At 47.1% G+C, this 69,026-nt stretch overlaps 2 protein-coding genes across 6 annotated transcripts; both read left to right on the top strand.

Annotated features, from left to right (window-relative positions):
• Positions 1-608: 608 nt before the first annotated feature.
• Positions 609-27,150, top strand: CRACR2B (calcium release activated channel regulator 2B). Of its 3 annotated transcripts, XM_030485371.1 has the most exons (18): positions 609-647; positions 1,800-2,055; positions 3,523-3,634; positions 5,786-5,957; positions 8,107-8,253; positions 8,559-8,649; positions 8,780-8,872; positions 12,081-12,268; positions 12,935-13,006; positions 13,430-13,484; positions 17,583-17,662; positions 19,556-19,850; positions 20,030-20,171; positions 20,400-20,481; positions 23,043-23,157; positions 24,830-24,937; positions 25,677-25,753; positions 26,760-27,150. In XM_030485371.1, the coding sequence occupies exons 2-18, from the start codon at positions 1,843-1,845 to the stop codon at positions 26,842-26,844; spliced, it is 2,127 nt and encodes a 708-aa protein (XP_030341231.1). In that variant the 5' UTR covers positions 609-647; positions 1,800-1,842; the 3' UTR covers positions 26,845-27,150. The 3 variants fall into 3 exon arrangements, with proteins under 3 accessions (XP_030341231.1, XP_030341232.1, XP_030341233.1); XM_030485372.1 differs by lacking the exon at positions 609-647 and having other exon boundaries at positions 2,015-2,099; XM_030485373.1 differs by lacking the exons at positions 609-647; positions 1,800-2,055; positions 3,523-3,634 and adding an exon at positions 5,400-5,461.
• Positions 27,151-32,541: 5,391 nt separating this feature from the next.
• Positions 32,542-67,841, top strand: CD151 (CD151 molecule (Raph blood group)). Of its 3 annotated transcripts, XM_030485376.2 has the most exons (10): positions 32,542-32,642; positions 47,232-47,351; positions 52,772-52,875; positions 53,996-54,187; positions 58,877-58,951; positions 60,157-60,177; positions 61,386-61,490; positions 62,358-62,513; positions 64,819-64,905; positions 65,705-67,456. In XM_030485376.2, exons 3-10 carry the CDS (start codon positions 52,792-52,794, stop codon positions 65,762-65,764), a joined length of 780 nt encoding a protein of 259 aa, XP_030341236.1. In that variant the 5' UTR covers positions 32,542-32,642; positions 47,232-47,351; positions 52,772-52,791; the 3' UTR covers positions 65,765-67,456. The 3 variants fall into 3 exon arrangements, with proteins under 3 accessions (XP_030341236.1, XP_030341238.1, XP_030341237.1); XM_030485378.1 differs by lacking the exon at positions 60,157-60,177 and having other exon boundaries at positions 32,552-32,642; positions 65,705-67,841; XM_030485377.1 differs by lacking the exon at positions 47,232-47,351 and having other exon boundaries at positions 32,575-32,642.
• The last annotated feature ends 1,185 nt before the right edge of the window (positions 67,842-69,026 follow it).

Consider the following 69,026-nt stretch of genomic DNA (forward strand, 5'->3'; position numbering starts at 1 on the left):
CAGTATTCCCCAAAGCTTGCGCCGAGCTCTATGTCCATCGCTTGCCAGGGATGTCTACTTCACTAGAAACATATAATAGTACCCATTTATTGGTAGTCTTCTGCAGAGTTTCAAATCAATATCTTCTCAAGTGACAGTAAACGGAGGTGCCCTGAAAAAACACTGATTTGAAAGGAGGAGCAGAGTGTTCTGCTTGTTCTCTGAAGCAGAACCACCCTCTGGCTCACAGACCAGCAGTAATAAACGGAGTCAAATAGCATAGCACATAATTGCCTTCACCTTTTGTGTCAGCTTCGTATAGTTCTTGCATGTGACATTCTCCCTGGCCATCATGCTCTTTATCCTTCTGTTGTACTAAGAGTGCAAACAGAATTACCTTGTTTGTTATCACAGCATCTGTACGCGGCTTTTAATTTCTTAGAGATTAAAAAACCCCCAAGCCCACAACCCTCAAGCCCTCTTTGTCTGGCACTGTTTAAATCTGCTCTCAGCTTGCTTGCACAGCTCACTCCTGCCCTGCAGTGCAGAACACGGAGCTGCAGAAGGAGAAGTCTAATGTGGTCAGTGCAGCGAGGTTTAAGGAATGTGGTGGTGCTGCTGAAGAAAAGCTGTCTGGAGGGTGTTACGTGGCCTCAGTAAGTTGGAAGGTGGGTTGGGGCAGGGAAGTGCTGTATGCATCTTCTCAATGACAGTGCTGTGCTTAAAGGGGTGTTCTCGTTCCTAGGCTTTATGGTTTAGGTACTTGTAAGAATGGGGATTATTTTATTTGGCCTCTAAAATATCTCTCTCCATAGTTGTGTGGTTTCCTTCCTATAAAGGTGAACATTTCAGATTAAAATTCTATTTGGCAGCTTACAAGCACTCAAAACAGAGGCTGGAAGGCAAGGCGGGCAGCAGTGCCCAGCTTATTAAATTTTTCCCAGTGTAGGCATTGCCTGACCTTTCTTTGTGCTGTAATAACATGAAAGGATATGAAGTTTCTATCTGGGGAGTGTTAACAAGAAAATGTCAGAGGGAGAAGGCAAGCCAGGGGATCTGGGTGGGAGAGGGCTGGGAGAGACATTCCTTCTCTTTCCTCCATCACTTCCACAGATCTTTCTCCTATCTGCCTTTGTCCTGCTCTGGGTTCTTGCAGTTATTATGAAGATTTGGTGTTCAAAGGTGGTGCAGAAAAGCAACAGGAGGAGGAAAAGCACACATTATTGCCAGAGGAACCAAGACCAGAGAGAACCATCCTGGTCAGGGCATTGAGGGAGCTGTGCAATAGCTGGGAGCAGGCCCTGCTCATGGAGTTCTAGGCCCCTGTCTCAGCCAGTGTGGGGCTATTACCTTCTCACACGCAGATTTACCTGCAGGCTTTAATATTCCCCTCCCATCCTCTTGCATCAGCTGAAACCTTCCTTTGGCACCTGGCTTTTGCCAGCAGAGAACTCGGACTGCCCTGTAGGTTTGAGCCAGAGGAGGAAAGATGGCGAAAGAGCATCCTTGCTCCACGCATGGTCTGGAGGTCATCAGTATGGAGGGTAACGGCTGTGTGGTAGGCTTGGTTACATCCATGTTGTGTACAGTGTGTACCTAAGTGTGGTATGTACTCCTGACACAAGCTCCACACACCCCCAGTAACGCATCATAGAATCAAAGAATAGTTTGGTTTGGAAGGGACCTTTAAAGGTCATCTAGTCCAGATACACATGCTGAATATTGTTCTTTCAAACTAACAAAGCATGTAACCAGATGATGAATGGGGTGGAAGGGGAGGGTCATGTTTGACTGGGGTTTCTCTGTTTCCTGCCCTGCAGCTCTTCCATTTGCCCTTGCCTTGGGGAAGAAGACTTTGAGAAGATGGAGAACCAGAGTGGAGCACTTTTGGAATACATCCGCTGGGAAGGAGAAGAGGAAGCAGATGAGGAGGATGGGGTGGCTCCTGGTGCTTCTCCTTCCAGGCAGATGAGCAAACTGGAAGATGTGCAGGTGGAGATGCTCGAGAAGGCAAGGGAGCTCTTCCAGCTGTGTGACAAGGATGAGAAGGGTTTTATCACCAAGGTGGACATGCAGGTGAGGGAAAAAATCCTTCCCCTGTCCTGGGAGGAGCTGTAAAGGTAAGGGTGGCAGAAGAGGGGAGAATGTTGCATATCTTTACTTCTGACAAGCGTGGATGTGCAGGTGGGCTGTGTCTCATTCAGATTTCTGGGAGCAAAACTCTGCCACAGCCACCTGCTGGGAACAAAAAATCCCAGGAGGGCCTTGGACCTCCAGGGAATTCCTGGGACAAGTGGGACTGCAATTCCAAATTTTTAAGGAATGCATAAAATTAAAAAAATTGCAGCAGTTCCTATGAACATTAAGCAAGCAGTGGATGGGAGATCTGGGGAGGGGAAATCTTTGGTTTAATTTGAAAATCCAAAACAACCACCCCCCCAGGATTCCCCACAATCAACAAGGGAAAAAAACCCCACCAACCTCTTAACAGAAAAGCCGTATAACTTTTTTGTCTCCATCATAGCTAAAGCCTGAGCTCAAAAACTTCCTTTAGGCCTGAACTGTAACTTTGGCCTAGAATAATGTTTTGCTGGTTCCTGTTAAAAACAGTATTTGTTAACAGAATGTCTATAGTTCTTTCTTAGTTTTGTTTTAATGGTATATCAGGAAGGTTACATGTGGATTGTTTTTCTCCTGTCCCATCTCTCCCTCCATCTATAATAAATACTTGGCAGGCCCATGCTGCTTTAATTACTGACTCACTTTGGTTTGGGTTGTGTGATACCTAATTTTGTATGGTTACATTAATAAATATTTATTAATCTTTTCCCTAAAGCTGCATATTCAACAGACAGTAAGGAGGTTTTAGCCTACCCATCTTGTTATTTGGAAGGTTTTTTAGGTGCCCCTTCACATTAGGTGCTCTGCACATGTATTATGAAGGGAAATCTCTCTCTGCTCCTTGCCTATGTTGTGGAAATAATGATATTGTCCCAACAGACAGCAGATGACAAAAGAAAGCTAATTCTCTGTTACGGACTGAACATTTGATTATGATCTACAAGATTTCCTGCAAGAGCTGGGGACTGAATCCAGATACCCACAAGTCTGTCTTCCCTCTCTGGCCAAAGAGATGGAGCTGGTACCTGAGGTGCCCAAAGAGAGCTCTCTTGGTAGCAGCAGTGGTCACAGGAGGCTGGCAAGGCCCCGTGGGCAGCCGCCTTTGGGCAGGGGTGGAGGGAGGCAGGCAGTGAGCTACAGGCAGTGGCTCTGAATTGCGAGAGGAAAAGGGTTGAGCTCCCTCCAAAGAAAATAACCCAAAGTTCCCTCTCTGCAGTCCTGCTTGAATCACCAGTGATGGAAAGTGCCGCCGTATCAGTGGGTATTTGCGTCATCACTCGGTTGTACTGGCAGACTATCGCATCCTGCTCAGGATGCAGTGCTGAAAGGGCACATCACTGTGGGCCAGAGCTGAGGATGGCAGGGACAGGAGCTACTCACAGGGAAGACTTGAGTCTTTTGTTCATTCTTTTGTCTTTGCAGCGGCTCCAGAGTGAACTCCCCCTAACCCTTGAGCAACTGGAGACTGTTTTTGACAGCTTGGAACAGAACAATAAGGGATACCTGACACCCGTGGAGTTCAGCTTGGGACTAGGTAAGGACTGCACAGAGGCAGAGGAAGGAAAATGTCCACCTGTGACATGATGTTTTATGTTCTGCTGAAACTATACCAGCTATGCAGGGCAATGCCCCATGCTTATGCGAATAGTGTTGGAGATGATGTGTGTGCAATACTGTTATCCCCCTTCCTGAGGCTTTGTGTTGCCTTCTTCCACAACTGTTACCTGCCCACCTGGTAGAGCCAGCTTCTGAACATCTCCTGCTGGAGATGGTACATACTTCAGCCTGTATCTGGATCCACAGTTGTGCATCTGGATAAGGACCTTTGCTGGATGAGGGGACAGAAGTATGCCTCTTGGTAACTGTCTCCAGTTGGCAGCAGTGCTGTTCAAGGATATCAGTAGGAGTCCTATTAGTAGGCCATCTGTGTTCCCAGATCTCATCGTCTGACACATTTATCCCAGCCATAGCCATAGATGGACATCACCTGCCTCAACACCATTGCTGGTAGAGATAGGCAAGACTTCTCTTTGTGTCAGCCCCCATTTGTCAGGTACCACCTGTGTTAGCAGCCTGGCTCCATGAGACTTGCTTCAGTCTAGGTAAAACACTTGATTTTTGCATTCATTTGTGGTAATTTTTCTGTGTCTGGCTTCGTTGAAATCCTTTTCAGACTTTGCCCCTAAATCAAGAGTTTGGCTTATGTATTGCTGTCTTCCTTCTGGAGTGTCTGGGGGCAGAAATCAAGGGAAGCTGCAATCAAGTCTGTTTCTTGAGAGGGCTTCTTGCATGGACTCTGAGAGGTTACAGGGTGCATCTGCACTTCTGACAAAAGAGCATACATTTAAATTGTTCAATTTAAAGCAATCTGAAATCCTTCTAGGATGTCAAAATAATCTTCAGGCCATTCTCTCCCTCCATTTTCCCAACTGTAAAAGATAACGAGACATAATGACTCTTTCTTTAAAGCAGACACCCAAAGTGCCTAATCTAGCCTATCTATCTCCTTCATTAACTGCCTGAGCCTCAGGACTACCCTGAGCTGAGTAGGGCCCCGTATCTCCATAAAGCAATTTTCTTTTCAGCACATTTTAAGAGTGGGAGAGAAGCAGCTAAATTCTGGACATATGGAGCTAAGAACCATAGAACCATAGAATGATTTGGGTTGGAAGGGACCTTAAAGATCATCTAGTTCCAACCCCCTGCCATGGGCAGGGATGAGAGTGCAAGATCACCCTTAGTAAACTATATATATAAGTTACACTTTGAGGTACACAAATAGTGGATATTTTTCCCCTTAGAGCAGCTTCATGTTCTCATCTGTGCTCTGAACGTCCTTGGCTCCTGGCCTTGTACTTGGGATGTCATTTCTGCCTTTTGAACCAAGCAGATATGTTTTGGAAAGGAAGAGTAGCTGCTGATGGAGGTCTGACCTCTGTATACAGGAAGGGGGCCTCCATTTTGAGTAGGATTGCTTGATTTGTTTCCTTGAGAAGAATTTGTTCCCAACACCAGTATTTGTCATGTGCCTTGCATAGCATGAAGTTCTCATGGCACTAGTGTCTCAGCATGAAACAGGATCCAGATAGCTGGAAGCCATCCATACGTGGGATGGGGCAGGAGGGAGTGCTCAGAGAGGAAGTTCATTTTGTCCAGACACTATACACAATCCTAGCAAGAGGTGGTCCTTGTCCTGTAGCACTTGAAACAGAGCAGATGTAGCACATGAGAAGGGAGGGGTAATGATCTCCTCACTTTTTTAAGCTAGGGAATTGAGGCATGGTGTTATTCAGTGCTGGGCTTGCAGTCCCAGAAGAAGCTTGTGGGACCATTAACAACTGAACCCTCAGTGCTGCTCCATGTGAGTAAAGTGACCTAATGCTGCAAGCTTTGCATGCTGAGAATCCAAGGGTGGTAGATCATCTTCACACAGATGTGAGCAGAGCCCTAACAGCCTGTTGTTGGGCTTGGAGCCAGTTTCAGTCCTAGCAGTGCAGACTGGACACTGACATCACTCAGGATGTCAGAACAGAGGCTTTATACTGACCAGGAGCTGTATTCTACACCAGCAGCGTGCAGGCAGCTTCTCATGGAGCTCTGTCGGGCTGCCATTTAAATAGCAGCTTATTTAATGACATCCAATTTGACTTTCTTTATTCTCCTTCTTCCTTCCTTCTTCCATTAGGAAAGCTAATAGGGATCGAATTGTGTCAAGGGGCTGGGAGAATGGATCGCTCCAGACATGAGGAGACCTTTGAGTCAGGCTGGTCAGATGACTTGGACCCTGCAGATGATGATGAAGAGAAACGATTCTGTTCCATGATGGAGCAGCTCGGAGCAGTCCAAATGTTTGAAGAGTAAGTAGAGGAGTCACATGGCATTACTTCTAACATGTTTTGATCTTGCAATACTAAAACTTCAAAATACCAGCAAAGACCAAAGAGGTGAACTGAGCTGATTGCTCTCTGAAGCGCTGCTTGGGATTTCTGCTGTGTTGGGTTTTCATATGCTTGGTAACAAACGCAGTGAAGTCGGGGTTTTCTCATCAGTTACCAATTACTTCTAGTGCAGTGCTTTTTGCAGAGTTTCCCAAACTAGAGTTCATACCACAGCTGTAAAATGTAACAATGGCATGGAAGCCCATCTGCACACAGCAAATGAAAAGTGTGTGAGGGTTAGACAAGGTAAGGAGGATGAGCATGCTGTCTGTTCCAAAATGGTGTGTGACTGTTCACATATGTTCAGAGAATCTTAGTTCTAAGAGTCTCTGTGAAGGATCTGTGCTCAAGGTGCTGCTTGTAACTGGGTTGATCTTGAAGAGCGTGGAAGGCTAAATTGGGCAATGGATGCTCACCTGAGCCTTGAAACTTGATATTAATGCTCTTGCATGTGGCCCCAGTAAAGTCTTCTGGCCCCAGTGTCATCCAGCCTTTTTTTAGGGCTTTCCCAAGTGAAGTACACCTGGTTCTTACTGATGCATGTCTGCTGGGGCTGGGGTGCCCAACTGCATCTGTGGCAGCCCTTTGTTTCAGACACTGTGGTCTGACAGTGTTGTCAGTTTGCAGGGAGCAGCCCAGGTAGGGCAGGAGGTAGACAGGACTGGAGACGAAGCTGAGAGTGGAGGAGTTTGCTGCTCTCAGAGCTGCAGCTGTCACAAAGCAGATTTTATTTTTTGTCTCGTTTGCAGTGTGATGCAAAGCATCTGCAGGTTTCTGTTAATGCTGAACAACTTCTGTCCTGAAAACTTCTGTAAAGCTGCTATGCCTCAAATAATGAGATGACACTGTGACAGGCCATGTTACTGTTCTGGAGAAACAGTCTCTGCTGTTTATAACTCTGCTTTGTGAAGCATCAAGTCTTAGAGTGGAATTATCCGGTGTTTTATCTGGACCACTTACTTGCAATTTTATGCAATGAGTTCAGTAGCTACTTCATGTCATGCCTTTATGCCAAGCCAGCTGTTGTAAAGAAGTAATATAAAACAGAAGCTAATTGGGGCCAGAGCAGGAATCTGAACCATCTTCACTGGTTTTGCTAGAAATAAATGGTTTTGTTTATTAACAGGACTCAAAATGTTCTTTTATCTAAAACATGAAGCTTTTATGAAGTGCTAGTAACTGTTTCAATTTGGAACAGAAAAAGGAGGCTATTGTGCAATGGTGGCAGGGAGCATCAACAGCTTTTTGGTTGGGATTTTTGTTTGCTTTTTCTCAGAGAATACTAAGGGAGACACCTAGACAAAGAAAAATATCCATAGGTATAATTATTCTGTGTATTTCAAGAAATATTTCAGTTCCTCCAAAGTACTTAATGGATTTAATAAATAAATAAATAAATAAGCTCTTCCCTAAAAAGAAGCATGAAGTGATGTTTGCAGGCTTATAAGACTCTTTAGGAAAGAGTAAGTTTGTAAGTGCTGTGTTCAAGTTGTGATGAATTAATTGCCAAAATAGCGTTGTTATTTCAGGTTCAGAAAAGAAGACTTTGGGTTTCCAGAGCTTTCTCCATCATTACCCTGATGAGACACCTAGGAAAATTTGCTTCTTTTTTTTTGTGTCTCAGTTTCCATACCTGTGAAATTAATAAATACAGTCCTGAGAAAAACACCTATGTGATATGTGCTAAAATCCCTGAGCTATAACAGTTTGCTGCTTGACCATAGCTCACAGCAAATTTGCTGAATGTTCTTCTCCAAGTCTTGGTTTAGACACCAAATGTGTTATTGCTGAATACTTAGAAAAATAATAATTCCATGTTTGCTTCCTAGATTTCTTTCTTCCTAGTCTTCTTTCAGATGACTTTCTTTATTTTAACCTTAAAGTAGATCTCAGTTCACATGCATGCTCCATCACTGTCCAACTTCCCTCTTTGCTATGATGATGTAATGGAGATTGCCACAGAAGAAGAGTAGTTTGTCTGTCCTGAGTGCATGTTGGAGTTGGAATAACAGTCCATAAGATAACACAAACTCATTTGCTTTCCTTCTCTCCCACATGCTTGCTCCAGCCCACGAGAGATTCGGGAGCTCTGGGCTCGGCTAAGAAAAGAGCGTCCGGAGCTCTTATCCAATTTCGAAGAGTTTCTGTTGCGTGTTTCTTCGTACATAAGGGAGGTGAATCATGAGAAGGAGTCTATGGAACAGGCATTGAAGCGGTAAGGAGAACATCATGACCGTTTGCTGTCAGGAACCAGCTGATGCTTGGATGCTGCGTCAAATGCAAGTTGAGGCTGGGTTTAAGGAGACAGAGATTTTTCTTGCTGTAATAAAATTACTCTTTACCTTGATCTGATCCCCACAGGTTTGTTTTGCATCAGTGCCCACCCATAACATTTGGTCTGGTTGAAATCCTACTCAATGCTACACAGCTGTTAGTGGGAATCTGTTTCCACCCTCCTCTCCCGTTTCCTTTCTGTATCTTTTTCTCTCTCCTGACCTGTGTGCACTGTACCTTTTGTAGGAAGGAGACAGACCATGACCGAGAAGTCAGGTGCCTTTATGAAGAAATGGAGCAACAGATCAAAGCAGAAAGGGAGAGGCTGATCTGCCAGGTACCTCATCTCTCTTGGCTGAAGTCAAACTTTCTCTGTTCTGAAGCAGAGGTGGTGGCTTATCTGGCCAAGGAACAGCTCTTACGGTGCTGGTTGTTGTATGCACAGCTGTGTATCTTTATCTCTGCAGGAAGCACTGAGACATGACAGGAGTAACCTGCTCCAGAAGGAGCTGCGCAGCAAAGAGCAGGAGCTGGAGAAAATCCTCTACCGCCAGAAGAAGGTAACAAGACCCAAATCCTTTCTAAAGAAGCACATCCCCTTCTACTATCTTCCTGCTAAGGCCTTTCCTGACTGAGAATGGTTTTCATCTGCTGAGGGTTTGTGCTAGCTAATCTGCTGCTGGCTAGTCGAGTTCTCTCTGTCTCTGAAGAAGGAGTTGAAGTGGTTTGTCAAGTGATTGGTTTGTCCTCTACTGTAATGTCTTACTGTGAATGTTTTGATCATGCATTTTCTGAACTGCTCTGTTTCCTCTTGGCACAATCCTCCCACCAGTTGTACAATAACCATTTGGCAAGGAAGACAGGGTTAAAAATTTGGAAGTTATGAGTTTGGAGCCTTTTGTGGTGTGTAAGAAAGTTGTGTATGGACATACAAGAGCCAAATTTCTCTAGTTTGTGTCTTCTGGCTGCTCCAGAATAACCCAGAGTGAACAGTTCTGTGGTGCTTAGAGCTGTATATACCATATGTTTGCATTCCAGCACCTAATGACATACTGATTAGTCAGTCAGAAAAGATCAAAGCAGAAACTTCCCTTTGTCCATCCCTGGCATGGATACTTGTATGGAATGGTCCATTCTGGAGGTCTTTTTCCTTTTTGTCTGAAGAACTGAGACATGAACCCCACAAAAACAAGTCATGGGAGGTACTTGTAAGATGCTGGTGACTGGAGGTATCCAAGTTGGATACCTAGCTGTGATGTGAATGAAACAGCACTTATCTGAAATCATCAACTCACTGTGCAGCAGCTGAAAAAACCAGCAAAACTGAGGTGCCATGAGGAAGGATAGTGAGAAGAAGACAGAGGCCAGAATTTTCCTGCTGCCTACACCCTTGATGTGCCTCAATTGGTATGTGCAGTTCTAGTTTCCTCTAGCTCCATTGTGTCCTTCTTGAGCATGAAGGTACAGAGCACTAATATGAATAAGGAAATAGGCATCTGCATTAGGAAGATAAAGTAGGAAAGCTTAGACTTGATTTTGAAGAGGAGACTGGGGGAAGATATGAGTGAAACTATGGACTTGGGAAGGTGGTGGATAAGGTCCACGTTGAACTGTTATTCCCTAAATCCTGCAGTAGGGGAGGTTAGGGACACTCAGTGAGACCAATATGAATTTGATTTGGAAGAACATACTTCTTTACACAGAGATTAGTGCTGGATTTTTTTTCCACAGGAGGCAGGCAGTGTCAGCATTTAAAAAAGATTGGGCCAAAAAAAAATGGAGAACAGGCTCATAAGTATTCATTAAAAGAAGGAATAGTCATGGATGTGGCCTCTAACATCCCCAGTCCAGGGACCATAGATGCTGGCAGTGTATCAGGAGGAATGGGTCTTAGGCATGCTCTTCCTAGGAAGCACCTCTTCTTGCTATGGGCCAAGGCAGAGTACATGGACACTTCGTCTTACTCTAATGGTCATTTCTGATTCTCTTTAACTGAGACTTGTACTAAGCTATGTGGATAATCAGGTCCCTCTTGTGGCATAAGACCAGTACTGTGATCGTGCTACTCCACAGCATCGCTTCCAAGTACAGACAACTTAAACAGGAGGCTTGTGTGTAATAGAGATTTCTTGGGGAGGAGCAGGTTGTGCTTTGCTTAAAACCTGTCCCCTGGCTTATTGAAAGATCCAGAGGCTTTGGGCAGGGGTGGCTGTTTCTTAGTCTCAACTTCAGTGCCCATCATATGTGGTCATGCTCAAATTTTCCCTGATGTCCAAAGGACTGGAAGTCTTCAGGCAAAGACGGGTGCAACTTATGCTTGTAGCCTCAGCAGGGAAGGATGTGGGGCTTGTGTTTCAAGGAACCTAGGAAAGGTCAGCTCTGTCCACTCCCGCTCACTACTGCTGTATCTGTGTGCTGGCAGAGAGCAGGGTAGCAAGAAAAGAGCACTTTATTTTGTGCTACAGTGTGCTGCTTTACTCTCCCTTTGAGAGGGGGAGAAGGCACACTGAGAGAAAAGGCAAGCTGGAGGTATAAATGTGGAGGCTGACTCTGCCACCTACTACACTGAGCAGAACTGGTGCCTGGTGCTTCTCTCTGTTCACAAGCATGGACTGTATAATTTTATTTTGGGTCTGTACATTCTTGGATGGGTACCACCATTTCTGTGTAGAGCCAACTTCAGCAGATGGCCCTGGTTAGCTGGTATGGCTGAATTGCCAATATGATCCTTCTTGTGATGCCCCATTTGTCATATGAGATGGGTGGGTTTGACTGCTGCATGGCTTTATCTCTTTCCCAGACTATGCCAGTCATTTGTGAGGAATCACATCACTGGTTGAGTACATAACAACAGGCTTTGAACTTCCCAAATCAGGCTTGTTAGTTGTGCTGGCGTCTTGTGCTGCCTAGATTGTAGCTTCGTCCCGGTGGCATTTAAGCCATATCTCTAGCCCAAGGTCCTGTCTCCAGCAGTGGAAAAGGACACCCAATCACTTTGTAGGTAGTTAAGGTCTGGCGGCCGGAAGATATCGCGATGTATGGAAAGAGAGAGCCCCTCCCCGGATACTTTTACAAGCCCCATAGCATGGAGAGGGGAATTGTGGGGCAAGGCTCGGCAATACCATAAAAGGTAAAAATTGTTAACCTGCCTTCTGATTGGGTCAGCATAGGTACTTCCGTGTGGCCGAAAGGCATATAATGCCTGCTGTTGTTTAATAAAACGCTATTTGGTCATCCTCCATATTGGTGTCTGTGATCTCTAGCCCTAAGCCAGGGGTTGGCTTAGTTCTGCAAGTCTTGGCTGAAGCAATGCAGCAACACGCTTGACTTTCCAGGTGTAGCATGAGCTATGCCTAACACCTCGATGTATCCCCCTTTCAGCTGCGATGGCTCAGGAAGGCCCCAAACTAGAGATGCGTTTCAGCAGCTGTGCTTAATAAGTCCTGACGGATACACCCCTTCTTCCACCCCAAATTTCCCTGTTTTCCTCTGACCCTTATTTGCACTCTGATTTCTACAATGCCTGACAGCAGAAGCTCCTCATGCTGCCCGAAGCACTTCCTCTGCTATGCCTAATAATTGCATTGCTTGCTCCCCAGGGCTGGCATGATGAGAAATAATTGCTTCCAATTCAGCTTCTCGATGCCACTGGTGGTCCTGTAGACCTAAATTGTGTTTACCTCCCTTGTGCCTCGTTGCTTACATTCTGGTTTTTAGGCGTGATGGTAGCACAAAACCCTGTGTTTAACAGCCCTCCTCCCATTGCAGCTGGAACATCAGCTGCAGTCGCTGAACTCGGAGCAGCTGGAGACCCGTGTGCAGAATGAAAGGCTCCGGCACCTGAATGAAAATCTGCTGGAAGAGCTGGAGAAAAGCAAATGGGAGCTGGAGGCAGTGAAGGGGCAATTACAGAAGCTCCAGAAAGAGGCTCAACTTGAGCAAGAGCGGAAGGACAGGTGAGAATGGGCAGGGAAGGGGATGTCAGGACAGGAACTCAGGCAAAGAAGGAAGGGTGGGCAAGTAGTTAAAGAATAAGGATCTCTAATTAGAAGCCTTGGCCTCATCAGAGGATTGCCTGTTTCTTCTTGAGGAAAAGTAGTAACATCCCAGTGGTCTTATGGGCCTCAAGAGGGAGTGATAGTGCTACCTCCCGCCTGCCTATAGTGGGAGATGAAAATGTTTATTGCTATTTGGCTAGTAAAGCAGTGTAAAAAATACAGATGATCATCAGCCTAAAGGAGGCTTCTCCTCCGTGTATTTTCTAGTTCATTATTGCCTCCATAAAGTTCCTACAGATACTCCTCTCATCACTCGTGTTCCTGTTTCTGGGCTTAATCTAATAATGTGTAGCTAAAACATTGGGATGTTTCAGATCCAGATGGTAGTAAGCATCCTTCCCATCTCCAGCAGCTGAGGAAACTGGAGTGTGAAAGGAGGAGAGTGGGAAAGCTGGCATACAACCCAGCCATCCCAGCTTCCACAGCAGTGCTGCTTCCTCTGAATCCTCCTAGCATAGGGCAGGCCATTATCTTCAAGAATACCAGAAGTGTCCCTGAGAAAGAGATCTTTGTATTTCCTCTCCTGTTTTCTTACTTCCCCTTTTATAATCCTGTTTGTCCCAGGGATGTGTTTAGAGTCTCCAAGAACATGCAGAAAGAGAAACAAAGCCTCCTCCGGCAGCTGGAGCTCCTCAGGTAAGAACGGGGCTGGGGGAAAATGCTGAGCCCTTGTGCATGTAAGGGACTGAAGTTTCAGCATTGTGATTGTTTCTCCCACAGAAAGCTATGGGAGTGTATTCAAGCAGTGCTCAGACGCTGCTTGTTTTTCTAGGTCCAGACAGAGTTGCGCAATCTGGCCAGCTCTAGCATAATACAGGCTGTGCTATTTCACCAAGTAATCCCTCCACTGGAGAAATTTAGTCTTTCCTGATGGCTAAGGGACCATGTGGAGCCCATTACCTGAGCTAAGATGCATGGAAAACCCAGTATGTCAGGCAGTAAATAACATCTGTATTTGTTTCCCAAGCTTCCTTTCTGTTCTTGCTCTCAAATGTTGGTCTTTACTCCACTGCTGATGAGTGCTTCATTGTATCTCTCCTGTGTCTTCCTTTGGAGCAGAGAGATGAACAAGAAACTTCGAGATGAGCGAGATGCTTTTGAAGCCAAGAAGCTGGTTAGTCTAAGAAAGAAAACCCTAATTCCCAACCACCCTCCTTTCATCTGCTGCTGTTGCTTTCGCCACTCGGGGGCCTGTCACTTCCACGGGGGACAATGATCTGAGCTCAGGAGGCCTGGTGTGGTGCTTAATACAGACTTCATAGCACGTCTCTGCTGGTGCTGGGGACAAACTCTGCAGGTTGCTCTTGCAAACCGCCCGGGTTTAACCCAAGGTGTATTAGCTCGTGACTGTCACACAGCCCCGTGCAGGGCTGCAGTGGGTGCTGCCTGCCGCACACGTGGGGTCTGTGTATTGTAACAGCACTGGGCGTATGCAAGGAGGGGAGTGAAGCTGGATGCATCCCTGGACCTGGGTGGTGAAGAAGATGATGGATTCCCAGATGTGCTGCCAGCTGACTGGGGTAGAGGAGCACAGGGAGGTTTTAGAGTTTCTGTGACTCCTTGAGTTTGTAGCAGATGTTTGCAGATGTTCCTCTGGGGCAGCTCCCCATTCCTATGAACTCTGCTGGGGTGGAGGTGCAGCAGTAAGCCTTGTGTCAGAGGGCTAGGAGAAAGCAGGGGGCCTCTGACATCTGGAACAGTCAACTCCATCTCTGGTTTTTCCCAGTCTTCAAGATAAGTATGAATGTGTCATCTATCTTTAATTCTTATTATTTTTTTTAATGAAAAAGTCTCCATGTTCCCAAATGTCACTGGCAAGGCTGCTCTGTGCTCTTTTTGGACCCATCCCTGCCACCATGTGTCTTTTCCTGCTCTGCCACCATGCCCCACTTGAAGATCTGGAAGTGGCTGTCTTGCAGTGAGGACAGGCAGTGGTAGGCTGTGAGAGACTTTCTGGCTGGTGTGTAGAGGAATGTGGAAGGAAACACAGGGATTGTGCCCAGATAGGGGACAAGATATCCTGCTGGGGGAGATGCTGGAGTTTTTCTCTAAGTGGAGCAGCAGCTATATAAAATAATCTCAGTAACTGTTTTGGATGGAGGTGAGGGGTGTGTGTGTATGTGCCTTTGCGTGTGTGTTTCTGAAATCTGAAAGATAGAGTTTTCTTTTTTTTTTTTCCTTAATTTTTAAAGCTGCTAAATACATGTATGTACACCAGAGCTTCCTGCTCCCTCTTGGGGAAGTAATAAACTCAGTCACTGTGTAGCAGAATCCAGTGCAAGCAGGCAAAGAAAATAGTTTGTTCTATTTCCATGCATAGTGCTTCATCAGCTTCTGGGTTCCTGTGGGTAGGGCGGGTGGCCCATGGAGACCACAGCTGAGGTATGTACCTCTGTGTATGCAAAGCTTGTCTGCTTCTCCTCTATTCTCCTCTCTTTTTCATCTGCTGGGACCTGCTTAGGGCTGCTCTGAAACATGACAGTCGCAAGTAGACCTAAGAGAAAGCCTAGCAGAGAGAGTCTGGGTACAGAGGAACTGCTTTCTCCCTATGCTGACAGTAGGGATGGGCAGCAGGGTAAACTCCTCCTACCACCACTGCTCATCTGGCAAGGCTGTGTCATGCTGAGCAGATGAAGCCTGTACTAGAGTAAGGTTTCTTCTTTATCAGCCAGGACATCTTGTTGGCCACTCTCGTTTCAGTCTGCAAGAAAGCAGGACTCCAAGGGATTACAGAGATGCTGCTATCGTCATACACCTGCAGAAGATCTGCTGTCCAGGCTGTCCCACTGCAAGGGGGCAAGAAAATAGCAGTAGTTTCCTGCAGCAGCAAAAAGGAGAGTCCAGCTTTCTGATGGAGATCTCTAGTGTGTGGCACACTCCGCCAGAGCCTATCAATGTTTTTACTAGCTAAAAGGAAACCCAAGGCCTTAATTCCCTCTGTTAGTGCTGGGAGGAGTTGTGTTATTTCTGTGAAATGAAGGTGTGATGAACAGTGGTTCTTTTATAGGAAAGATTTTGAAGTGGTTGTATGTCTGAGTTGGGCTATATGAGGCTGACAGTAACCCAGCCACTGCTCCTCTGCACTTCTCAGTGCCCAGCTTAATACCTTGCTCTTCATAAGAGTTTCTGATCTTGCCAGGGTAGGCAGACCGTGGGCCCACAGCATCATGGGGCACTGTTTTGCCCTGGTGGCTAGGTCACAGATAGCAATGTGTGGCTATTTAGCCCTTTGTACAACCACTGTGGGGTTCAGTTTCACACCTGTGACCCATCTGGCTATGGAGTTATGCTTGCATGCTTTATGTGACAGAACAAATTTCATGTCTACTTGTCATGAAGAGTGTTTTGGGACTTTGACTACATTGGACACATATTTGTATTTCACTGATAAACCAGAATTTTTCCCATACAAAATGCTTGTACACGTGCTGTCGTTGTGGAATCCTTGCCATCGTGTGTTGTACAGCTGTGATGTTGTGTCTGTCCCCTTATCATCCTGGCAAAAGGCCAAGTGTTATGCAAACCTGGCAGGCCAATAAAGCATGGCAGAACCTATAGCAAAACATGCCCCGTTGTTTCTCCTTTCTTACCCAGGTATGTACTGCGCAGGCTGCTTCCTCTCCAGGTAGGGTCATGCCACAGCAGATTGCCTGGGATCCCCTTTGCTCCATAGATGTCTTGAAGGTTGTGACTTAGCTCCAGTGGGCTGTAACACAAGTTCCTTGTTTCTGTGTGTCTAGAGAATGCCCTTGAGTGAACATGTTCAAACTCCTTCAGGGGTTCCTCCTCCGTCCACACTGGTTGGCTGAACCATAGGCTGATACTAGTGTTGACCAAAGGGTCGCTCTGCATTTGGAAGTCATTTTACCTTGGAAGATACATGCTCCACATTTGTAAGACTCTCCATGCTGGATTGTTCGTGTAGCTGGAACTTCTCCTGAACATCGGTTTTATATGTAAAAAACATTTGGGCTTTTTTCCCCTCAAAGTTCCCAGTTGGGTGAGGCCCTCTGTGGAGTCCAGAATGTCTCCTTTTGTTGGACTGCATTGTGGTAAAGGTGTTCTGAGAGTTTTGGCCAGCAAAGCAGCTCCTTAATCTTTTGCCTTTTAAAATAAGCCAGGGGTGAGTGAAGAAATAATCTTCGTAGTCCTCCCCTGGGCTGTGGGCAGCACAAAGTCCTGCCTGTCCAGAGCTGCCTGCAGGTTTTTGATCAGTTCAAAACTGCTACCAGAGGCAGATCGGGCAGGCTGCAAACTCTTCTTTCACCATCTTTACCCCCAGAAATAACTTGTGAGGACACGTCAGAAATCTCCAGACTTACAGAGCGAGTACCTCTCCCTTTCCCCCAGTGCTGAGGTGATGGGCACATTGCCACGCTGTCTCTCACTTTGTGTTCAATGTGTGTAGCCAGAGCAGTTACCCAGTCCGTTTGGGGCTGAGCAGGAGGTTAGGCTTTAGCACGGCCTTTGGAGGAGCTGGCAGGTCAATTCTCTGACACAGGCCTTCTGTGTGATCTCAGGCAAATTGCTCACCTTTGACTCTGCTGGGGATGACAAATCTGCTGTGTGGGGGGAAGACGGTTGCAAGAGGAGTTGTCTTGCTTTCTCTTTCTGTGGGGAGCTGGTAAACACTGGCTGTAGGAAGTGTGTAGTCTGAGGTAAGTATCAAGAAAGCATGGAGAGGAACGTTAGTGTAAGGCAGAGCACGTGCATTGCCCTTTGCAGAGTGGTCTTCCCTTCCTCTGGTGCATTTGCAGCTCTGGGTGAGTAGTGATGGAGAAGGGGTACTAGTACCTTCTGAGGAAGGGGCAATTGGTGGGTCCCACAAAACATCAGCATAATAGAAAGGCAGGAGGGGAAAGAAAGATTCAGCTGAGAGACCAAGTGGAGAACAAGCCACAGAAACAAAAGCTCTGGCTGGCTAGAAGAGGAGTTTGGTTTGGGGCACCACCATTTTTGATGGATTTTGTTTGCCAAGGGGAAAGCAGCAACAGTAATGCCTTCTTGCACGAGTTAAATGTGCTGAACTGAGAAAGGCAAGCCCTGTGCTCACCTCTGTTCAAGCCTGCTGGCAGGGCACTACCGCTGCATGGTGTGGCACTCCAGCTCTGCCTCCCTGAAGTGGTCTGCAGAGGTGGCAAGTGGTTAACTGGGGTTATCAGGTTCCTGGGTCCTAATCGCATTCTTCATCCCTTCTCTTTTCACCTTCCAGGCACCTCAGAGCAAAAAGCCCCTGTTGAAGAAAGGGTCAGTGCTAGGCAGTTACCTGCTGGACGACAAGCCGGTCAAACGGTTAGATGGGCGTTTGTGTTGTGTTCGTGGTGTCAGTCTGTGCCTGCTGGAGTACCCTGTCAGCCAAGCTGTGTCCTTTGTCAAGTTCTCCCACCTTAGTGCTGGCTGGTTGTGGGAGCATGGTGGGGGTGCAGCTCAACTGTGGCTGTAGCTCCCTCTTGGCCTCAGGTGGTGTTGGCTCAGCATGAAGCTGAGGATGCTGTTAGCTAATTTCTACAAGGGGTGGGAGGGTGGCCCCCTCTTGTTTGCTTCTACATGCAGCAATGGGGGAGCAAACCTAAGTGCCATCAGAAGCTATGGGAGTGTTCATGGGATGGGAGTCACGAAGGCTGCCTCTCACTGAATCAGGCAGCTCTGTTAAAACGACTGGATCACCTCCCAGGTATGCCAATTCCTCCCCAGGCAGAAATCCTGTCCACTGGAACCTTATGCCGTTGCCCATATCCCTGGGGCATGGGAGAGGGCAGGAATTGCACAAGGCTTGTGTTCTCTCTGGCAGCTGAAAGCCCTGAGGAGAGGGCCCAGCTCCAGGTGGGTTCATCCTGCCCATCTCCCTCCACACCTGTGCAGATGCTCACCTGGCACACCAGGTCTCTGCAGAAGGTTCCACTGCTTCCCAGTTTCTCCTGGTGCAAAACCAGAGACATAGGTCTAGGCTGAGTTTCTTCGAGCTTTGACTCACCCTTAATACTTGCAAATCTGGTAGTGGCATTTAAGAATTAAGTTTCAGGCTCCTTGGCTCATGGATTGATGGAAAACCAGGCAAACTGTGGAGCAGGGCTGATTCTTGAGTCCAGCTGGGAAGCTGGATAGCTCTGAGGCAGAGCTCTTTCATGGCTGTGTGACTGGCAGATATGCTATCCATGGGATCAGACAATCAAGCGCTCCCATCCTTTTCCCCAGCTATTTCTTGCAAAAATGCTGCTAGCTGCTGCTGGCATAAACCCACCAGAATGACTTAACAGGTAGAGAAGTCTGACAGTGATGGTGATGTGAGAAGGGGAGAAGCATTTGTTAGTCCTGTCTCTATCCAAGTGCTGTGTCACACCACATTGCTTCAGAAACATGAGTAAAATCCATTAGATCCGGAGTCACTGTTCAGAAGTTTTGTGTTTGTCACTTTTCTCCCTCCCTGAAGAAGAGGCTTTTGAGTCCCAGCCCCTCATTGTTGTGACTCCTTCCAGCCCTGGGAGATGGGGCTGTTCCCCAGATCCTGAGCCTGGGAGAATGTGTGACCCTGGTGTGAGCATGTTCACTGCAATTTACATGCCTGTGGCAGGCTTCTGGGCCTGAACTCAGCAGGACTCTGCCGCAGCCGTGTTTGGGAGCGCAGGGCCGGTTTCCTGGCGCACGGCTGTGTGCCTGCAGCAGAGGGCACTACCATGCGTGCACACTGCATGCGGCCTCCCAGCGGTGGCCAGCCAGCCCCTGCCCTTCTGCCTGCAGGCAAAGCCCTTTTCATTAACCTCAAAACCTCTGTTAGTTCTTTTTGTGTTGTATTGGATACAAAAAAATAGAAGAGGTCTTGTTGCTTCTTTAAAAAAGAAGAAAATGTTTTTCCTTTTGCCACCTTTGTGTGCTTTGCCTTGTTTTTTCAGTACTGGGAAAAGTGGGAAGCAAAGGAGGCTTGGAAAATCCAGGACAGAATTTTTATTAAAATTGATAAAATATACGAGTACAGCACAGCTCAGGTGAGCTGTCTCTCTTTCCCTAGGGGTGCTGTTGATGCCTTAGTCACAGGGAGTATGGGGAGTATACGTATGAAGTAGAGTTCCTGCAGCTGCTGCATATGCACTAATTGGATTGCATTGGTTGTTTTGGGAATTTGCAACCTCCTCCTCTTCCCCCTCACCCCCTCCCACCCTATTGTGGTGCCTGCGGGCGTTAATACAGACAACTGGCCTCTGAGGACCTTCCTTTCACCTTCCTGGTGGATGTGGCAGTGGAAGAACCCAACAGAAAGAACTGTAAATACTTCCCAGGCAACAGGACGTGGCTGAACACAGGAGAAGGAGGCAGCACAAACTCTGGAGAGAAGAGGAGAGACAAGGAGAGATGGTCATTGGCAGCAGATGTTGAGTGGTTGAAGATGACTTTGAAGGGTGATGCCGACTGCAGAAAAAATGCAGATGGATTAGATGATGCTCCCTTGCCTCCTAGAGAACAGCCTGTGGGCACCGAAACCAGGGTGAGTCTAATTACTTGGGTGGTTCCTCGGACACCTACTACCAGGGACTTTGAGGGTTTCTGATTCTCTCCCCATCTAAATCCAGCTCCATAGGTTTCTAGTGCAGCGGTCCAGTGCCTAAATCAAAGCACAGTCTGCAGCCGGGCTTTTCAAAACTGCATCCCTTTCTTCCATTGTAGCTCCAGGCATGGGAGCCAGCCAGCTGTTCCCCAGACCGCATCTTTAAAGTGGTGTTTGTAGGGAATTCCGGTGTTGGGAAGAGTTCCTTCATCCACCGTTTCTGCTATGACAGGTTCTTGGCTGAGCTCAATGCAACCATTGGTAAGTAACAGTGTTCCTGACTCATCTGGCTAAGAAGGGTGGGAAGGTCAGCCTGGACACATGTTTTTTGCCTGTACTTTAGCCCACCTAAAGGTAAAGGTGATCCCTTTCCCAATTTCAAATAAATCTTGCAATTTCCCTGAACTAAATAGCATTGGGCTTGGACATTGCAATGGTAAGCTGCTCTCTCCCCATTCTATCTTGTGATCATTGCTATATCCCTGACAGGTATCGATTACCAGGTGAAGAGCCTGGTGGTGGGTAATACCCAGGTTGCCTTACAGCTGTGGGATACAGCTGGACAAGAAAGGTAAGCAATTTCTGTGAGGCTGCCCTGCTGCCAGGCTCGGTGTAGGAAACAGGAGGAAAGAGTGCATGCACTTTTTCTGTCTCTGGGAAAATTGTTAGCTTGAGAAAGACCAGAGAGGTTGCAGCAGATCTTCCAGTGCTGAACCTGCAGCAAAGGCCTATTTCAGAGATTTCTGGAAGTTGTAGCTTTTAGGGCCTGGGGAGATTGCTCTGAGGGCTGATGGAAAAGTAGTTTTCCATGTGTCTGACTTGCATGCTTGTGGCTTCAGGCAGTCTATTGTAAATCACTGTATGGTGTGGGGTTCAAAGCCCCTCTAGCCCTCAAAGCTCTTCTGCATCAGCCTGCTTCTGGGAAAAGCTGTGGGAAAGGGCTGCAGATTAGGATAGAAAAGAAGGCTCTGGATAGACATCCTATTCTCAGATTCAGTTGTGCTCCTGCTGCCCCAGCTGCTCACCACCACTTGCTATTCAGAGGGTGGAAAGAAGCATGTGAACCTTTCCAGATCTGATTCAGACAAAGCCAGCTTGACCTGTGGGGAAGGTGATTTGAACTACCCTGCTCTACTCTGTCAGTGAGGTTATTGGCACCTTCAACTGTCCCTTCTGCTGAAAGACTGGTGGAAGATTGTTCCTCCTTGGTGGAGAGACAGCATGGCTTTTTGTGACAGCGAGTACAGGTTCCCCATTTGAAGGCCTCTAGTTTCAAAAGCATGGGCCATCACTGGATGTTACCAGCACTGTTGGTGAGGATCAGAGTAGTAAAGAACAAAGTAGTAAAGGACACACTTGACCCTCATCTGCTACCAGAGATGAAGCTCACCACTATCCTCATGTAAATTAGATTTTATTTAGGCTGAAGATGAAAAGCTATTTCAAGGGGCCCATTAACCTCAAGAGCCTGTCAAAAATAAGTACTGGGTATTTTGGGCTAAATTTGTTATGTGGGCAGGCCTTCAGGAGCTGAAGTCATGGGAATATTATGACCTTAAACTGTGCCAACAGAGTAATGATGCTGTCTAGCTCAGCCAGCTAGACCATGCAGACCTGGTAGGAATGTACCAAGTAGGAGTATCTGTTGAAAAGCAAACTGTATTTCTTCCAAAATCAAGGTTCGTGCTGAAGAAATTATTTTTGAAATAACGTGGTTATTTCAGTGCTGAAGCTGAGCAGTGAGATGAGTTTTTATGACATGAAATGTGACATTTTACTGAGGCCAGCTTGCATCAGACGCCAAATTCAAGATATTGCCCCTGCAGAAGGACCTTTAATGTAGGCCCCTGCAGCATTAGTAGGTCTTAGACACGTACTTGCAAGAGAGAACTTGGTTCTATGCTGATACTGAGTAGGAGACCTGAGAAGAAGCAAAAGGCTTTCTTACTTCTAGAGAAATACCAATTACTTCTAACTGGAAGTGTCCAACTGTGAATATCCTATGGAAGAGATAGAGGAACTCCTTGGAGAGTGCAAGGAGAACTCTTTGGTGACTTCCCTAGGACCACTGCATGCTACATTTGATGTTTCTTCCAGAGCACCTAGCCTGCCCTGTAGTTCCAGAGGTGCACCTTGGCTGCCAAAGATAGAGCCTGTGCTTTCTCAGTTGGGTAGTTGCCAGAATGTCATTGTAGTGAGAAAGAACAGGCTTCAGGTAATCATCTGAAGAGTTCAGGAGGGTTACTGCTTGCTGCGGGTTTTCTTGGCTCTTAATGGAATAGGATAGCTTGTTATCCCATGCAGGGCTGAAATACAGAGCTCTTCGGTGAGATCTTAGTACTTGTGTTGCGTTTAATCCCACCAGTTTGCAATCAGTGTGGTTATAACATGGCCCTGTCACAAACTGCTTACAGATTTTAAGGTTTGGGTTTTGGGGTTTGGTTTTTTTGGGTTTTTTTTTTTTTTGTTTGTTTGTTTGGGTTTTTTTTGTGAGTTGTTTCTGTTTTTTAAATTTATTCCCAAAATACAAGTCTGTGGTTCTAATTGGTACCCACAGGACAAAGTAGATGTCTGGTAGGAACTTCTCCTGGAAATTGTGTCTAACTGCTAATTCTAAGTATGACAGCATTGCTTTATAGATTCAAAACTGGAAACAGACTGTATTGATGCTGAGATCTTAATTGCTGTTTTGGCAGTACCGAGGCATACATTACGCACATTTAGTTTATACTGTGGTACAGCTTAGTCTGCAGATTCTTCCAGACACTAGAGAAGGGTCTTTTTTTTTTTTTCTCTCCATCCATTTCCCTTTTTATAGGCAATTACCTCTTCCTGTCCTACCTAAACAGATTCTTCTGACCTGCAAAGGTCTTCCTTCCTGCTTTCTCAGCACCATGCATTTGGATAGACTCCTGCTTTACCCACGGCTGCCCAACCTGCCTCAAAGGTGCAAGGATCTGGCCTGTCTGCCACCAGTCTGTACACACCAGCCCCAGGGTACACATCTCACACACAGGGTCTGCTGGGCCTTGCAGAGAGCCTGCACTAAAAGACAGACAGTCCCATCCTGTTTCTTGTCATTAATTACACGGCCCTGGTTCTGAGGGTGCCTTTGGTTTTGTTCGGGCTCAGGTTTCGGAGCATTACCAAGCAGTATTTCCGGAAGGCGGATGGGATTCTGGTGATGTACGACATTACGGCCGAGTGCTCCTTCATGGCAGTGCGGAACTGGATGAGCAGTGTCCAGGTGAGAGCAGGGCCTCGGCTCTCTAATGCTGGTGGTGCTGCTGCTGTCTTGCTACAGACCAGCTCCAGCAATATGTCTGGGATGTTCTCCGATGCCCCAAGAGGTCCTATTAACCTTGAGAAGATGAATTATCAAAGCAGATGTGATGGGTACTGCCTGTGGTAGTCAGTCTGGGACCAGGGTCATCTTGTTGAAGATACCAAAGCCAGTGATAGACCAGTAAATGAGGGAGGGCTGTTTCTACAGCAGAAGGTGGTGGGACTGGCCAAAACAATAGTGTGTGTTTGAAAGCAGCCCATGTGCATTGGCAGCATCTCCTAAATGTGGTCATGTCAGACCTGTACTCAGGCAAGGAGATCTCCTGGTGTCCAGCCTATGCACAGGAAGGGAGAAGGCCCTGATGCGTTTAGGCTCAGACCTGCAGCACGCATGCACAGTGCTTTGCTTGATCACATCCTAACTCTGCTTTGAGATGGATTTCTAGATGAGACTGAAATATCAGTAATAGCTTATTTTTCTCCTTCATTTGCTTCAACTTTCAGAGTTGATTTCTTCTTCCTTTTTTTTTTTTTTTTTAAATTTGGTGACTGTGTATTAATACTGTAGTCTTCCCCCCTGCTTTTTATTTCCAAACTCTTAATAAAAGCATTCATCTGGGGCTTGTATCTGCTTGGGGAGACAAAAATACCTGTTTGTCTAATTTAAATAAGTTGTGTGTAGGTGGCTTAGAGCTGAAGGAAAATTGTCAAGGTTGATTTTGTTTTGACTGTGCTGAGTCTCAAAACCCAAGATCTAAGTAAAATGAATAAGTATAAGTTGGAGGTTTCTAATATTATTAACTTCCACAGGCCTGCTGTGGGGGGGGAACCCCAACAACAACTTGGCAATTTCTTTGGACTCTAAAAGATCAAAGGTTAAGATTTGCAAAACTAATCAGCCTCTGAAAATCAGGCTCCTTTCAGGAGCACACAGAAAATCAAAACACCCAAAATTTGTAACTTTTAGTAATCTCTCTTCCTTCCCCGATCTCTGTATTTATCTTGCCTCAAAGCTGTTCAGGTACTGTAAGTCATCCAGGGCAGTCAAGTTTGGAAATAACTTCAAGCCCTGTTCTGCTGTCTGATGATGATCTAGTGAGCCAGTGGAACTAGAGAGTTTTACCGAAGGTAACGGGCTCCAGGAATCGCCTAGGAATAACAGTTCCTGCAGAGACCCTATACAAGAGTTGTAGGTTGTTCAGCTTGCTTGGCCAGTGGATTTTCAGCGAGGGATCCTTGAGTTTAGGACAGCCCATCAGACAAATAGTACCGCATGTACAGACAAAAATTATTGAACTTACTAAGAAGCTCTGCCTGAACTTAAAGTCCCAAAAGTCTATGGGAAAAACTGCTTTTCTTTAGGCTTGCTATTTTCCAGAAAGGAACTTATGTCCTGTCTCCCCTCTCTCAGCATCCCAGCAGTACATACCAAATATTTGAAGTACATTCCCATAGTTTAAGCTTCCTTCCACAAATCCCTGGGGATATTTGAGGAATGGTCCCTTAATGAGCTAAAGGGCCTGATCCTGCTGCCACTGCAGGTCTTGTTTGCATGAGCTGGAACAGGCTCAGCTCCAAGATAGTTCCCTCCCTCAGCTGAGTCTCTGGGGTGCTTCGGTCTGTTTTTTTCGCAGGAAGGTATCGAGGATGGAGCTGTGGTCTTTCTGCTTGGAAATAAAACGGATGCTGCGCAGAGAGAGACCCGGAGTGTGCCCAGGATGGAAGGGGAAAGGCTGGCAAAGGTGTGACTATGTGCTCTGCTGCTCAACCTGCTCTGCAGTCTCCCTTCTGCTGTGAGCAGGACAGCCTGGCTGGCAGGAAACCTTTCTTGGAGCCATTTCCCAGTATGGTACCTTCCCTCTCCCCTTCCACCCCATCTGTCCAATGTAAACATGTACTGAAGTCCCTCTGGTACCAGGGAGGATGAGCTGGTGGCCAGCATGTGGCCCTTGAGGCATGCTCATGTATCTCTCTTGAGGCTTGATGCCTCCTTACAGCGATGCTCAGTCTTTCTGAGGGGAGCATGCATGGCTGTTTTCCTGTTTGAAGACTTCCCTAATGCATGTTCTGCAAAATCATCCTGCCTCCTTCCTCACTCCCTGTGTCTGCATGCCCGCTGGTACCTTAGTCCCTGGGTGGGAGCGGGCAGGGTTTCAGAGGTGTTCCCATTCTTCTGGACTCCACCACAGAAAGGTAAGGGAATCCAAGACCCTGGGCAGATGTTTGCTCTCCCCAGATAACGCAGTGTTATTCTCTTCCCCCAGTGTTTCCTTTTGGATAGTCTGGCTGGGCCCCCAGTGCTGAAAAAGCATTTCCCTCACCTGGGTTGGTGAGCAGGGTGTGTGCCCCAGCAGGGTGGTGACAGCCACCCTCCTGGCCTCAACTGCTCTCAGCAGAGCTCCTGGTGGCAAGGGTGGGCGAGCTCCCAGGGCTGGGGGAGAGCTGGTAACCAACACGGGTGCTTGCTGTGCTCTCTGGCAGGAATACAAGGCTGTCTTCTATGAGTGCAGCGCAATGACCGGATATAACATCACAGAGCCCATGTTGCACATGGCCAGGTCAGTGAACAGGAATGGTCACCCTGGGTTATTTTCCCAGCTGTTGGTGGGTGGTGTGGGCTCTCCTGGGGAGTGGGCAAGAAGAGGGTGTTGCCAGACATGCCATAAAAAATACTTGGAGCAATGTGCTCTTCCCGCTGACTCCAGGTCCGTGACTTCCATGCCTGGAGAGCACCAAGTGTAGGCTGGACATCATCACATGCAAAACTTTGTCTGGCAGAGCTGACTGTTGAAAGATTGGGAATTCAATCTGAATACTTTATCACAAAACCCTTGTGTAATATTCCAGATTTTAAGTAGGCATTTTCAGTTTGAAGACTGCATGCATTTCTAAGGGTTTTTTCTTCTTTATCTTATTAAGAATGTGATATTTTGGTAGCAATATTTTAAGGGAGATAAAACACTTCGTAAGACTGAAAGAAGTTTGCACTAAGATTTTTAGTTTTTTTAAAAAAGCAAGTAGTTTTGAAAAAGCTCTTTGAAATCTTGCGAGAAATTATCCTTTTGTTTTCTTTTATCCTTTCAACTGCTGCATCATCTCTGTTAAGCTGACAGCAGGACTCAGCTGTTCATTAACTACGATAATTTACTTACAAGCTAGGTAAATCATGTGTCCCACAGCATGTGCCTTCAGCATGCTTTAGTATGCTACTGCTGCCTGAGATGGCTCAGAGAGGTGAAACAAGCATCCCAGGATTCTGTCATTAGCGTGGGAGCTTGGGAATAAAGCACAGACCACTCGCCCCAGTTTGGTGCTCTGACTACTGAGCCATGCTGTCCCCTCTTGAATGTGTCCAGTTTCTTTCCCCGTTCCCTGGAAATTCATGCTCATTTTCTATGTGTGGTTTATCTAGCCCAACTTCCAGTGAAGCTCAGTCTTTGGGCCAGTCGCTTTTTACAATCCTAAATGTCCCTGGCTGATTGGGATCAAAGGGCAGGGCCAGTTGCCTTGGCAGGAAGATCTCAGTAACCAGGTTGTGGTCTTGATCTGTGCTGCTTGTTCCAGGTTGCTGACAGCACAAGAAGATAGGCAGAGGGAGAATGCCCTTCAGCTGGAAGATGTCAGCAGGAGGAAAGGGTGCTGCGCATAAGGCACATCAGTGTGTCAGCAAGAGACGTGCCAACGCTGTTTCATGAAGCTGGGGTTCCTTTCAAGCAAGCCAAATCGCATGATATCAGCTCTGCAGAGACTTGGGGAAGCTGCAGCTTTTCCCCATCTGGGAATTTCAAGGCACTAAATCAGGCCAAAATGTGTGCATGATCTGCACTGTTCCATTTCCCAGCTCTGCATGAAGCCCTGCTCTCTGGAGGCCCCTGCTTCTTTGAGGGAATTCAGCTGGTCTTGGCTTATAGCACAAACTGGGCCTTCTGTCTGGAGAGGCCACTTTCCTGTAAAAGGATGGTATCTTACTCCTTTTCTTTCTGGCAAAGAAATGACCTTTGGTCATTTGTGGTCCTTGGACCACATGGTTTAGGGCAAGGTGTCCCTGCCCATGGCAGGGGGGTTGGAACTAGATGATCTTAAGGTCCTTTCCAACCCTTACTATTCTATGATTCTATTCTATGATTCTATGACCTAGTGGCGAAGAGTGGAAGACACAGTGGGTGCTATGTTAAATAGAATTTTAGTGTAAGAGTAAAGAAATTACTTTAAATTTGGGCTAGCTCTAGGTAGTGATCCGTCATCTCACAGAGCATCTCCTCTTGGTCCTCTAACAGCAGAGCCCAGCTGAAAGCCTGCTGTGGTAAGTGGGAGAACCTCCATCTGCTCCTGTAAGAGCTGGATCAGCCACTGTATTTACTGCAAAATTTGGTTTGACTGGCCAATATTGTAGTTAACTGATTCCATATGTGGGTATAGTATGAACTGATAAGTGAGTCATCCCAAAGGCTTTCTTCACTTTGTTATCCTAACGGAATGTTACTGCCCCTCTCTTACTGTTTACAGAACACAGAGCAGTTGCCCTGGGACTCGCAGGCGCTGGCACATGTTGCTGATTCATAACCTGTTGCAGGAGCTGTGCTGTACATACTGGGGAGGGGTCATATACAGCCTGTTTTAAGGCTTAAAGCTGCCAGTTTCCTCCCATTCTCTTATAATTTCCTGAAGAAACCTCCAGCAATTAGGAACTGACTTATCTGTGGTACTGCAAGATCCCACCCTTGACCACAGTGCTTTCAACTGTATCTGGGTTGGAAGCACAAGGCAGTTAGCTGCCTGTGTGAAATGTATCTAGTGAAGCTTTTTCTCTTGTAGCGACCTTGTGCAATAACCTCACTTTCCTGCTGAAGTGCCTGAGAAAGAGCAGGACAACCTGTTCCCGTTGGGAAGGGCCCCACTAAGGAGTGGGGCAAAGCACCGTGAGGGGAGGTGCAGGCTGAGGTAGGAACTGGCCCCAAATGTGCACCTCTGGGCATAGCCGCTGCGTTGCCTGGGCATGAAGCCCCTGGTGTTCTCTGGGTGTGCTGCTTTCTGTTCTGTAGTTCAGTTGCTCTTAAAGCCTTGTGGGATTAAGTGAGCTTTGTTGTAATGCCCTCTTGCCTTTCTTCTTTGAGCCTGTTTCTGACTGTGACTTTGACATTTTAGGTGCAAGATGTGATAGTGCAGCTGTCACGCAGTCCCCCAACCTTGCAGCATAAGGAAGGCCTATATTTATCCACTGTCTTTCCTCTCTTGGGATAAAGTGATTACTTTGAATGTTTGTTTATTGCACAGATTTCTCTGGAAATATCCCATGCAGGAAAAGTACTCTGAGTCACCTACAGCTCATCAGTGCTACAAAGAATTTCCATGGTTCCTCCCAGCCCCCATTATTCCTGATAGGAAAGAGGAAGTCCTTCTCCAGAAGAGCAGGACTCCTGACTAAAAGGAATAGCTAAAAGTAATAGGCCCCTGCTCAGCCCTTACTGCCAGCTGGCTGTGTTTCATGCTGTGTTTAACTACAGTAATGCCTTTCAGAGACTGAGAATCAGAAAGGTAGAAGAGGTCCAGAAGGAACCAGGGTAACTGTGCTGCGAGTGGAATTGCTTCTATTTGCAAGAAATGATGTTTGGGAAGGGAAGTCCTCTCTGTTTTCAGAAAACACCTGTAATCTGAAAGTAGACATGACTTTCTGGCTCTCTAGCCAACGTGCGTGTAAAGGAACACAGCCATTATCACCTGCTGAATAGGTTAAACCCACTAGCTGAGTTGGAGGAGCTGCTGTCAATGATTCCTCTGCATCATGCTCCAGTTGCAGGTTAATAAGGAGTGGTACTAACTAAGAAATGGCATCTTTGGTCAGGGCACATCAGTAATGCTAACATTTATCTACCCGCAGCAGGAGGATTTGGGAAGTTGCTGCAGAAGGAAGAGAGCAGTACCCAGCCTGTTAACGTGGTCTGAACACACACCTCCCACACTACATACAGAAGCACATGGAAGACAAAGGTGTGAAATACAGCTGACACACAAATATGGGCCAGTCTATATATTACCTTTGTCATCAGTACTGTCATATTGCATTGGCAAGAATGATCACATGGGGTTTTTATAATGTACAACCTTAAGCATGTTTTCTTAGTGTGCAAGCAGAGTACGGGCAATAAAGAAATGCTGTCTTATGAATGGTTGTGTGGAGAGACTTTTTCCCAGGCACTGCAGGAGATTCAACCTCTCTTGTTCAGTTGCTGGTTACGGCATGACCTCCCCTTCTTGCTGCTCAGGAATTGCTGAGAAGCCTGTCCCCCATGGTTGTACCAGTAGGAGATTTATAAGTAGGGAGGAAGAGAGTGGATCAGGAACCCATGTCTTGGAGGCAGCACAGGAGCAAGTCATCTCCAGTCTTGTCTTTTTTACCTGTTTCAAGCAGCCAGAGCCCAGCTGACCATGGAAGGCAGAACAGGGAGGAGAAAAAGAGATGCTACTAACGTCTGTAGTGCTTTCAGAGGGGGCATGCTCTCACCTTGTACTTATTTTTGTTGAACTAGACATTTATTTTGATAATGTCTCCTGCAACCTTTTCATTAGAGTTAGGAATTTGGTGGTTTTTAATCCTTGTGCCCTGGAATGGCTCCAGCTGGATGTTTGTGCATTACAGAGCTAATTTTATTTTTTTTTACAGAACTTTTTTTTTCCCTTTTTTTTTTTTTTTTTTTTTTTTAGCAGGAACAGGATGGACTCTTGTTTCAAACATGACAAAGTGACATGGAGTTTGAGCAGGTTGCATTTGAGATAACAGTAAGCACCAGGGTGGGTTTTATTGCTAGACGGTCTTCTGTTGTCTCTCTGCACAATAGTTCAATGCCCTGTTGCAAGAGCCAGGCACAGTCTAGGGGAGCATGTTGTTAGTTTTTAAACTTGTCTGATACCAGACCCAAACAAGACCAGACTTTCCATAAAATTCTTAACTTTACTACATCCCCCTGTTTTTGCCAGAAGCTCTCCTGCCTCTGAATGGAAGCCCTGGGAGCAGCCACCCTTTGCTGCTGGAATCTGCAGTGTGAAAAAAAACAAACAATGGGGATATCCTGAGGTGGCCTGAGATAAGGGAGGACACAAAATAGACTCTGCCTGGGGGCTTGTTCCTGTGCCTATCGGCTGCAGTCTCTTAGTGGACAGGTGACTTTTTGCACATAATCTGTAAGGTATTTTGGAATCATATCACAAGAAAGTACTCTTCCTATAGCCTGGGAAGACTTATCCTGGCACATGCAACAGTACAGCTGTGTATACAATCAGATCTAGGGGCAAAGGCAAGAAAACCAGCTGCTCTGATAAGCAGCCACGGTCCCACAAAGCTCTGCAGGCAAGCAAAGGGACCCTGCTCTGCCTTGTGTTTCACTTGCCTCTTTCATGTTAATACGCTAAGGATAAGCATAACAGGATTAGCCTGACAGCACCTCTTTTAAAAGCCAAAACAGGGCTGAAGAGAGATCATTAAGCCACAGTGTTAAGTTTAAAGCTTTCCCACAGGATAAATGCAGGAATTACAAAGGTTTGGGATATTATCATCTTCTACCTTCTTTATTCCAGCAGCCTGAACTCCAAGGGACAGTTTCCATTTACACACATTTAACCAGTTCCTGCTATGGGAATCATGCAGTATCTCACACATTCTTTTCTGCCCTGTCACCTTTTTCTATTTGTGTCTTTTCCTGCTTTTCACTTGTTAATTGCTTAGTGCATATATATATTGACCAAGTGCTTTAACTCCAAGTACAAAATGTATCTCATAGCTCATGCTATTCACCTTTAAGTGCTCTGTTTGGAGATCTGCTTGGTACCAACAGACCCGCAGTTCTGCCGTTGAGAGCTTCATTAGCTCTTTGAGCTTCCGTCAGTCTGCTCATTACTTATCTGGCCGTTTATGAGTCACTCGGAAATTTCAGTTGGCGCAGCTACAGTAATCTGGCTCGAGCCTCTTCAGGCCTGCAAGGCATGTTTTATATGCATATCAAGCCATGTGGTTTAATAAGGCCCTGATCCTGCAAACATGAGTGTAGCTGTGCGCTTCTTCTCAAATGACTAGTCCATGGGAGACCTGACCAGGTAAAATTAGTTTCTTCAAGGTAAACACGTATCTCCAGTAAATGCATACTACTCCAGCAATAAGCTGAAGACTGGGAGGTGGGGGGCCCTGTGGTGCATCTCACCTTCACCTGCAGGCTTTCCCAAGCACATGACTGCCACACAGGCAGCAGTTGTGCCTAACCATGCCCATCTGCTGACCCAAATCTGACAGAGCAGGAGGTTCTTTCCTGTTTCTATGTGAAACCTCTGGACACAACAAGAAGGCAGCAGCTCAGTGTGGCTGGCTACCCAGGACTCTGCCAAGGAGGGCTGAGGCCTAGGGTTGGCATCTGTTTCTGCCTCCTAGCTCTGCCACAAACTCCCTGCATGAAACCTCTCAGTGTTTAAGTGTGAGCTGGTTGCCTAAGGCTCTATTTAATCATTTGGCTCTCCAGGGGGTCTAAGCTACAGCAGAGGTAGGATCCCCGTGGGCTGAGGAGAGAGGAGCTGGTTTCCTCATTGAGAAGGATGAAGTGATTTTTGAGTTGGGCACAAGGGCAAGAGAGATTAAGTGTTCACGGTTGAGGTGAACACCCAGGAGGGCCTTTTCCCTCCCTCCCTGCTCACACCTCCTCTCTTCCCACCCATCCCTAAAAAACCATTCTGCTCAGGGGAGCGGGCGAGGGCTCCTTCTCTGAGACCAGCCCCTGTGCGTGGCTGTTGCTTCGCGCGGATGTATTTGGGCTGAAGTTGAAATGAGGTAATGGAAAGATGAGGCAATGTGCCAGTCGGGGCTTGATCTTGATTTACTGGATGTTTCATGGCAAACTCTTTAACACGCAGGTCTGCCGCCAAAAAAAAAAAAAAAAAAAAAAAAACCAAAAAAAGGGAGAGAGAAAGAACCTGCAGCTCGAGTTTGCAGTAATGTGTTGCCTGCAGCAATGGAAACGCCAGCGTGAGGCCCTGGCTAACGGGGGTTGCCGCTACCAGAGGCACGATTTGGCCGCCTTGCACAGCACCAGCAATGCCAAGCGCTCCGCGACCGCGCCACAGGCACGGCCGAGCCCCCAGACCTCGCAAACCGCCGCGTTTCGGGGAGCTCTGTTTTGCGGGAAGCGAGAAACCCCACAAGCGGCGAGGCCGGGCCAGGCCGGGCCCGGCCGGGCTGTGCGGGAGGGCTCGGGTGCCGCAGGGAGGCGCCCCCGGCCGAGGCACCGCCCCGCGAGGTCGGGCGGTGGCGCCCGCTGGGTGTCCCGGGCTGGGCTGGGCGCTCCGCTCCGCCTTCCCGCCCTCCCTCTGCCGGCAGCTTCCCTCCCTCCCTCCCTCCCTCACAGCGCGGCAGGTCGGGGTGTGAGGCGGCGCGGCGCGCTCTGGTCCGGCGCGGCTCACCGCGGAGGGGTGAGGCGGGGCGCCCCGAAATGGCGGCCTCCCGGGGAGGCGGGAGGGAAGGCGGGTGGCCGTTGGTGAGGCAGCGGGTCCCGCCGTGGGGAAGCGGGGTGGGAGAAGCGGCTGGGTGGCGGCAGCCGCTCCCGGCCTGGGAGGGAGAAGGGAGGCGAAGCGCTGCCCGTGGGCCGTGTTTATGGCAGCGGGGTCTGACGCTCCCCTGCCCGCCGCTCCCTCCTGGCTGCGCCGCCGGGCCGTGGAGTGGCCCGCCTGTACCTGGCCGCGCTCACCGAAGGCCAGCTCTGTTGTAGCACTACTTTGCTTCCCCATCGGCGCCCAGTGACATTGTACGACTTTACAGGGGCTTGGCTTCTGCTGCTTTCTTTTTTTTTTCCTTAAGAAGTGTGTTAACCTGTTGCGGGAGGGGAGGTGTTTGGGGGTGTAAGAAGCTTTGCACAGTCCGTGCATTAGGAAAGCTGTTTTGAATGTTGCCATAATCTTGTGAAACGATATTTATCTCCCCCTGGCCTTTGTTTAGTTAAGTCTCAGTGTTGTAAGAGTTGTCATTTATGTTGGGCTCATAGGAGGTGGAGGAGGGGGTGAACGAGCGCTTGTTCACCACGCAGTCTAAGCGATGTTCCATTTCTTTCATTTTGTGGAAGCTGAGTCAGATGGGAAGCTGGTGGCGATGGGTTATTGTTGCTTTCCATGAGGGCTTTCCCAGTAGCCTTTGCCCCATGTCATCTCATGAAGAATGTAAACTACTGTAAATTTAACAACATCCTGACTCTTCCTGAAGGCTTTTGTAATCAACCTGTTGCAGTATCCTGTTGAATTCTAGCAATGGCATATCTTTATTTCAGGCTACTCTATAGCATCCCTTAAATTATGCTGTTTCACTTCCTTTGTCTCCCTGCAGCACTTTCTGGCTTGGTCTGGGAGTTCATGTGGTGTCTGCAGGAACAAGGGTTAATTAAAATGGCATCACCCATCAGAGGTAATGCCCGGTGGTGGCCATTTTGTTGAAACAGTTTTGAAACAAGTCCCTTTTGCCAAAACGTGTTTCCTTCGCTATCTGCGAGGCCATTGCCTAGGTTCCTAGGGCAGCTTCTGGTGTCATGGCATATCTACCGCCTGGTATTGTTGAGGCTGGAGAGCCTCTTGGCATGTCACCAGTCAGACAAAGGTCCATCCCAGTCCTCCCGCTACCACAGATGACTGCCTGTGGTGGAGAGAGCAGAGCATCTCTCTCTTCAGAGATGCTGCTGAGCTCAACAGAAACTAGAAAAGCTGATGCAAAAATGTCAGTGTATTTAGATCCTCTGAAGGAGTTTGTGTGCCTAGGACAGGCAGTTCCCAATCAGCAAACTGTTGGAATCTGGGCAGTGTTTGGGGCAGCATCACTTATGCTTTACCTGCAGTATCTGCTGACAGGTCCCTGTCAAAGGTGTAACATTGGCTCGCATGGGGGAGGTCTAGGCTCTGGTTTGCTACAGCTGCTCTTAGGTGCCACTGTGTTGACTCAGATGTCCTTGCTGAAAGCTTGGGTTGTGAGTCGGAGGAGTTGGCAGCTTTTGAGCTCCGTCGTGTCGCTGTTCTGAGATCACATCCTTGCTCTATAGTTTGCTGATGATGTTGGAGTTCCTGACCTGGATGTCTTTCTGTCCATCTGCTGTATGTCTGCAAAAAGTATGTTTTATTCCAAACTGTTGCATATATTGGTTGGCCTGTGGCTTTTTTAAATAATGGTTTACCTTCTCTGTGGAGTCTTTCTGCAGTGGAGGAGAATGACTCCCCCAGTTGCCTGGTAAAAGTCCTGGCAGTCCCTGCTGTATTTTCATTCCAGTAGACAATAAGAACATGCCTTTTCTATGTGCTTGAGATGATGTCCCATCTATGACATCTCATTTTACTCAGGAGCTGAGGTGGTTAGTCTGTCCTGCGGTACCTTTTGTGGGAGCTTAACACTCAAGTCTTCTTTCTCCTGTCTCAAGGCAGGTGTAAAGCAGAGCACTAAGAGGAACTTGAACAGCCCAGATGGGGCTGTGCCTTTCCTTGGATCTAATATGAAAGCCATCTTCTGAATAAGCAGGGATACCAGCCCAAGAAGATTTTTTTTCTCAAATTATTTATCTTCCCAGGCTTCCTATGCAGTCTTACGCCTGTTTGGAAGTGGGCAGGACTTGGAGGCTTCTCTTCAATAAGGCACACACAGCCAAAATCTTGGCTCTGTGAAGGATATTTTTCAGTGCAGCCTCTGAAAGTTTGTGTTGATGTGTGAGAGAGATTCTTCAGCAAGGAGGTGGAAGAAATCTGCTTGTATTCCCTTGTCAAGCAAAAATTGCTAGGTGGGAGTGGCTGATGGAGTGCTATTTGTCCCTGTTAGGAAGTTACCAGCAGGCGTGTTGTATTATTCGCAGCTAATAGAAGTTGTAGCACAACTCTGGCTGTTCCCATTGCACATACACAGACCAGGCAACAACTCCTTTGCTCTTGAGGCAACCCTGAAGGGTTTGACTGGTGAGCTGTGCCTCCTCTAGTTGTGTCATCCCACAGGTAAATTCACTTGTTGCTGCTATGAAGTTTGGCTTCTGCTCTAAGGAATGTGTTGGGCTACTTGTTATGCATTGGACAAAATACGTATTTACATAGAATAATAGAATAGTTAGGGTTGAAAAGGACCTTAAGATCATCTAGTTCCAACTGCCATGGGCAGGGACACCTCGCGCTAGACCGTGTCACCCTAGGCTCTGTCCAACCTGACCTTGAACACTGCCAGGGATGGAGCATTTACCACTTCTTTGGGCAACCTGTTCCAGTGCCTTACCACCCTCACAGTATTTGTACATGTAACATCTTTGTCACCACGTATACCTGTGTGTGGCAAACTATCCTGCCTGATGATTCCAGGTGATTTGGTCACTTATCAAGTGATCATGATGTCTGTGTGTTTTTCTTGTGCCTTCTGTTTAAGACAGAAGTTTAGAAAGAGAAAGGTGGACGGACTGACTCTGAAAAACATAAAGGCGCAGCTTTGCTTTTTCATTTCCTGCTCTACTACTGCTATCCCCAGAGGCCTCATCAGTCTTGCTCTTGAAACCTCCTGAGAAAATGCTCTCCTACTCCCCATCTCTACTCTCTGCTCCTGGGCTCAACACTGGGTTATCTCCAGCTCTCCTTGAGCATGTGAACCAACAGCTGAAGTCATGGAAAGCTTGAGGGAGGGTGACTCCTGAAAGTTACAGCTTGTGTCAGTTTCCCTGGCTGTGAGGGACAGGCAAAAACCTTCCAGATCCTGAAGGTGAAGACCAGGTCGCCTTCTGTCTCACTTGTTCATCCTGCCTTTCAGACCCTGAACATGATTTTCCTTTTGCCACAGTAAAGCCAAAATGAAATGAACGGTGTCACTGTAAAATTGTCCCATTTTCCCATTCTTTTTTGATGTGCCTTTTGGAGAGCTTTCCCGCAGGACGGTGACCATCTTCCCAATCTGTAAGATATGCGCTTTTCATTGCCACCCTGTGCCTGATGCCAGGGTGTGGAGGAAGAAGTGAGGAACATCAGGACTGCAGGATGGAGTTGAGGTGTTTTGTCAGTTCTCTTGAGAGCACCTCATAATATCCCTCCCCATGGCACAAAACCCGCGCGCTGCCAGGCCCTCTTGTCAAGGATCAGCACTGTAATAGCAGCACTGCTGATGGGCGTCTCTCTCGCCAGTGCTCTGCTCTGTCCCGCCTGCCAGACTCCTCTGCTGGTGATCTCAGCAGCCTGGCATCTTGCGGAATGAATTCAGTGAGTCCTATTAGTCCTGCATCCTGGCCGCTGCACAGTAATAAAACTCTTGGCAGAATGAGCAGGAGGATAATGGCTGTTTTGCACTCCTGGCACTGCATGGCAGAGCAGGAGGTGTGTTTTGGGGTCGTGGGGCATGTTTGGATATGATCAGCTTGGTCTGTGTCTCTAAGTTAAGTTCTCTTGCTGGTTGGGTAGTCAGGGCTCTCCAGTCCGAGCTGGAGAAGTGCTGTACAGCTCCGTAGGTGCATTTCAGGCAGTAGTGCAGTAAGCTCAACACAGGCCTCAAAGTGTAGCCAGCTCCTTAGAAGGATGCAGTCATGAGTAGCTGCCATGACATGCCAGCTGACGTCTTCATGGAATTATTGATATATATATTATTTATGCGTGTGGTTTATGCATAGTTTTGATGCCAGCAGTGCTGGGCACTGTTGGAGGCAGGATACTGGTTTAGTGGGATAAGAAAGGACATCAGGAATTATGTTCTGTGGAGGTTAAGGGAGGGTACTTGACAGCTGTTTAAATTCATTTGGGTGTTGACCCACAGCCACTGTCAGCAGGGTACAGCCAAGCAAATGCAGTTCTAATCGTGCAGCAAGTTGCACAGTGTGTATTGCCTGCATCCATGTAGGCTGCCCAGTAGTCACTTTTTCTGCCTGCTGAGCATGGGTGTAACAGGTGAGTGCATCTGAGTGAGGGAGTGTGGAGGATGTTGGATGTGACACAGCCTCTTAAGGGAGGTGGAAATGAGATGTGTGAGAGGTGGAAGAGGGGATGTTGCTCAGACCCACAGGTTGTTCCTGGCAGCAGTAATGAGGTTTCATAAGCTAGAACTGTGCCAGAAGTGGATGACATAAAATGTTTAGCACTTACTGTTGTTTCTTATCTATTTCTGATAAATACCAGATCTGAATGCAAAAGGAACAAAGTTCACTTTTCCAACACAGGTTCTCTTCCTTTATAGGAAGACCTTTATAGGAAAGAGAACAGAACAGCAGGGAGCTGCTTTTAAATAGAGCAATGGGGAGCTGTGGCAGGTGAAAGTTGTGTGGCTCTTAGTGCCTGTGCTTCGGTGAAGTGTGTCCCTGTAACTGCAGAGTGGAAGATGCACGCTCCTGAGAAGCTGTGGAGTTGGGCTGAAATCTGCAGCATGTTTCCCAGATGTCTTTGCCACTGTAAGAGAGGGACAGGTTGAGAGGAAGAAAAACATTGAAGAGATGCTGTGTGAGAAAGATCTGGCTGTGGCCAACTGCACAAATAGGTGAGGTGAAAGCATGTCTAATATCCCGCCCTGGAACACAGCTGCCCCAGTAGGGGACAAGTAGACGTGGAAGAGACCAAGCACATAATGACTGATTTGTACTCCTGGCATTGCATGGCAGAGCAAGAGGTGTAGTTTGGGGTCTGGGCCATGTTTGGGTATGACCAGCTTGGTCCGTGCCTCTTAAGCTAAGTTCTTTTGCTGGTTGGGTGGTCAGGGCTCTCCAGACTGAGCTGGAAAAGTGATATGCAGCTCCGGAAGTGCATTTCAGGCAATACTGCAATAAGCTCAACGTGGGCCTCAAAGTGTAGCCAGCTCCTCTGTAGAAGGATGTAAGCACGAGTAGCTGCTAGTGGGGGCAAGGTACTGGTCTAGTGGAGGAAGGAGGGTCAGTCAGGAGTTAGCTCCGTGGAGGTTAATGGAGGTGTCCTTGGCAACTCTTTAAATCGAAGGGTGTGATTTACCAGCATAGCTGGAATACAAACAACGGATTCTGTGGCTCCTTCACTAATGAGATCCAGTTAAAATTAGGACCAGGAGTGGTCTGAGGTAGGAATTTCTGGGGGAGAGGTTTTTGTTTTGTGTGAAGCGGCTCATGTTTGAGCATTGCTGACCTGTTATCTACCAGAGCAACAGTCGCTATGCCTATGTGGTTGTGTTTTCAGCGAGTGCTCTGGTCCTCGGTGGCCACCACACTGTAACAATAAAGAAGATAAAGGGGAAGGATGGTTTTGGTCAAATTTATACACTAACAAAGCCAGCTGGCAGATGCCAGCCGTGGTGGCATTTCTGGCATGACAGCCAGTGAGCAGGACTTCTGGAGAGCTGGACAAGGCAGCTGTGAGTCATGGCTTGTGAATGTCAGTATTTCTTCGTAGCTTTGGTAGAGTCCAGAGGAGAGGAATTCGTATCCCATATCTCCCCCAGACATTGCCCTGGAAACAAAGGTGATTTGTTATTTTTCTCCATGGCTGCTATAAGCTGCACACAGAGCAGAGAGGTGGTGAGGAGCTGGTGTGCAGTCCAGCAGCATACGGCAAGCATAGAAGCTGGGCACACAGACATGTGTGGCAAGCACTGCCCTGGAGCTGCCAGCTCTGGAGCAGTAACGGATCTTGTGTTTATGTGTCGAGTGGGAAAGTGTCAGGCTTCAAGGTTGTGGGTTTGGCTGTTGTAGCATAGAAGGGGTGAGTCCAGTCCTGTGTAAGTGCAACTTGCTGAGTTGAGCTGCTAGCAAGCTGGAAGCTCTGACTAGTTGCAGGTCCCCAACTGCTATATGGACTAGCACTCTTCCATCTTTGTTGGGAGACTTTGCATAGATGAGAGGTCTGCCAGAGGTGAGATAAGAGATTGGATGTGTTCTCCGATTTACCTTTTCCACTTGGAGGGGTTCTGGAAGGAAAAATTTCCTGTTATTGGGAGGACCTCTTTCTGTATTTGGGGAAGAGGAACTGTCAGGCCGGTTTCTGTGCCTTTGAGTCCCAGTTTGCTGTTTCTTATCTCCTCCCAAGCAGGGAAAGAGTACAAGCGTCCTGCCAAGCTCCCGTGCTGTAAGTTGGGAATGAGGCTGTGCTCAGCCTCGGGGATGGGCTCTGGAGAGCCTAACAAAAGCCTGCTCTGTCCATTGTGTGCTCTCCAGGGCTTACCTCTGAGTGTGCAGTGTGTCCCAAGACAGGAGAAACGGGAATTTAAACCAGTGTGCTTACATCAGGAAAAAATCCTGGGTGCTGATGTCATGGTGCCATTTGTCCTCAGCGTTGGTCAGGCACTGGGGAAGTGTGGATCCTGACTCAACAGGACTGCTGCACGAAGCCTGGGAGGAGGGAGAAGCAGACACAACTGCAGAGGGAAAAACTCTACTTTCACTGGTGTCACGAGCTTTACTTGGGCTGCGTCTGCATGGGGAAGAAAAGCCCCTTTCTAGAAGGAAGGGGCTTTATTGTTTGCTACTTCATCAGGAATGGCAGCGAGTTCTTAGGGCAGAGAAAAAAAAAAGTTGGGGGAAGCCAACTTAGATGAGAGCAGTGAGAATATCCAAATTAAATTGTAGTTATATCAGTGTAATTATTACCAACAATATGTTTACAAGTGTGTAAGTGGGAAGATGGTTTCCATGTGTACAAAGGGCATGACTGCTGCAGATCAGCAGTATCCTCCTAATTTCTGACAGTGATAAGCATGTGTGGCCAACCCATGTCCCTGCTCCCTGTATCACCCTGAGCAAATAAGTCTTTTTTGTTTTCCTGTGCCTGTGCACAGGGCGGTGGTTATCAAGTCAGATGCTGCTGCTGTACACACATATGCCACTGCAGTGAGGAGTTTTCCAAGGGGCAGGAAGGTAGCCCTGGGTGATCAGGGCTACCTTCATCTGAGGTCAGGAATAGGAAGATTATTTTCTGTGCCAGAATTGCCCTGGTTACTTCCAACATGAATTTTAGAGTTTTATCTAAATTCTTCAAAGCAAGAAGTGACTTCTGTTTTTGGGGTTCCTCTATCCCTTGATATCCTACAGGGACCTAATTTTCACAGTGGGCATTTAGTACTGACCGAAACTCAGGTCAAAGTGAAGGTAGTTACCCAGTTTCTTCAGAAGTTTTGCTGTGTTGCTTCTAGATTTTCTCTGAGTATATTTTGCTTTTAAAGTTTAAGGACTTACTTAAGTGTCTTACATAACCTGCAACTGAACCATGCTGTGGACTGCTTTTCCCCTCCTGCTTACTAATGGCATGGGCTGCATTGAGAGATGGATAATGAGTCTGCCCACTGTCGGATGTTTGCCATGTTCCTGCCTCTAACACTCAGGAAAATGCTCTGCTGCCTTCTGCTGAGTTCAAAGAAGTACTCTGAATGCTGAGTATGTGCCAGTAACATTTGGAGAGGCTCCTGAGGGAACAAAGTATGTAGTTTCTCCCATCTCCTGAGGTCGTCTTGAGTCTTCCTGGTTAATTAACCCTGAAGGTTAATCCAGGGTGTCCCAAAGTTGTAGAATGGAGTACTTTTAGCCTTAAAAATTTTAATCTTTAAAATAACAGGACATTAGATGAATTGATACGGTCTTGACTTGAAAATTGACCTGTAAGGGAGGCGGAGGGGGGAATTAAGTTTCAAACTCCTTTTAAGCTTTCCTTTAATGAAGCTTCTTCATAAAGGTCTCTGGTAACCTGAGGGTGGGTTGGTGGAGAAATCCCTTGCAGGATTTCCCAGCTTCATTTGAAGTCCAGCTGGTTTGTGCTGGCATCTGTTAGAACAACCCTTTTGCAGTTACTTGTTCCTTCCAGCTCTGAACGAAGTGGATGATATGCTGAGACAGCCTTGCCAAAGTTTCTGTGCTGATTATAGCTCTGTACCCTTCATGGAGAGCTGCCCTCCACCTGTGTGTTCATTTGAAGTGGTGGGGAGGAGCCAAGCAAGCCCTCCTCCTGATGCAGGTCTGTGTACAAACCAGCAGGGCGAGGTGTTTCAGGGAAGTGGTTGATGGCTTGGGGCTGGGGGATTTCTTTAGAGCTTGTTGGCATGTGCTCTGGGGTCAGGGACTTCTTTTTATCTGCCTGCTCCCTGCCTTGGAGAAGGGCCAGCAAGTAATTGCCTGGAGGACAGCTCTTGCCTCCCAGTTGTTTATTCACATGCTGGTGCCTCCCCGTCAAGTTTGCAGCCTGGTCTAAAAACAGCTGCGTAAAGGGTTTTGGTGAAGTCATTAAAACCTGCTACACAAGAGCGGGGCGGAAGGGGGAGGAATGTTTTATTTTTGGCTGGGGGTTGTTTAATTTTTCCTGGAAGAATGGGCCTTTTCAAGGCAGCCTTAAGCAGCATGGATTGAGCATTGTTTGCAGCATTGCTCCTATAGCAACAGGAGAGAGTCAGCTCCTATGAACTTGGACTTACAGATCTGGGAAATGAAATGTCATTTAATTTGCCCTTGACTTTGCTTGATATTTGATCTGAGGCTAGTAAAGTGTTTTTAGCTCTGGAGAGGAATATAACTCCTCAAAGCATTCAATGATAGCTCCAAAACACCCTCAGAGACACGGACGTTGGGGATATATAAGGACCAACAGTCAGAAGAGACTTCTTGGCCATTCTTGGCGCTGCTGTTAGCGAAGTGGGTAATTCCAAGTGGGAGAGTGTTCCCGCGTGAGGTGGCTGTCCTGGATAGGAAGGGGGGCTCCAGAGCATGTTATCAGTATCTCTCTAGCTGCCATGCTGAGGTCAGAGCTGCTGTCACCCTGTCCTGTGGCTGCATGATGTTCTCTTTTCTTCAGTGCACTGGGGTGCTGCAAAGTATGCTGCCCTGTTCCTATGGCTGCAGGTACCAGCTCCGACACAGAGAGGTTTTCTCTGGCATGGCTGGCACCAGTCCTGAGCTAATCAGCAACATGGCTGAGGTGATAAGACTGTTAACCTTAGTTTCCGCTGTCAAATCCCTTCTCAGCTGCCTGTAAAATATGATCTTTGTGGAGTTGAAACAGAGACAGGCTGCCTGAGAGAGATTTATGGGCCAACTCGGGGGTCTTTTGCTTTGCTTGCTTACACCACAGAAAGTGTGAAGAGGAACAGCCTATTCAAAGCAAAACAAGTTTTGTACAAAAGCTAAAGCTGGTGACAGCTTATTGTGCACTTCTTGCTTTGTCCTGTCTGCAGTCAAGTGTCTCAGGCACAGGCAGGGCAGTGCTAAGAAGTAGCTTGAAAACTGCGTTTTACAGCTTTGTGCTCTGCAATGCCTTCCAGAGGACAGAACAGCTCAGCAGATGAAGGATGGATGTTGAGATGTGCGGAGAGAAAATCCACCCCTTTTCTTTGCTGTGAGAGTCACTTGATTTCTCTCTGCTCCTGTTATGCCACCTATTTTTCTTTCTTGGGATGCTTTGGGGAGGCAAAGAGTCTTTCAGCCAGTGAGATTATAGAACATCGTGTCATTTGGGAGGCTAGCAATGTACCCTGTGGTAACAAACCAGCTGCCTGCCCCCTCTCTTCCACTACTGCTGCATGTATTTTTTTGACAGTGGGATTTCAAGTCCCATGATTCATTCGTGAGCTTGGTGAGGTGAAGGCGATGGCCTGCCATGCGATGTGCACCTGATGCTGTGGGTAGGTAGGAAATCTGCCCACTTTCAGCTCGTCACTTTTTCACTGCAGAGACTTGTAGGAAATGAAACTGAAGGTACCTCTGCAGTGAGACTGCAGCCGAATTTTGAGTGACTGTGCACTAACTACAACACAGCTCGTGTTCTTAGGTTAGTGTTTGCCCTGAGCTCAAACTATTGTGTAAAACCCTGGTTATTTGTAGAGAGTGAACAAATAGTTATCATTGCTGCGTTTTTTGGAGAGTGCTTTAAATTCATGTAACAGTATTGCCTGAATAGGCTTCGGGGGGGCTGGGGGGATTTTTAGTGCTTGTTGGCTTGGTACTGGCGTGGCTGTGGGGCAGGGAGGCTTTGTGAGCACTCCCTGAAAACACTGAGGGCCCAACAGCTTTGCTGAAAACAAATGTAACGATTAGGAAGGGATCAGGCAGAAAGCTGATTCTGCCCAAATTATTTTGTTTAGAAATGTGGATGAATGCTACTGGTAAGCTCTCCAGGGCAGACAAAGCCTTGCGTGAAGAAAACCAAACCAACCCCACACAAAAACACAAACCAAACAAAAATACCCACAGACCCCACAATGCCCATGAACAGAGATGGGAAAACAGAATTTAAACTACCAATAGAAGGCTGCAGTGAAGAGTTTGTCTTGTCTGTGGGCTAACCGTGACCTATCTGAACTATTGTTCCTCGCGGTGGCAAACCCTCATTGCTATGAGCTCTCTGCAAACACACACCAGGCACTGATTTCTCATGCTTTGAGTGAGAGAAAAAGAGACAGTTATTGTTCCTCTCCTCAGTTCAATGACTAGTGAAGTGGCTCCTGTGTATAAATAGTGTAAAGTGCTTTGGGATCCTTCAGGATAAAGGAGGCCTTATGAGATACAAGAGGATGTTGTTTGACACAGAAAGAGTTCCTGTTGCTTGCACAGTGCGTGCCCATCTCTGGCCTGTCTTCCAGCTCAGGATGAAGACTGGGTGCTTGGAGAGGCCGTTTTACTTCCCTGTTTATCCACTTCTGGGAGGAGCAGACAGGGGCTTTCTGCTCTCTGGATGCGGCTGGATGTGTATGTTTTGTGTGGACCAGAAAGCCCTGTGAAGGGGTTTTGTTTGCTTTGTAGTGGAGCAGTGCTAGAGCAGAGACACATGCGGTCCCAGGCATGCTTGATCACTCTTTCTTTCTCTCTTATGCTTTCTTTTTCTGAATGGTTGTGAAATTGGTTTTACACGAAGGTCCCTTTTATCCCCAAGGATCCCGAGGCCAGCCATCACCTTGCCCAGGTTTGACTAACCCCCTCATAAAACATTTAATTCGGAGGTACGTGTGCAGTAAATCCGTGCTGAGTTTGAAATGTGCGTTTGCTGTTATTTATGCTTCAGTAAGTCCCCCCCCGGGGAGTAAATAGTCTTGAAAAAAATGAGTGGAAGTGCTTAGTGCTCTTCTCCGGAGAGACAGGTCTTGTCTCGATGAGCAGGTGGCTCTTCAGGTGTATTAGGCACACAGTTCTGTGCTGGATACCTGACTCTCATCAACGTTAGCAGCAGTTAAGGGTCTTCATCTCTCTTGAGGGGTCTATTCAAAACACAGCAGTTCAAACCAGGGTGGAAGAAAGTCCCGAGGGATGATAGCAGGACTGTGACACTCCTTTGGAGATGATGCGTAGACCCAGAGGGTGTTGAGGTGAGATCCTCCCAAACTCACGGGATGGGATCTTGCTTATCCTGAGTTCTTCAGAAGGGTGCTCTCCCAGTTGAGACAAGCGGGGTCTGCCAAAGATCACCAAGAGATCTTACTACTTCTTGAATGTAGCTGGCTTTCCAAGTTGTCTCCACCTCTCCCAGAACCACTGTGCACATTGCTAGTAGGAGCAGGTGATGTGGCTGGAAAGTATTGCTGTGTATTTCTCACTTCTCAGCAGCCCCTAAAAGGCTCAGGGGTGAGATCCTTTTGTGTTAGGCACTGTACAGTCAAGGAAGATGACTCCATGCCCTCAGGAGCATGTAATCAGTTTAGACAACAGCGAGAAGGAGATAAAGGCAGTTTCCAAGCTGTGGTCTGGGGAATCTCATTCAGCAGTGCCAAATGAGTTCAGCTTCCTTGTGAAGGTCAGGGAGAAGGGTTTTGGACAAAAATCTGTTCTGTGTGCCTGCCACACACACAACTATAAATGACAATTCCTGAGAAGGAGCTTCTTTGCCTCACTGGATGTCTGGCTTGTGTTTTGCCTTCTCCCCAGCTCTAGAGGCACAACTACTTTGACTTTCCAGCACATTCCAGCATGCTGAGATGGAAAGTGAAGTGTTCAGCTTTGCATCCTGGGTGGGCTTTCTCTTCTGGAAGGGCAGGACTGTGGGAGCAGCATGAAGCAGATGGATAAGTGGTAGGAAACAGGGGCTGCTCAAAGAGAGTTTGAGCCCAGCCTTGGGGCTGAAGATGCTTCAGACCTATTGCTTGCTTTGCAGGTGACCGCGCTGCCTGTGCCTTCCCTCCTCTTCCCAGTGTCTCAGAAAACTCCTTGTCTGATCTTTAATGATTCCAGGATTGTGTTTGGTCTGTTTCTCAGTGCTTCAGGTGCTGGGATTTCCACTGTTTCTCCCAAGAGATGTGTTTGTGGGCTGGAGGCTACATAGTAATGTGAATCAACAGGTTTCTAGCCCTTACCTTTTCATAGAGAATGGAAGCAGGGGTAATCCAAGCTGATTATAAGTGAAGGTGTATTTCCCATACTATGCTACTTAAAGGCCTGCAGGAACCTCCCTTCGAAGGTAATAGGAAGTTAATGTGGTTATGAATTATGTTAAATTTGATCTACTAATTAAAAGTAACTTTCTCTTCCTGGGTGGCTTGCAAATACCCCATTATCCTGCACAGGCAAGTCGGGAAGTATTACTGCTTCCATACCCTGCTATGGGCGATAGATAAGAAAGTAAGTTAGTGTCAGGGTGTAGCTCAAAGGATCATTAATTCTGTGTGCAAACAGACAGGTTAGGGAGGAAGAATGCTATTCTCTTACCCTTTGCATCCTGCTACCTGCAATGCCAATGGAAACATTGCAGGGAGAATTAAACCTGCCTGCTGTGGGATGAGGGTGAAATGGCTGAGGATGTGGTGGTACGAATGATTGCAAAACATTTGGGACCCTCTATTGTTGAAAAGCAGGGGACAGGGGGGATGCTAGAGGCCATTTTCCTATACAGCAGCCTTATGCAGCATAGCTGCCTCCACAGAAATGCCTGGATTGAGATCTGTGATGAATGGTGTCCCTCAGGGGTCCACACTGGACCATCAATGGTCCATACTTGTCCATCAGTGACACGGACAGTGGGATCAAGCACACCCTCAGCACGTTTGCAGATGACACCAACCTAAGTGGTGTGGCTGACACGTCTGAGGGCCTCTCTGCTCTGCTCTGGTGAGACCACACCTGAAGCACTGCATCCAACTATGGAGTCCTCAGTACAAGACAGACATGGACCTGTTTGAGCAGGCCCAGAGGAGGGCCATGAAAATGGTCAGAGAGGGGGAACACCTCTCCTGCATGTTACGGCTGAGAGAGTTGGGGTTGTTCAGCCTGGAGAAGAGAAGGCTCCAGAGAGATCTTATTGTGGACTTTCAATACTTGGATCAGACTTAAAGATGGGGACAGACTTTTTAGTAGGGCCTGTAGTGATGGGACAAGAGGTAATGGATTTAAACTGAAAGAGGGCAGATTCATACTAGATTTAAGGAAGAAGTTTTTTACAATGAGGGTGGTGGAACACTAACAGATTGCCCAGAGAGGTGGTAGAAGCCCCATCCCTGGAAACATTCAAGGTCAGGCTGGACAGGACTCTGAGCAACCTCATGTAGTTGAAGATGTCTGTGCTCATTGCAGAGCGTCGGACCAGATAATTTTCAGTGGTCCCCTCCAACCCAAACCGTTCTATGATAGATGTAGTAAGGTTGTGGAGAAATAACTCCTGCTCAGTTTCAAGGCACCTTCCTGTGGCTTTTTGCTTATCTGAGGAAGGTACTGTGTATTTACACTGGGAAGTTGAAGCTTGCTCTAGAGGGGCTGGCAGTGGCAGGTGAATTCAGGGGAGCTGTTTTCCAGCAGCGCCTGCCATGGTGCTTAAGACCTGTGTCTTGATTATACTTGAGCAGGGATAGAGCCTGACAAAAATGGTGACTTCCTAGTATGCTTTTTCTTTGCAGGCACTCTGTGTTTACGGAATGCAACAGAGAATATAAACCTGTTCTGACAGCTTCCTACCATCAGAAGGTCTTCATGCTCCTAGTGCCACAGTTTGGCTCTTCTCCCCCCTTAGCCAGTGTACACATTGCAGTTTAATCAAATGCATTCATAAGGTGTATTCTGTAGTCATGTACTTTTCTAAAAGGAGGAATTTATGGCAAAGTGTGTTATCAAATATTGATTCCCAAAATAATCTAGGACATAGTTAATGTTTTTCTGCATATCTCTTTTTCAGCTTTCTGCTTTCCTGAATCCAGTAGAGGAGCAGGGCCAGCAAGAAGAGAGGGCTGGAAAAAGGCACTCATAGAAGACAGAACATTTGCACTGGTGCTGTGAGCTGCTTTGGTGGCGAGAGGTCAGTGCAAGACTGTTGACCCATGTTAGCTATTGGTTTGGGATGGATACTTGCGCTTGGTAGTTGTGTAAATAGGAGCTTTCCAACAGCAAGCTTTAGAATTCGTCTCCTGGGAAGCCTTTACTGAATCACTTCTGGCTGCGTTCTGGGCTGTGTGAGATGAGCTGGCAAGATGATAAGCAGCTGGAGGCCTTTTCTGAGAATGTACAGTGGGGTGGGTAAGTGGTGGTGGTAATATTTTGATCTTACAGAGGGGGAACTTAGAGAAATCATGTTTTCAAAGGTTGGAGTTTAGCCTTACTGGAGAATGAGGTCTTCACTCAGTTTGCTGAAGATAACAGGTTATTGGCCCACACCTGCATTGCACATACCCAGGGGAGGATGTCTGCCTTGTTTGCTAAGACCTGCCTTAGGGCCAGGGTTATCCAGCAAGGCTGAGCCTTGCCCTCCAGGCCGTCAGCATGCCCACTGGGTGTGTGAGGTGGCTTTATTAGCAGGGGGCTGACAATGTTGGACTTGCAGCCCTTTGGAAATGTACTTTCATATCAGCCTAGTGCAGCAGGATTTCCTGCAGCAAGTCTTTCCTGTGTGCTTTGGCAAAGATGTTAGAAGTTACCTAACTTGTGGCGTACAAGTTATCTATGAGGTAGACATCACTGATGCGTTGGATACCAATTTTCTATCTATCATTCAAAAATCAATACTTAAAAGTAATGATGCTTTTAGTGGCCTGGGAGCTATTTCATTTGTTTTGGCATTGTTTCTTCCCCATCCATCAGATGCTGCCTTAGGGCAGGTTGTGCAGAAGAAGCCTGCAGGCCTGACTTTCTTTGCTGTTTAATTAAGTACTGTTACTGTGCAAGTTGAGACAAATGTACCAAGCAGTGCCTGTGATGACTAAATGAATGTCTAGCCAGGAGGAGTGTGCATGTGTGCAGGCCATGTGCTTTCTGAGCTGGGGTGTGGGTATGTGCCTGTATGTGCCTTTGGGCCAGCAAATAAAAATAACAGTGGTCTGATTTGAGACAATGGTCTGATGTGGGATAACCAGAGCAAGCCTTGCCATTGAGATTTTAGGTGGCTCAGCATGACAAAAGAGCTGTTTGTGCAGTGCTTGTGGTCCCAGGTGCTCAGCATCCAAAACTGGAGCCAAACTGCTCAACTTCTGGTGCGTTTGTGTTGTCTGGTTTGACATAAGGGTTCAGTCCAGTAGGATGAGAGCCCAAGAAAATCAGGCCATGGAATGGTTTCACTTTTGAATTGGCCACTGCCTTGCCTGGTAGTCACGCATTGTGTGTTCTTACCCACCTGGAAGGTTGTGGCTTGCAGTCAGACAGGGCAGAATGAGTGTGGATTTTACTAACCCCAAAAGAGGTTGTTCCAGTTCACTGGCTAAAGTAGCCTATACTGACAAAAGCACTTTTGAGCTAGTGAAATTGTGTTGCTGTAGGGCTTTTGCCAATACACCAGTCACCCAGAGCTTGTCATGCCTTGCAGTTGGCATTATTCTGTCGGCAGGGGTTCTCTGTGTAGATCCTTGCAACGTCACTGGGTTTAGAGAAAGGTGAGGGTCCTGCACTGGAGAGGAAGAGCAGAGGCAAGGGACACACTAAGGGACTTGCCCAAGTTCATGCAGAAGGTCTGTGTCTCCACTCTGAAGAGTGGAGATTTGGATTCATGTGCAGGTTCTGTCACGCTGAGTTTGTCCTTGGGTTTTTTTTTTCTTTGTGCATTTAGTTTTAGAGCATTATTTCTCCTTGCTACATTGCAGTTGGGAGTGGAATAGTAGTAACCTATTGTTAATTGCTGGTGAATTACGTAGGAATACCTCTCTCCATTCTATAAGTAAATTTCACAGCCTGTATCCAATGACTGCTTGCTTAAATATAACTTGCTCATGAAGCTACTGTCTATTGGACTGGACCAAGTGAACTTCGTTCCGAAGTGCTTTTGGTCTTCTCACCACTTTTTCAGTTAGCAAAGCACCTCCCATTATGAAGCTCAGGTATAATTAATATGTTGTTATGCATTTGTAAATACACCCCTGTGGCATAGCTTGCCATTTTCTGTCTACTGGAGAGATCATTTGTAATTATCAATGTGATTCAGAATAGAGCTTTGCCTCAGTGTTTTAAAATAGAGCATAAGCATGTGTGTTACTTAATGTTGCTGCTTCTTGTCTGGTTTGAAGAGTGGTTTGTCTCACTTCTGGGGGTCTGTTTATAAAGATGACTGAAGCCAAGAGAACCTGGTCATGTCATTGAATTCAGGATAAGGCCCTACATATTCATATTGGTGCTGCGGCACAGATCAACACCTCTGTGCTTTTTGGGACCATGGGGCTCAGAGCCCCAAGTCACCCTTAGCCCATGAGGCAGATTGTGGCTCCCCCCTCCACTGCCTGGGCTCTCTGGGAGAGACATTTCACCGGGGTCTCACTTGTTTTCCCTGAAGACCAGTGTAGCTCCCTAAAGCCAGACCCTGTCTTTGCAGGTGAGGGGAGGCAGCAGGCCACCCTGTGGGAGGCAAGGAGCACAAACACATGACTTCCAAAAAGAGGGTCTGGAGGGGCTGTTTTTCCCTGAATAGCTCACTGGGTGAGTCATTAAGCGTGCAGAGGCAGCCAGTGCTGTCAGTTCTGCTCCTGGCTAGGAAGGTTAAATCAGACAGGAGACAGCTCTTACTGCCTTCTGATTCATGGCCTGCTACCCCTGTGTGAATCATCGTGCTTTATAAACCTGCAGCTGTTTCCTGCCAGCTTTCTGGAAACAGGCAGATCCTCTCCTCCTGGCAGTGAAGCCAAGCTGGCCTGAAAGACCTGTACGTGGTGCTCAGTGGAGCAGGACCTGCAGTCTCAAGGGGAATCTCAGACTGTTTGCTATCTGAATGCAAGTACAGTCTTAGCTGTGCGTCTGCCCGGTCCTCACCCAGCATAAGATGCAGCTCAGGCTCAGTCTGGGATTTCTGAGCTTTCAGATCAGAAGGGGGGACAAGCTAGCATCCCTCGCTATGGCCTGGCACCTGCTCTGTATACCTGGAAATAGCTGTAGTGGCTTTTTTTTTGGTTAGTTGGTTTTTTTTGTTTTGTTTTGTGGTGGAGGATATAATTTGAGGGGAAGGGGGAAAGGTTCCTGAAATGCTCTGGAGCAAGGGGGTAGGCAGCCCAAGGACAGCGAGCACTGTTACCATCCCCTGGTTGTCAGTTATCTGAACCAGGGCCAGTTTCAGCAAACCTGTGGTGCATTTCCCTCTGCATACAGCCCTGATGTTAGAAGGGGAGGGCAAAAAGCCAAGCACAACCCTTAGAGTGTGTTACTGGAAGGCATCTCTCTGCTCTGGGCTGAGGTACCTGTTCTGGGTTGTGCAGGCGTGTTTGGCTGCAGGAGCCTGCCTCGCTGCTGCCATGCCTGTTCTGTGGCTAGATGAAGCCTCTGGGAGCTGTAAATCTGTCACCTCCCGTGAGCGCTGCATTCACAGGGCGTCTTCTCATGGAGAATTTACAAGTCTGTTCAGTGCACACAGTACCACCAGCATCCAGCCCTCCCCACTGCCCTGGGCCTTTTTGTGCTGCAACATGGTAATTCATTTGAGCATTGCTGGAGGTTCTGATCTCTTCTGAAGATAACTCTGAAGAGTTATTCTCCTTGATATATGCCACCATCTCAGAGCTGCCCCCTTTGGCAGTGAAAGAGCCTTCTGCTGCCAACTGTTGTTGCCAGATGTTCTTCTAGAGAAAAATGTTTTCTTGTGAAGCGGTGACTGGGGATGGGCATGGGTGGGTCTGAAGCCTGTTCTCACGCTTGCCTTCCCTGTTAGCTTGATTTACTAATTTCGAAGCACAGGCCTGGCTGGGGTTTTTGAGTGGGCTGGCATGAAGCAAAAGGAAACAGTTCCCTGCAAATAAAATACATTTATGCTGCAGAATGGGCAGCTGCTGTTCCCAGCCTGGTTCCCCGGGCTCTAAAGCCAGATGTTAGCAATGTAGCAGCAAAGATAATACTGCCTGACCCAACCTGATAGCCACTAGATGGGCAGCCTGGCTGCGTGTACCTGTCGCTCACTTTGTTTACTGTCAGGTGTGTTGCGGTGGGCTTGCCAAGGTAGATGTGCACTGCGTGGCTGGGTTGCAGCTCATGTCACTTGCGGGAAGAAGTTTTGTGATCTGACTGAGCAGGAACTCTGTGCCTCTCAAAAAGGGGGAGGCTGTTTGCTTGCATGCTTCCAGGGAAATTGCTGCTTTAGGAAAGCATTTTGCTCTGATATAGGTGCAAGATGTTTGCATCATTCCCCACTGGCTGGTAGGGAAGGAAAGGGATGAGTTTTTTTTAATTGAATGCTTAAGAGGTGTATATGCAGAATTTGGATGTATTTCTGCAAACCTCTTACAGAGGTGATGATGGCAGTGATGCTCGGAGCAATGCTTTTGTCCTGTGTGCCTGGTCATGCAGTGGTGAGAATGTTTGTTTCAATAGGTTCAGACCTTCTGGCATCAACAGGAGGCAGTGAGGTGACATGGAGCTGCACTTGTTGCAGCCCTACTCCTAAGAAACCTGCTCAAGAGTGTAGCAGATCTGGTACACTGCATGGGGACTTACCCACAATGAACTGCCTTTCATTATGTATCTGCAGGAGAAATAAGCAAAGTGAAGAAGAAAATTAATTACTCCAACACATTGCTGGGGTTCAGAAAGGATAGGGCATTTGAGTGGATAACAGAAACATTCCCAGTTATGGTTGTAAAGATTAAAAGTACCCAAAACTTAGAAAGGGATCTATTTAAGACAGTTGTAACTAATGCCAGTGAGGAAAGAGTATTCTTTGGAGACAGATGATTCCATAAATGTTAAAGACAGAGGTTTCTGTTGCTTCCTTCAGAAGCAGCAGTTACAGGCTGCAGTCAGGAGCCAGATACTTGGATTTTCTGGATGACAGGTCTGGCATTTCATTTGTTTCGGTTCAAATAGGAAGAAGTGAGCATGAACTATGCTGAAGGTTCTTCACCATAACATTGATCATAATTCTTGGGTTTGACTTAATCAGTCAGACAGTAGGTCTGATTCATTCACTGCAAGTATTGATCTGAAGGAAAATGAGTCTCCAGAAGTGACAGCAGGATGGGGAGAGAAAAGGAGGATGAAGGCAGTACAGGAAGGCCACATGCTGGTGCCATCTGTCTTCCTTTCATACGGTGTGAGGTCTCTTGCTGTGTAGGTCACCCACATGGATACAAGAGCTTTTTCTCTAAGCAGGCACTGACTAGCATCCCTGAAGTTAGTTGAATGGCTTGCTCACTGGCTTACTTCAGGAAAAGGTCAGATGTGTGAGTTCTTGCAGGAGGGGAGCAGTAATGCTGCCCTTTGGGGAGAAGGGCTGTGGTGGCTCAGTCAAGCTTTTCTTTTTTCTTTTTTTTTTTATTTCAGGAACTTGCTGAGCCAGGAAGATGCGGGAGTATACAGAAAAGAAGGAAACATGTGGGACCATCTGTCTCAAGTACCTGCTCTTCATCTTCAACTTCTTTTTCTGGGTAAGAAACTTCAGTCTATTTTAAAGGCACAGAGATGGCACTGCGGTTTTGGTGTTGGGGCACAGAAATCTTGGGCTTGGTGAAGTCATTGGCAAAAAGGACCCAGGTTTCATCATGTGGGGTGAAACCCTGTCCCTTGCGCTTGCCTGCCCACCCTGCAGAAGTTATGGTTTGACATGGTAGTCTCTGTTGTTTCAAGGTCATGTTGCCAAGTATAGAAAATAACAGGGAGCCTGAAAGCGTGCTTTGTTTGTTCACCTGGATTGCTTTTTCAGGGAGCCTGAGGACTCCACTCCCTTGCCACACAAAATGGCAGAGGGAGTCCTGGCAGTGGAGTGGGACAGCTAGAGCAAGGATAATAAAAACCTTCTTGTAGCTGGGTCCACACTAGAGCTTCCTAGATTTGTCCTTTCCACCAGAAAGTTACTGATACCAAAGAATTGTTTTTCGCTTTGCTTCCTGGGCCAGAGCTTCCAGGTCAGACCTTTAAGGAAACTGTCTGAATTTACTACAAGCCGCATAAAACTCTCCAGAAACACCAGGCTTGCAAAGAGAGAAGGGACCTCTAGGAGTCATTGATTTCTCTGTGTTCATTTGCTGCAAGGGTTAGAGTTTAACCAGCCAGGCTGTTTGGCTCCTTGACTGCTTTCTCCCCAGGTGTATAGTCTAGGAAGTAGGTGTTGGGCATGGCTGTCATTCGTCGGTAGCATTGCTCCCTCACAGTGAGTGGAAAGCCTGCTAATGTGAAGCTTTTTTCCCCCGTAGCACCCCAATAGATTTGATACTTTCTTCATAGTTGTCCAGATAACAGTGTGGCTACATTTGGGAAAGCTCTGGTCCAGGTGTGAATTGCTGTGCACAGGTAGATGCTTCAGATGGCTTGCATCTCAGGCTGCCTGGGGTGCTAAGCTGGCTGCCTTGAAACCCAGTCCCTCCCAGTGTACTGGGGCCTGCTCCCCATCCCAGTGAGACCTCTGGGAGTCCTTCTTTTAGTGTAGATAATCTCTGGCTCAGCTTATGGAACTGAAGCACATCCTGGTATCCCAGTCCAATTCCTGTAGGAGATTAGGAAGCTCACGCATCAGATGTCCTTCATTTGCTTGCTTCTCTCTCTACCCAGCTGGCTGGTGGGGCCGTGATGGCAGTGGGTGCCTGGACCCTAGCTGAGAAGAGTGACTACATCAGCCTGCTTTCCTCCAGCACATATTCGGCAACTGCTTATATTCTGGTGGTGGCTGGGGTGGTTGTGATGGTTACTGGCATCCTTGGTTGCTGTGCCACCTTCAAAGAGCGTCGGAATTTGCTAAGAGTGGTAAGTTTCACTTGGTTGTTCTGCTTGGGGGAGGATTCACCCCATTTTCTCTTGAAACATGCTGGGAGGGAGGGAAACATCTCGGTTGTGTTCTGCACCAACCTTATTTGTCCTAGAGCAAATACCACTAAGGCCTCCAGCTCCTAACAGCAGTACAGCCCTTGTCCTGGGGGACAGGTTCTGTTGCAGAGTATTTCCTTTCATCCACATAAAGAATGTGCTTACCACTGCATGGTTCAAAAGTACAAAGTATAGTTGTAATACTGGTATCTTGTGTAAGAATGTCTGTTTGAAACTATTCAAAACAAAATCTTGCGCCTTTTGTCTCTTCCTTCTTCCCTGCCCATCCCACATTCTCTTTTGGAAGACCCGTAGCAAAACTGTCTTTTAATGAAAGTACATTCAAGCCAAATTAACACACTTTTTCATTTGGCTGTCAAAAATCAGAACATTTCCAATGAGTATTTTCTTTAGTTGCAAAGAAAAAAAAAAGAGTTTTGCTTCCCCCAGAAAGCCGCACTATTTTGATAATGTGCTGCTGCTTTTACACCTCTTTCCCTGTGTTACTTCCTGAGCAAACTGCTTGCCCACCTACACCAAAGATTTTGACCAGCCCTAGGATTTTTATTCTGCTTCCTCCCTCTAAATCTCCCTTTAAATCTCAGCGTAGAAGCAGACCTTTTTAGTTTCGGGGCTACAGTGGTGAGCGCAGTGACTGAAATAACTATCAGTGGCTCTTTACTTTCACAGAGAAAAAGGTACTTCAGCAACTCTTGATCAGTTCCTTCCTTTGCAAGACCTCATTCACCTGACTGTCCTATTTCCCCTCTTTGGTTTGGATAGAGGAGCAGAAATAGGAGTCATGAGCAAGCTTGATGCTCGTACCACTGCTTTGAAGGCCTGGTAGTCCCTGCAAGAGGAAGCGTAGGGCCAAGAAGGGAGAATAAAACACAGAGGAGGACATAGTGAGTGCACTGCTAGAGCTTGTTCATTAGTCTCCTGATCTGTAGCAGTCCCTTTTGGCCTTGCTTCACTTACTCTCCATGCCGAAGAGATCTCCCTTTGTCTTTTTGCCTCAGCCAGAAGCTACAGATGAAAATCCGGTGGGGTTTCTTTTGTTATTCTACCACAGAAAACTAATAATTGTCTCTTGAGAACAAAAGGTCACTCTGTCTCCTTACACCATGCATCCTTTTGGAGTGGCTGGTTGTGACAGGCCTATTGTCTCTTCTTACTTGTGCTCTGCTTTGGCTGCTGGTGAGTAATCTGCACAAGAGCTAGGGCTGTGCTTGCCAGGGCTGGGTGAGCCTGGCTGGAGGCCTTTGCCAGCTCTGATCTCAGACAGTGATGTGACAGTTTCACAGTCAGTGCCTCGGGGTCTGTATCAGCCTTCCCCAGTTTCAGTCTGTACCAGAGGCCCACATAAATATGGAAGGGAACTCTGTAAGCAGCACTCTCTACTCTCTCCAGTGCCTTTTTGGTGCTTTTAAAAATCAATTACTGACAGCTTTGGGTGCTATTTGTAAAATGCCTATTTGGTTTTTTAGTTTGTTTTTCTGTTGAAGACTTGGGAAGCTGTGAATTTTTTTGCTGCCTTTCCACCTGAGTTTTATGGCCCCACTTCAAGGCTTTTCATAGTATTTAATTGCTCATCACTCACAGCTGTGCTACTTCTTTTTGTGTCATTGCTTATTTGCCTTCCTCTGTCCCTCCTTAGACAAGTCATGTGCTGAGGCATGGCAGTGAATGTGGAGTTTCTCTGGCTCCATGAGCAGGCATGGCAGTGGATCTGCAGCCTGGCTGGCTGTGATGCTGCAATCCAGTTCTTTACAAGCACACACACCACTATTATATTGTGCTTCAGTCAAGGTTGATGTTTTCATACACAAAAGTATGCAAGCAGGAGTCTTTGGGAAAGGACCCATCAAATAAAGACCTTGCACATAAAGAAAGAAGGTGGCTTTCTTCAGGCTTGGCCTCTCATGCTGCCACTTCTAGTTAGCTGCTACCTTGAATAGGGAGAAGGGAACACCCATCGGTTATGATTTCTGTTCTTGCTGCGTTTCAGCCTGAAGTCCTCCCACTGAAGTGAGATTGCTGACTTAGGAGTATAGGTGCTACATGTCTCTTCTTCAGGTAGCAGAAAGAGCACTCCAGAGAGTGATTTGGAAAGTAGATGGGTTGAACCATTCTTTGGGTTAATCAGAGAAAACAAATTAAAGCTTGGTGCTTCACTCAAACTCTTGAAGCTGGATGGAAGAAACCTGAACTGTGTAGATCTTTAAGGAGACACCAGATAGCCCTGACTCTGGCTGGGATCCAGACTAAGAGTGAATTTTGCCCAGAGCCCACCCAAGCATGTGTCCACTACAGGCCTTTGGGTGATCCCACATTTCTGACTTGTTCCACAGCCTCTCATGAAGTGAGTAGGGCATGTCCTTGCAGCTCCATGCCAGAGCAGGCCTACTCCTCCCAGAGCAGACCCCTAAGAAAGCCCTGCAACTCCTGATGAAGAGGAAGGGGAGCAGCCCTGTGCTCTGTATGTGTCCAGAGTGAAAGCTGCTGCTTCCCTATGTCAGCATGATATTTGGAAGTAGCCCTGAGGGAACGATGAGATGGAGATAAGGTTAATGATGCAGTGTATGAGCAGAGACAGGTTGGATTCATGGGTGGCAGATGCACTAACCTCCCTTACAAGGTTTCACAAGGGCCTTGTGACTCAAATTTGTTAAGGTCTGCTGGGTACATGTTTGTTTCTATCCACTCTAAGCCAGCACAATGAGCCGAGCTGTGGTGACACAACTCAGCTCTACCTGAATGCCCCTGACATGATGACACAGAGCAGGGAAAAATAAATAAAAGAAACTTTCCAGTTCATTGGTTGTCAGCATCCTGCCACCTTCCTGCCCCTTCCTTGCCAGAGGAATGATGTCAGAGCAGTTAGGGCATAACTAGGTCCCCACAAAAGCAAGCCAGCCTTTGTGTCAAGGCATTCTGATCCTTTCTTGCCCCCTTTCAACCTCCTGCGAGTGTGAGTGTTGGGACCAGCCTTCAGCTATCCCACACTCCGCTGGGTGACTCATTCCCCTGGGATGAATGGGTACCTTGTACAGGCATCTGCAGAGATGGTCAGTGTTTGGCTGCGGGGGAGAGTGTGGGCTTGGGAGTGAAAGCCTGAGATTGTGTGCTTAGATTAAAGCCCAGTCTGCAGATAAAACCCAGCTGTCCATCCTTAGCAGCTGCTGAATCCCAGCAGGGTGAAAGAGGAAGCCTGAGTGTTTGTGTCATTTTAGTCCTGCAAAGGGGCTTGGAAATACCTAGTAAAGGAGGATGCACAGGGGGAGCGTAACCCTTGTGCAACAGAAGGCATCTGTGCTGTGTAGGTCAGCTTGCTGTATCCAGGCCTTCGCTGTCCTTCTTTGTGCCGAGGAGAGACAATTTGATGTCCACTTACATTTGCAGGGATCTGTTTGCTTCATCCCTTGGGAACAGCTGTTTCCTAAAGTTGGGGTAAAACAGAAAATGGGAACTGTTCTGTTTGTTCTGTCCTGGGGAAGCCAGCTTTTACAGGGCCTTAGCATGAGGTTCTTGTTATGGCTGGAACTGGTGTCTCTTCAGCTTTATCTACAGAAAGATCAATTTAATACCAGTCATAAAACAGCCTGGATCTGTAAAGAAACTGTTCATTGTTGACCAGGAGCAAGGCAGGGGCTGTGTTTCAGGACAGGGGTTCTCCCTAAAAAGCTCTCTTTGACCCTAAGGAGGAAGTGCCACATCACCCTCTGTCTTCAGGCCTGCCCAGTCCTTGAAATCTGGCACACATGGTTTGGCTTTTCTTCCTGTTTGTGTGTAGGAACAATACTCCCAAACAGTTTTCTGTATTGTCCATTCGATTTTCCTTCTGGTAAGCAGGGTACATCACTCTTCATTTCACTGCCATTAAGCCCTTTTAAGAAATAGTCATTTTCTCCTCTTAGTTATCTAAGAACTCTTCTCACTTTGCTTTGAGATGCTGAACTTTTCCCCCTAGATCCTAGTTCAGCGGAGCATATAATCACAGTCCCGAGTATGCTAAAGTCCATCTGCTTCAATAGTGCCCTTCAGCCTGTGGTTGAGTCCCACAGAAGTCTGTGGGAACATAAATCTATGGTTTATGCTTGGGCTTGGCTGCTCTGCTATATCCTTGCTGAAATGGGACCTTTGTTGCTTTATCAAATCATCATTATAATATACATTGCTCCTTAATAAATTGGTGAAATGCCCTAAAAAGTGCCGAAACAAGCAAAAGTGTAATTTTTTTAAAACATATTGATGTCAGAATCAGATGTTTTCTATGATATTGAGTGTAGTCATCAGGTTTTCCAGCACCCACTTTCTTTTGTCTAGTGATCTTATCTCAGTTGCCGACACTTTTCCATTCCCTACATCCCTCTGGCTCTGTGAGTTAAACTTAACGTTTGCTGCTGCTTGTGTTCAGTTATCCTGTGGTGAGTTGTTTGTTGTTTTTTTAACCTCTGGGATTGCTCCTTTCCTAGCTGTTGAGGTCTTAATCCCAGCCCCTGCCTTTGAATACTGCTGCAGAAAAGCATCACTGAGGACAATCATGCATTTGACCAGTTAAGTAAAAGCTGGCTCTCAGCATCTCCTTACATCCTGTTCTAATGTTCTGCTTTTCCCATTATTTTACAGTACTTCATATTGTTGCTGTGCATCTTCCTCCTGGAGATCATTGCTGGAATCCTGGCCTATATCTACTACCAACAAGTGAGTGGACTTAGAGACTCAAATCAGGGATAGAAGACAGCTGGTTATCATCCCCTTTCTCGAGCCAGAATTGGGCTTGGAGGCTTGGGACCAAGGGTTTGGTTGTGGTTCACCTTTTCTCCTGTCTGTACTTACTCCCCTCCTCATACAGAAGACCTTGGATTGTTTACTGTTTTTGACAAAGTGGTGGTGGTTACTGTAGGGAGGCTGCTCAGCTCCTTCCTGTGGTTCACCTTTGTGTGCTGCTTTTCTGCAGAGCCTTATACAAGGCAATTTTTGGGGCTTTGTCAATCTAGGAACTCTCCTAAGGCCCTTCAAGGCATACTGCAAGCAACTGAAATTATGTTAGTGCCACTTAGTGTATTCGGGACATGTGAACAGTTCCTGCTGCATCTAGCAAGCAAGCTGCTGTACTTTTGAAGTGGCAAAGATAATGAATGGTCCAGCTGAGAGGTCCTTTCAGGTCAAGAAGTTTTTGAGAGCTTTACTTAGCAGCCCAGCTGAGGGGCTGGAGAACAGCACAGGCTCCCAGCAGCTGCAGTTCCAGCTTGGTACTTTTTGCAGTTGCAGAGACCAGAGACTTAAGTCATCACTTTGTTTTCAAAGGCCATTTAACCACCAAGGCACAGACAACCTGTAATGTCTGGAAACTGATTGGGAATGGTAATGACTTTCTAAAAAGCAGCCGGATCCCATCCTGATGGCTTCAGTGCCAGGATTCCTTGCTATTCCTTTTTGTCTTGGGCCTTCTGTGCTTGGCTTCACTATGATGGGCACTGGCAGTTTGTGAGGAGCCAAAGAACTGTGCTGGCTCTGGCCAGAAGGGATCGGTGATAGGAGTGTGCATACTTAACAGGGAAAGACCAATCCTGGCAGGCATGGTGAGAAAACAGGGTCCATCCATCCATCTGTGCAAAGTCATGAGGTTCATGTATGACAGTGGATGAAGATAAGCTGATCCTTAGGTTGAAATAAGGGACAACATATTTAGAGCTGTACCCTTGAGTGCTTTAGATCACTTGGGGGATCCCTGATCAATAGCTGCACTTCCCTTTGCTCTCTCGCTGATGAATCCCCCTGCTTTCCTAGTTGCAGGCTTCTTGCTCTGTTTGCCTCCATTTTTATTTCAGCCCTTGCTTTGGTGTCTAAGGCTTATGCATGTGTGTCTAAACTATTTCTTTTGTTATCTCTGTTCCATGCTGCAGTTCTTCCCCGTGAGCCCGCAGGTAACGGCTTTTCTCCCAAGTAATTCTGCTAATGGACTCTCCTCTTTATTTGCCTCTGCCTTCCAGCTGCTGAACCTTTTCCTTTCTTTTTATTACATTAAGTCCTTTGCACTTCTGTAGAGCTTCCCAGCCCAGGATCTCAAAGCATTTTGCAAATATTACTAAATGAAGCCTCATATCATCTCTGTGAGGTAGGTGTTGTCCCCATTTGACACATGGGGTTGGAAAAAACAGTGTTTCAAAGGGAGAATAAACTGCAGACTGTATTCTTCACAGTTCAGCATAACCAGATGCTTGACTTCTCATTTACTACTTTGTAGAATAAAAGGTACATAGGGAGGCTACACACCTGTTTCGTTCATTGACCCCATCTAAAATGCATGTTGATGTTGTTTATTGGTATAGGAAACTTAGGCACACTTCACAGGTGTTGGCCTAAAGCAGTATTGCTGTGTGAACCAGGATGACAAAAAAGATGTGGCTCTTTGGCACTTTTTGGCTGTCACCAGGATGGGTGAGAAGAATTCAGCTACATTAAAAGAGCCTACACAGGAATAAATGTCTGAATCCAGTCACTTGAACATCGCGGTGGTTTATGATGATGCTTTCAGAAATTTTGTACTTGCAAAATCAGACTTTGTCTCTCTTATCACGAAAGGCCTTGCAGTAGTTTTGCAATTGCACACTTGATTCCCTCCAGTAGCATCCTTTTTGATGCTGATACAAGAGCTATTCAGACTATGGGTTTTCAGTCCAGCGTGCCCAGGACTTCTTACTGCTCCTGGACAGAGTGATTCGGTTTTTAGTATTTTGTCACAGGCTTCAGAGGGAGAAGACTGCACGTGGTCTTCTGCACATAGGCATAGTCATATTTAAGGAGGCCGTTTTGTATTCTCTTTTGATGCAGGTATGTCTTGGCAATCTTACGTGTTCAAGGTTAAGAACCACATGGTGATGTGTAATGCAGGCTGAAATTTGGTCCTGGGGCACTTCCTTCCAGTTATTAAAATGGAGGCGTGATCTGTAATCACTTGGAAATAAGCCTGTCCAGTCCAACCTTGGAGGATGATCTTGGAGGAAGCTGTAGCTTCCACTAGGCTCTTTGCTTTCCTCTTGGAGCAAAGGCAACAAAATGTATGCAGGGCTCTGGATTGCTGTGAGGGGTGAGTTTGCCTTGTGGTTTTATCCCACTTCTCTCTTCCATTCAGCTGAGCATGGAACTGAAGCAAAATTTGAAGAACACCATGACCCAGAAGTACCGGAAGGAGGGAGAAGAGAGCGTTACCAGCGCAGTAGACAAACTGCAGCAGGAGGTAGGTATCTTTAGAAGCAGGGAGAATTAATTGCAGGGCTCAAAATCAAACACACAAAAGGCATTGTGGGCTCTTGACATCCAACATACAAGTGTTTCTTCTGTGTGCTGCTACTTCTGCTGCTCCCGATTCAAGACAAGGTTGGGTGGGTGGAAGGCCTGGGCCATGCAACTGGCAGAATTGCGTGGTGTGATCTCTGAATTCCATGCCCAGTAGCACTGGGGAAACAACATCTGAAATGCTCCCAGAGTGAACTGGAGCTACCAAGTCACTCTGACAGCTGTTTCTACTTCCCACTTCAAACCTTAGAGAAATTGCTGACATTTTTCATTAAGCTCCTCAGTACCCTAGAGAGCAAGATGTAATGAAAGAAGAGCATTCCTGCCACTGTTGCTCGTTTGCCTGGCTCAGGGGTGGTTCAGTTTAGGGCTGCACAATTCTGACAGGCTCTTCCACAGAAAGGGCCCTTGTGCACAGGCACTTTCAAAGCATGGGGCCTACTATACACATACTGCCATCGCAGGTGCATTTGTAATACTAACTGGTAATTAAACTTGCCCTGTTATCGCTGTTAACACTCTCCAGTCCAGTGGTTAAGAGCTGAGGCAGCTGCAGGTGTGCTCTGATCACAGTTCATCCCAGCAGTAACCAAAAGTCACAGCTGCTCAAAGATGGATGAAGCTGATATTTAGTGGCCACTTTGGGACTCTTTAAAAGTCACTAATTATAGTAGCCTAAAAAAAAAGCCCATGAAATAGCTGGAGTCTCTCTGTGAAGGAGGGTGAAGCCCAAGGCTTGGTGTGGGAGGCTGGAGGGAGAAGGAGGTTGCAGTGCTTAAAGCTCAGCCTTTGCTCTGTGTGCCTGCAGTTCAAGTGCTGTGGGAGCAACAACTATACAGACTGGGCTGACAGCCTGTGGATCAAATCTCCAGAGGCCAGTGGACGGAAAGTGCCAGACAGCTGCTGTAAGACGATAACCGACCTGTGTGGCCGGAGAGACCATCCTTCCAACATCTACAAGGAGGTAAGGAGCAAAAGGGCTTCAGACCCGCCCATCACAAAGTATGTAAAGGAGGTGGGCAGGGGGAGAGGGTGTTGGGTTATTGCTGCAAACTGTCAGCAGGCTTCAAAGTCAGTAGGATTCCCTAGAAAGCAGAGTTCATTTCTCTAGTTGAGTGTTCAGCCATCTGGGCTATATGTCAATATAGAGAAAAAGAATACGTTATATTTGCTGCTCCAGAGTATGCTGGTGATAGGGGGAAGTGGGAGAAGTTATCGATTCTGGCAAGAGACTTTGGATGTGAACCCTGCATTTGTCAGCTGCCTGTTGTTGGAATTACTCAGTGAGGTGCAAATACTTCTGGTCCTCGATTTGATATAACGGGATTTGACCTACAGCATGAAGAAACAGCATATGGGAAAGAAAGAGGGCCCCAGAGCAGGCAAATTAGGCCAGTTCCAGTGGGCTACAGTTTGAAAAGAAGTCTGGAGTTGAGGTAGAGGGGCTTGTCTGTCTGCTAGAAGAAGCAAATTGAATCCCAGGCTGGCTGAGTAGGCAAACATGTAGCTCTCAGACCATTTCTTCATCCACTTTGCATAAGGCTGGTGAAAATTCTTCCATTTATTTTGTCACCCTCCAGTCCTGTCACCTAGCTTTAAGTTGCTCACTCTCTATCGGGTAGCATAGATCTTTTTTCTGATCAGTGGAACCATCACCTTGGCTGGCTGTATTAAGCCTGGGGAGCAGCAATTTGAGCTTTTTCCTTGTTCCTGTCTCCCTGACAGTTAAGGGAGGCTGTGGATGAAGAAGTGGCGCCTTCAGAGCAGGTATTTCTTCTCACAGTCTGTGCTTTGAGCAAGACTCTGAAGAGGAGCGTGAATAACATTTGCATTAAGCTAAGCAACGAACAGCTAAAAGGAAACTAATCATCTGTCTTTGTGGAATGAATAGGGAGATGAAGTCCAGTCTTTCTGATCTACCAAAGCCCCTCTTATGTCCAGCTGCTTAGCTGGGTTTTGCTCTTCAGGAAGAAACCATAACATTTGTGTCTTCCAGACAAGACCCAGTGAGGAAGTGCAGAGAAGAGTCCAAGGGCTGATGAGGTGTTTCTGAGAGTGGAACCATTTGAGGGGAAGGGCTGGCAATTCCCATCCCCTTTCTGTGCTGCATGAAGCTGGAGGCAGCTGCCCAGCTGTCTTATTAAGAGAGGCCCTGTAGGCTGCCAAATGTATTGGGCTAGCTCTAGAAGAGAAGAAGCTGTGAGGGGAGGTTTGGATCCTCAGTCAGATGCTGCATATCATGATATGAGGTCTCAGTCAGAGTTTGGAAAGGATTTTAGTGGCTTTGGGGAAGAAAAACCTATAAAAGGGTCAGAGGAAGGAACAGGAGTAACTGTTTCATACCAGGACAGCTGGGGCTGGCTCTAAAGCCTAATGCTGGCATGGAAAAAGTGAGGCTTTTGCCATCCCTACCTGGAGGGTTGTGTGCTCCCTCTTTCCCTCTGCCTGCATGCATGGTAGGTGTATGTGTTCACTGTGAACTCCTGGGGCAGAAGGGCCCCCAGCACCCTTGGAGGGTAGCAGTAGTAAATTATGCAGTAAATCCCCCAGATGTTACCATGGAAAACCTCCCTCGATAGATTAGACAGTTTAGTTATTTAAAGGGCACTCTTCCAAAATTGAAACACAAAAAAACCAAAACCAAACAAAAAACCCAACAAACACAGAGAATGCTTTTACTGATTTATTTTTGCCTTATGACAACAAAAATGGGCCTGAAATAGGGAGGGAAAGCTCATGCTGCCAGCCGAGGATGTGCTTGCAGGGCAGAGGCAGGCAGAGGCTGGCTTTCCAGATTCACACTGAAATTAATTGCTGTCATAAATAGCAGTGGGAGGAATTTACTCTTCAAAGGCTCTTGCCATGTTAGAGTTCTTGGTACTGGATCCACTCAGCTGCATTTGCTTGGCCTTTTGGCCTGATGAGAGTAAATACCCTCTCTGGGCATGTGCTGGGCAGTGAGTGGGGGACCCTTTCTCATCATATCTCGGAGAAAAAATTACACGCTCCCTCTGTGTATTGTGAACAGTTCTGCATTTCTCCTGCCCAGCTAGCAGCTATCTTGGGTTTGTTCAACAGCTCCTGAGCCAGTAGGTCCAGAGCAATACAAAACATGATGCAGCTTTTCCAGTGATGTCAGGGAAAGAGCTTGCTCACAGATGGCTTTTTATAGCATTGCTTTCAAGGGTCCGTTTTGTCACCCATTGGATTAAAGTGAACAAGAGGTTAAAATCCAGCTGATTTTCCATGTCCCTCCTTTCACCCTGCAGAGCGGTTGCATTACCAAGCTGGAAAACTTCATTCAAGAGCATCTGAAAATTATTGGGGCAGTGGGGATCAGCATTGCTTGTGTGCAGGTAAAAAGGCTGAGTGGAGCTTTGGGGGTGCTGGGCAGAAGTTAAAGGAACCCCCAAGCTGAGGGATGGAAAAAAAATCAGAGATTTTAGGCTCTTCCCTGCCTGGCAAGGAGAAGTTGCCAAGAACTTCGGGACCCGAGGACTCACTGGCTCCAAAGCAAAAGCCTCTTCTACCGGTCTGTAAAATTTGCTTCTGATGACGGAGTGCAGCAAGCTGGGCATGGGGGAGACGCTTCTACTCCAGGGTTGTGGGAAAGGCAGTGCTGGCCATGGCAGGCGGCTTGGCAGCCTGAGGGAGACCTCTTGTGGGGATGTGCCGTGATTGCCCACGCAGCTGAAGAGCCAGTCTGGAGTTCCCTACTCTGCTCTTAAAATAATTAGGATTATTTTAAGTCGTCCAGAATTCCTCCCTTGGGTGTGTCATATTGAAGAATGGCACTGTGCGCCTGCAAAGGATTTGGGAGAGGATGATGAATAAAGGTGTAGGATATGGATGCCTCTCCCTCCCATTTTAGACGGCAGGGCACAGGATATACTTTTCTTCCAAATGCAGATGTCTCTGGGAGTTTCTCATCTTCCCCTTTGTTCTGGCAAGTAGCCACATTACACCCCAGAGAAGCTGCTGGTGATTAATTATGAGGATTAGCACAGATTATGTTCTCTCCTGCTATTTATTGCAAGCTGGAGCGTGGTATCCCCAGGCAGGAGCTAGCTGCTGGGTTCAGACTGTTAGTTTGCAAGCTCCAGTGCATCCATTCTGGTTTTTCATGCATTTCTCTCTTCTCTTTACACCCCGTAGATCTTTGGGATGATTTTCACCTGCTGCTTGTACAAGAGTTTAAAGTCAGAACCATATTAATAGCTGTGGGAACTCTGTTGCTCCCCCTCTGCCACTTCCCTTAGTGCCTGCCAACCTGACCGCTCTTCTCCACCACCACCACCACAGAAGTGTCTGTAACCTGCGGACTGGCTCTTGTAATTAAATGCCTTTCAAACCATGCAGCGCCTTACCTGCCCCTTTGGGGGAAAGTCACCCTCCTTGTTATGTAGAAGGCAGCTAGGAGTTCAGCTGGTCCTCTTCATTGTCAAGAAACAAGAGCTGTGGATCTTCTGCTAGAAGCTTTAGCGAAACAGTGCCTTGATATAACTATGAAGCAAGATTTATCCGGGGCCATTTCTCTTGAGGTTTTTCCTGAGCCAACATGAAGGTATCAGGATGCTATACAAGAACTGTGGTTTGCTCTCTGAGAAGTGGCTGAGCAGCACCAGGCATTGGCTGTGAGGACAGATGATGTTTCTGTGCTGAGCTGGAGCCAGAGCTGAGTGTCTCATACATGGAAGATTTCTCTCCCTCCTCCCAAGTGTGCACCGATGTCCTCAGCTGTTCTCCACCTGAGAAGATTCCTGCCTGGTTGCTTGGGGCAGGAGCTACTCTCCCTCCTGACTGGGAGCACAACTTGGTGCAGTTGAAATCTTGTCATGACTGGTGTTGTCAAGATGTGGGTGCCTTAGGATTTCTCAGCAATCCTTCCTCCTCTTTGTTGAAGCTTCCCCCAGCACAGTGCCATTAGGAGCCACAAGAGGCCTTTTGCCTCCTAGCGGTTCTGGAGCTAAGATGATGGACTACTGTCTAATTCTTTTGGGTCTGGTCTGTTTTACTGAGTGGCTTCCAGTGTGAGTGAGAGAACTTCTGTTTTCTCCTACCTATCCCCTGCTGACGTTTGGTGAAGAACTGGTCTGTTTCTGGAGCTGACTTATCTTGCTACCCTTTGGCCTGTTCAGTTAGTGGAAACACCTTCTCACATTTCTTAAATGTTGAGAGATGCCCTTGGCTTGATTTTTCTAATTAAAACTTCCAGGCTTGTCTCTCTTGTGTAGGAAATTAATATATACAAATGTTTCATCAGCCTCCAAAGAGCTCATTAATCAGCTGAGGGTTTTCTGGCTTTAATGAGATCTGGAAGCCCACTTGACTGGTTACTGCTGACAAGGTCAGGAGAGTTGGCATCAACCACTTGCCCCAGTGTACTTGGTAAATTGGTAGTGCTGGGTTAACTGTCTGTTAATAGATTTTAATTAATTATTCTCTCTGCATTGGGATTCTGGATACATACAGGACATAGACATCACCACTGCCATGGACTTGGTGCCATCATGATGCCAGCAGGATCTTAGCATGTCGCAAGATCTTGTGTGCCTCTTGTCTTGCTCTCACCTTCATTTTAACCCATGAAGCAGAAAGGGCTGTGGGGCTTTGGTTTTTCTAAGCAGTGAAGACAAGCCCTTTTATAAATGGCCTGGCCTTTTAGTGGTGCTGCTTAAGCCCTGACTCTCGGCAGTGGACAGCTAACATAAGCAAAATCATCCAGACCCCTAAAGGGTCTTGCAGTATTATGGGGTTTTTAGTTCACACAGCAGAAATCTTGGACTGACAGTAAAGGGTGACAAGCTAAAATTCAGAGCAGATCAATCTGAAACTCCCCCATCATCAGCTCCATGAAACAATCCTTAACTAATGCAGAAAGAGAGGTGGAAGAACTGATGTGTATCCTTGGTTCCACAGCAGAAGGAAAGAGGAGAAAGAAATCTAAATTATTGTGCGATGATCTAAAGGAGAAATCTCTAAATTATTTCATGTTTTATAATCAAGTTCCTGACAAGTATTGACTACTAACTAAGAGGAAACTATTGAGCATGTTGCTTGAGGCAATATTTTAGTTTCTTAAGCATATCTTCACAGCTGCCTTTGCCCATTCCCTTCACATACATTGTACAGGGTTGGGAGAGGCCAGGAAGAATGAGATATGAACAGTTATGTCGGCTTGTGTCCATTGAGTTGTTTCATACTTTTTCTCCGTGTAATAATATTCGTGGCTTTTTTTTTTTTCTAACCAGTTTATGTTGCTGGCCAATAGAAAAATAAAGCTTAAGATTCTGTACTTACTCTGTGTACCAAAAGTGAAGGGGTACTGTGGGCTGGGTGGGTTATATGGATTCCTCAGATCCTGGTCTGAAGGCCGAGGCTGAGAAGGAAGCTGGAGAGGAATCTTGTTTTGTGTCACTGATCTCGCCAGCCTGGTTACGCTGTGCTGCAGCAGGGTGCTGCAGACTGTGGCACCTTGAGAGCTGAAGTTGCAGAACCTCAGGTTACGAGGTACTACATGTCAGCCCTGGTCTGTGCATGGGGTGTGTGCTCCCAGCACTGCTCCAAAGTCTGTGGTACACCTACCTGCGCTCGCTGGCATGATTAGTGACCTCTCAGCTTTGTCACACAGGCTGTGCTTTCTCATCACGTGCAAAGCACTGAGACAGACAGAGGAGGGCCTTTGCCATCAGGTAACTTCCATTCACCTTGCTGCCACAGCTGCTGCCTGTTTTTGCCAGTCAGGGCTGCTTAAGAAGACCAGCTGAAGGTATGAATTGGCTCAGAGCTCTGCTGTGCTCTCCTATACCTGCTTCCACTTACCCCAGAGATAGTGGAAATCTTTCGCCTTTCCGTCTTGCCTATAAGGACAGAGGTGGGCTGCTGCAGTGGTGTTGCCTCTTCCTCTGTTATCCCACAGTAATAGAGTGTGTGGGGTATTTGCTCTATGTGCTGTAGAGTAGCTTGGAGCCACCTTGCATCACAGACATGTCAAAAAGAGAGCAGGTGTGTGCCCTTTTTCTTACCCTTTAGGATTTAAGGTTGAAAGCTACATATTACCAGTTTCAAACTCGCCTGTATCTGGCCATATGGAAACATCTGCTTGCAGCTAATGGGCATGGCCACTCGGTGGCTCTCGGGGCTCAGCACAGTGTGCTGTGAATTGAACTCCTGTAATTTAAGTGAGTCTAATTCAAGCCGCTTGACTCTGTGGGCACTGGGGCCATGGTGTCATGAAGCCCCAGGAAAGTGCAGTACAAGACACGCTAGTGTTCCCTTGCCTAGAAAGGAAGGTTGCTCCTTCCAGCTCCAGCGACGTGCCTGATTTTCATGCTGCAGCAAGGCACAGGTCATGCAAGACTGAGGCTGAGGGCTTGACCTTGGCTCAGAGCAGGGACTTCAGCTAAATACCCCACAAATACAGGCATATGCCAAGGAGACAGACCTGGGTGGCTCAGTAGCAGTTTGATGAGCCAGT

Source organism: Strigops habroptila, chromosome 4 (assembly GCF_004027225.2).
Source record: "Strigops habroptila isolate Jane chromosome 4, bStrHab1.2.pri, whole genome shotgun sequence".
Lineage (NCBI taxonomy): Eukaryota > Metazoa > Chordata > Aves > Psittaciformes > Psittacidae > Strigops > Strigops habroptila.

What these genes read in the sequence shown, in the direction of transcription:
- CD151 (XM_030485376.2), top strand. Translation starts at nt 52,792, where the DNA reads ATGCGGGAGTATACAGAAAAGAAGGAAACATGTGGGACCATCTGTCTC. An exon ending in GTCGGAATTTGCTAAGAGTG is followed by an intron (nt 54,188 to 58,876) that starts GTAAGTTTCACT and finishes ATTATTTTACAG; the next exon opens with TACTTCATATTGTTGCTGTG. An exon ending in TCAGCATTGCTTGTGTGCAG is followed by an intron (nt 64,906 to 65,704) that starts GTAAAAAGGCTG and finishes TACACCCCGTAG; the next exon opens with ATCTTTGGGATGATTTTCAC.
- CRACR2B (XM_030485371.1), top strand. Translation starts at nt 1,843, where the DNA reads ATGGAGAACCAGAGTGGAGCACTTTTGGAATACATCCGCTGGGAAGGA. An exon ending in TGAGCTCAATGCAACCATTG is followed by an intron (nt 20,172 to 20,399) that starts GTAAGTAACAGT and finishes TATCCCTGACAG; the next exon opens with GTATCGATTACCAGGTGAAG. An exon ending in CCCATGTTGCACATGGCCAG is followed by an intron (nt 25,754 to 26,759) that starts GTCAGTGAACAG and finishes TGCTTGTTCCAG; the next exon opens with GTTGCTGACAGCACAAGAAG.